The sequence below is a fragment of the Paroedura picta genome, chromosome 2 (genome assembly GCF_049243985.1).
Source record: "Paroedura picta isolate Pp20150507F chromosome 2, Ppicta_v3.0, whole genome shotgun sequence".
NCBI classification, from domain to species: domain Eukaryota; kingdom Metazoa; phylum Chordata; class Lepidosauria; order Squamata; family Gekkonidae; genus Paroedura; species Paroedura picta.
This window is the reverse complement of record NC_135370.1, coordinates 138,737,065-138,799,826: the sequence shown is the minus strand read 5'-3', so window position 1 is coordinate 138,799,826 and position 62,762 is coordinate 138,737,065. Positions and strand designations below refer to the sequence as shown.

The window sequence follows — 62,762 nt, the reverse complement described above, 5'->3', positions numbered from 1 at the left end:
CTTAGACAAGCTGCTCAACAATCAAAACTCTGGCCAAATGTGCAGAGTTCAGTTGAAAGCTTGTCCTTTTGGTTCCCCCCATCCTCAACAAAGAAAATGACAACAGCAATCTGATGCCTGATTCAGTGCTGGAATGCTGTTATAAAGCAGCTACGGGAAAATGCAGTAATACCCAACCATCCCAACCACTAAGCATCAAGCTACAGATCTTCTGCATAGCGTCAATCCCAATGTTTGCTTCTTGGACAGAGGATGACAGGAGCTTCGGAACCCTCAGGCATATGTATTTTATTTTCTTGTAGTCTTTTTATACCATATCTACATAGAGCTGCAGTTAGGATATCTGTTCCTGGTACATTACGAGGCCCTTTACAATAATGAATAAAACACACAGTGTCCCCAGACGAGCATCCTAAAAATAGTTCTTGTAACAGAGAGATGTCAAATTTAAGCAGCAAGATGCTGAAGCGCCTCACGATACATAACAGAACTACTCTAACGCTTCAGCTTAGCAATGCTGGAATTCATTGCTGATAAATGTACAGACCTTGTCACATTTATCTCCTGTAAGTATTGAGGTGCCAAGACTTTTATTAGACAACTCTTTGCCTGGATACTGTACAATTCCCCACAGTCTAAGTATTATGGCAACTGACAAGAGCAAATCTGCAGTTACTCCAGTCTAAGTCTGTTAAAAGAGCCTCTTGTGGCGCAGAGTGGTAAGGCAGCTGTCTGAAAGCTTTGCCCATGAGGCCGGGAGTTCAATCCCAGCAGCCGGCTCAAGGTTGACTCAGCCTTCCATCCTTCCGAGGTCAGTAAAATGAGTACCCAGCTTGCTGGGGGGTAAACGGTAATGACTGGGGAAGGCACTGGCAAACCACCCCGTATTGAGTCTGCCATGAAAACGCTAGAGGGCGTCACCCCAAGGGTCAGACATGACTCGGTGCTTGCACAGGGGATACCTTTACCTTTACCTTTAAGTCTGTTGAAGTCCGTGGAGCTTAAAAGGGTCTGTCTCCTTAGGACTACCCTGTGAAGTTTTCTTAATTTTCGGACCTATTCTTGGTGCCCTCTATAGCATTAGGGGTTTTGAGGAGTAGCATCCCATATTTCCGTTTGTTCCTACTCTGAAACTTTGAGGATAGCAATAGCACAAGTATCCATAACTGCTCATGGGCACACCTCTCCTATCTAGAGCTGTCAACCTGCAGGTCAGGCATAGAAATCTGTTTTTATAACTGATTTCCAGACTGTGGAAATCAGTTCCCTTAGAGAAAATGGCTGCTTTGGAGGGTGGACTCCATGGCATTGTACCATGCTGACGTCCCTCCCCCTATCCTGCATTCTCAGCCTGGCGGCAAAATATGTCCTATAAGAGGACCAGTCCTACCTAGACAAGAACCACAAGATGCCTTTGCATGCTTTCACCAGTTGCTTCTTGTCTTCATTTGGGCAATGCATTCTTCTTACTGAGGCTCTTATTCTGGCTCCAAGTTAAAGTGTATGAACAAAAATATCTCAAGCTACCAGCAGTTGTTCTTGCCAATGTTTAGCTTTATTTTTTTAAAAAATAGAATTAAGTTGTTAAATACCAGAATATTTTTAGAAAATAGGTTAGAAAGCAGCCGATCCTTAGCTGAGCTGGTCACATGTTGCCTGAAGGCCTTGTATTATTCATCCCTGATTAAACATATGCATGTTAGTTTATGAAAGTATATTACCCATTCTGTAAACTCTGCACCATTAGGCCTCTTTCAACGACTGCTTAAATAGCTATTATTTATTTTTGTGCCTGCTGGATCTTAAAAAGCCCCATATTTCCAAAGCAATTTCTTTATACATTGCTAAGACAATTCAAGAATATAGATTCACAAATGATTACATTGCCAAGTGCAGATATCAAGCAGCTGATTGTACAAGAATGACCGAGAACAATTTTCCTTCATTAACAAAGGAAATCCGTCTCTGATTATGTGGTGGAGAATTATCTTGCCTTTGGGGAGAGGTGGGCAATAAATTGAATAAATAAATAAAAATTGTAATTAAAGAACGCTAGCAGAAGCAACACTAGTAAACTGTAACTACTACAGTATTAAGACTTTCGTTGCTTTCAGTGTGCTATATTTGGCCATGAAATCGTGGCAGTTTTATAAGCAGTCATCCTTGATAAAATAAAAAATGGGAAATACGACTGACAGCTAACACTCATTTATCCAGTTAATTTATCACTATTAATTTATCTGGCAGGTTGCCTTATGTCAGTAATAAATCTTGAACATCATGAAAAGGAATTGTTATTTGACTTTTCTCAGACAGTACACACTTTTACCAAAGCCATCAACATTTTATCTGGTCTGAAAAATCTCTCAGAGTGTTTGTAGAACAAAGTAAGGAGTCACAGTGATTGTAAAAAAAAATGCTTTACTGAAACACATAGTACAAAAAATATGCACTGCAATTATGTGTACAATCCTTCAGTATAACTGCTTTAATGGTTCATATGTTGCTGAGTATCAGAGAAATGATACTGCAAGTATTCAGTATCATTTAACATTGATTTGGCCCACTAAAGTAGTTAGTGGACACTTGTCATTGGGTTATAGTCACCTGACAGATTTTTTCAGTCTTTGATTATACTACAAAGTGGATTTCTCGGTGTCCTCCTCTGTTTCACTGTCTTCACTATCACTATCTCTTCCAGGATGTTCAGGCATCTTCCGATGCTCCTCCTCTTCCTCCACTACCTTTTCTTTCTCATCACATACTTTCTTGGCTGCTGTCTCCACTGATGTGGTTTTGGTTTCAACTTCGGTTTCCATTTCAGCTTCCTGACTCTGAACGACTTCACTTTCCTGTGACTGGAGTGTTTCGCTTTCTTCAACAAGTGCTGGAGGAGGTAATAAGTCCTGCTAAGAAGAAAATAAAAACCATTCACTATGAAAACATTTACTCCTCATACTTTAAACACAAGTTTGGACAATTCAGCCCTACTAGGTTAGGACTTAATACGCTTTAGGTGTGTTAGAATTCTGCCCAAAAGAGGAGGGCTTGCCTAGTATTATTGCAACTGCTTGCTGAAATCAATGACAGCACATGATTGGCTGTTGCCCATTTGTCTGACTCACAAAGGTCAGAGGCAGTGTTTGTATGTGATGCTCAGGGTGTCCTGCTGTTTTATTCTTTTTCAGGCCTGCACAACTTTCTGCACACCAAGATAAACACAGGCCACTAGTGATATGTCAGGTTATTTTAATTACATGCATTCCCCTTAAAATCAGTGGGCATCAAGGACAATTTTGTTTTGAATTTCTGTGTGTCAGGGATGCAACGCGAAAAGGTCATACAAGCAGGCTCGTGGAGACTTACAACATGAAATTCATACAAAGGTTAAAATCATAAAATAACAATAATCAAAATGGTACATAAACCAGAAGTAGCTGTTGATCTAGACTCAGAAGCCTCTATAGTAATTGAGGAAAGAAATTATTTTATTCTGTAGTTGATGTATTTCATGTATTTTATGCTGTTTTATATATTTTTAATATTAAATACTATTATTATTAGATCTATTACCCACCCCTATCAGCAAAGCCATCTCATGGCGGGTTACATAATAATAAAACCCCCACATAAAATACATAATATAATTGATTCCCCCATTAAAATTATGTTTCCCGGTAGCAGAAACCTATCCACCTTCAAATCAACTGTGCACCATGAGGGTAATCTATGGGTGCCGGCGGTCCATCACCAGGCAATGGTCTGGTCTGGCTGTGGACTAACCTGGAGGGGCCCATCTGATCTTCCATGCCCTGACCTCAACTGAAGACCTGGTGGAAGAGATCCGTTTTGCAGGCCCTGCAGAATGCAGGGAGTTCCTGTAGGGGCCTCAGCTCTTCCGGGAGCTCATTCCACCAGGTTGGGGCCAGGCGAACTTCCCAAGAGCCGGGTACCACTAACAAGTTGGTGTCTGCAGAGCCTAAAACTCTGTGCGGGGCATAGGGCAAAAGGTGGTTCCTCGGATATGTGGGTCCCAGACCGCGAAGGACCTTAAGATCTTGAACCTTATCTAGGCTGCAACTGGCAACCTATGCAGCTGCCTCAGCACAGGCTGGTTATGGGCCCCCCAATATGTTCCTGAGGACCCTAGCAGAGACAAGGGCAGGTGAGTTACAGAAGTTAATTCTGGAGGTGACCGTTGCACGGATCACCAGGGCCAGGTGCATTGAAGACAGGTAGTGTGCTAGTAACCTTGCCTGTGTACATGATAAAACACCTGGCGGGCTACCCTCGTGACCTGCACTTCCATGGGAAGTGAGGCATCCAGGATCACCCCCAAATTTCTGGCCAGGGGCACTATGTTAAGTTGCATCTTGGCCAGGATGGGTAGGTGCACTCCCTGACCTGCCCTCCTCCCTTCCCAGCCATAGGACCTCCATCTTGAAGGGGTTGAGTTTCAGGCAACTCTGCTCAATCCACAAAGCTACAGCTTCCAGAAAATCCGGCAAATGGTTTCAGGGTGAGTCTGGGTGGATGTCCATGAGGAGATTGCACTGGGTGTCATCTGCATATTGATGACAGTCCAGCCCAAAACTCCGGACCAGCTGAGCCAGAAGCCACATAAAGATGTTAAAGTGTAGGGCAAAGCACCACCCCCTGTGGGGCCCCACAAGGGAGTTGAAAGGGGCACGACAACTCATCCCCCATTGCCACCCACTGTGTCAGGTTCTGCAGGAAGGAAAGCAGCCACTGAAGGGTTGTCCCACGTAGCCCCGTCCTGGTGAGGCAGTAGGCTAACAACTTGTGGTCAACCACATCAAACCACATCACAACTTGTGGTCAACCATATCAAATATGGTTGACAGATTTAACATCACAAGGATGGCTTAACCACCCCAATCCAGCTGGTGTCGGAGATCATCTGTCAGGGCAACCAATACCATCTACACCCATTGGCCAGGATAGAAGCCCTACTGGTATGGGTCGAGTGCTGAAGTTTCCTTCAATTCCAGGAGCTGGTCCGCGATGGCCCTTTCAACTACTTTACCCAGAAATGCAAGATGCAAGACTGGGCGGTACATGGCTGGTCCTGTGGATCCAGTAATGGTTTCTTTAATAGAGGATGAACCACTGCCTCCTTCAGCACCTCAAGGAACTCCCCAGAAGACATTGAGTGGGCCTCCTATCTGCTGGCTGCCCTTGAGCAGTCAAGATGAACAGGGATCCAGGGGACATGGTGGCCCTCACTGACCACAGAAGCTTGCCTACTGAACACCCTCTTTGAACAGCCAAGATGGTTGCCCTCACTGACCCCAACAGCTTGTGCACTTTGGTTAATGAAAGTCGTCTGAAGTAATCAAAAGTAATTATATATTACTTTTGATATGTATTCTGGAATCCATTTTTGTTTGCTGGTCTTGGACAGTGATACATCAATTTGATATTTGAAAGAAAAAAAAAGAATTCTAAGCATTTCCCAGCTACAAGATTACTTGTTTGCTAAACTGGAGTCTGCTTTCCCAGTAATTCATTGGATCTCATTTACGGCTAGACTGCTTCAACCTGACAGTAATTGGCTCAAAATCAACCATACATGCATGGAAAGCACAAGGATTTCCTCCACACTCTTCTTCACCCCTGGCAGCCCCTTCTGATCCCTGGAAAGGTAACATTCATGGGACTGCAGGACCTGTATGGAAGAAAAGCTTTGCAGGGTTGGAGGCTGGAGAGCGGAGAGACTGGGGGACTGTCTCCCACCCCTCAGCATAGCATACAGAAGAAGGGGGAGGAACATTTTAATGCCCCCTTTCACGCCAACCCAGCTAGATAGGTCTTTCGATATGACTTCTGAAATAATCTGCTCAGGTGTCAAAAACAGCTGCAGGAATGATCAGAAATGCAGGAAAACGCCATGTTCTGATGGCTGGACATTACTCTATGCTTATACGGTAGCTTTAACACAGAATGCTTTAATGTGTGACTTATGTCCATGTGAGTGACAGCAATCTAAGCAGGCTGGTTATGGATGAGGAGACTCACAGTACTTCTGAAAAGGAAACATTTAATTGAGCAAATGTACTGGGTGGACTGAAATAATATATATAAGTTTTTAAGTTAACTGTATGATGTAGAAAGTCACTGCAATGTTGAGGACAGAATTTATGACTTTCCCTGATGATAAAAATATTACTGTTTACAGTTTTCCACAATATTGGAGTCCTCTTAGGCTGCCAGTAAGCAATCACAGTTTCAGTATTACAGAGAAATCTTCCTGCATCTCCATACTATTTCCTTTGTTACATTAAAGGTGCTATAGTAGAATTTTGGCATATAATTATAACTGAATACAATCTACTATTAACTGAAGTTTCTGAGAGTCATGGAGAAATGCGGTGGATGCACTAGCCAAAAGGGAGAATAACACTGAAACGCTGAAATAACTACATCTGGATCCACTAATATGTGGCCAAAACAGTTGCTTTGGAAGATTAATTACAGGCATTCAGAAAAGCTGAATCTCTCAAATTAGGGATTTCTTTGTCCTTGGGAAAAAAAGATATAGTTTATGCTGCCGGATACAAACTGGTGCTCCTCCTGTGATGCAGCTGGTACAAATTTTATACATGCATGATTACTGTCATTCAATCTTGTTGTAAGAACGGACTAATAGGATGTTAAAAATAACGTCTTAATAGTACTCTGGAGAACAGAGAGTATTTTCTGGAAATAAACCATGGATTATATATGTACAAGGTTACTAGTAACTCATGTAAGTGAACGCTGAATACAATACTACTCAGGCTGTTTTTCAGAGTATTTCACTTTAACTGTCTCCATTCATATCAACAACCCTCTTCTACTAGAGTACTCCAAAAGAGCAATTTTTAAATTTAGTTTTCCCAAGTAATTTGTTCTGTCAGATGATGATCTCAGACATCGAGCAGTTTTATTCCTTACGAAGGAAACTTTAGGGCTGGAAGCAGCTTTCAGTCTTCTGAAATACTACACTAAGTCAAATTAATCCCTTGTGTGGGTGGCTAGTGAACTCTGGTGATCAGGAAATTTTCTCTACTGTAAACATCACCATTATTTATTCACAAATCTGTATCCCATCTCTCAGTCAAGGATTCCATGGCAATAAAATTAATTATAAAATATAAGAAAAAAATTTAAAAATACCATTAAGACCACTAAAGCAAATCTATTGCAGAAGTTAGCTGTAGATGTCTATAGATACAGCAGGTTTTAACACAGGAGGCTCCCAATTTTCAGTATTTTTTACCTGTCTGTACTGGCGTGTACTCCGTATCATATGCATGTACATGTTATACACAAAATTGGCCATCTGAGGCATATTCTTTATCATATGAACTTGGTGAGATGGATGTTCTCGATTCTGGAGGGAAGAAAGAGAGACCTGAAGTAAATATATGAATCGTTTTGCATTGAGACAAAAAGAATCAAAATGAAAGTGATACCCTTAAAGGGGGTGTGTATGGGAGGAGAACCACCCAGAAAAAGTTCATTTCCAGTTATTGCTGTCAGCATTATTTATTGGAACTGGAAACAACTGTCCGTACCTGCCGCATTGTTGGAAAATACTCTGTGGGGATTATGTGCAGTTGAAGTGGACGGGCAGTGAGCTGGCTGAAAGCAGGCGTTAGTTCAAAACAGTTCTGGAACAGCGAGACCCTTGCAAATATATACAGCCCAAGTCTGGCTCTTGACATAGCAACCACCAAACGCCGGACATCCCTTCAAGAAGTAAACACAGTGTTAAAGCCAAGCACAAAGCTTTCTTGACCACTACAACTCCTTTATAAAGGAAAGCAATATTGCAGTCAGACACACTTGCATCAGAAATTTTCCTTAAGTTAATCAAAGTTGCGTTTGTTGTCTTATAATGTGGATTATCACATGGTACAATGATATATTTTAAAATAAAGATGTGAACTAGAGAGTGCCCAAGTCACTGGGATAGGTACTGGCACACCAGTAAGAAGCACAAACTAGAGACGGCTCTTACTTTCCTTTCTCATCTTCAACTGTTGAAAATGTCTTAAACTCCATCCCAATCTATTGTACAATGAAAGCTTGGCAGGAGATAACTGCTCATTTTTGTCTGTGAAACTCTACAGCAGTGATAGTCAAACTGCGGCCCTCCATGTGTCCATGGACTACAATTCCCATGAGCCCCTGCCAGCAAACGCAGTGAAAGTTTTTTACCATTTAGAAACCCCTGGAACATTCTTCACACTTTTAGAAACCCCAGAATTGGTATGACTCTGCCGAATACGGTTGGGAAGCATAGGTGTCAACATGCTCACCTGGGGCCCCGCCCCTTTCCACCACCCCAGGCCCATCATTGGCCATTTTGTGCAAGATGACATTCTTATTTCATGTACAGAAAGAAAAATACATTGAGGTAAAAACATGCAACTACTTCATTCCTATGACAATTTTAGCTCTGTGTTTTATGCGATGTGTTTCAGTATGATAAAACTAAATTTCTCCCACCACTAAAACGTAGCTGGAAATAAAGGAATAATTAAACAGGGATGGGGGGGAGTGGTTTTAAAAATATTTTAAATTTCCATTGGTGGAATCAAGTTTTGAATTACTTTTAAGACATGCTTTCATTGTAGTTAAGGCAGATAAGGCTTCCATCAATAGGACACACACCAATGAAAAAGACTGCCCTTGGCTGAGCAGACTTGAAATATACAACCCTTTGCTATTTCATTTTGATACATAATTTACATAGGTAAGCCCAAATTTCAACGTTTAAGTGCTCATTTAAAAAAACCCTACATAACCAGACTACAAGCTTTTAAAATCTGGAAGCTGATCCACTGCATGTGCCATGCAAGCAGAGGATTCCTGCACAGTTCAACAGAGGTCTTATTTCCCCAGCATAGGACAGACATGGGAAGCTGGATACAAATATGGGAATAAGGCATCAAGTGGGTGAAGAGGAAACTCTAGGTGAAATAATCCACACGAGTCCTCTATCTTGGGTAGGACTGAATCATACCTGAGGATGTTTAGCTACCTACCTCAAGTGTCCAACTGCTTTAGTTCGTACAAGTGAAAGGATGATGTAATCATTTTGCTGACCTTGAAACCTGTCCACAGTTGTCACCTATCAGGAAGATGGAAGGTACCGATATAATATCACTTATTTATATTTATGGCTAGTTATGATCTGACTCCCTCCCCAAAAAGGTAGCCTGGGGTGGCTCAAAATAAAACCAGCACCAACACAGATAGTAACAACTCAGACTTAAATGTAAACAGCTAATGCCCTTCCTAAAGCCTAATACTCAGCCAAAGCCTGGAGGATCATTGTCCATGGGGTCGCGATGGGTCAGACACGACTTCGCACCTAACAACAATAACAAATGCCCTTCCAATATATAACTCCAATCAACAAGACTAATTCTTCTTCCCAAAAACCTCGCAGGCTTCCTTAACTGGGTTAAAGATCACTGACTACTAATGAAATGCTGTTCCCATAAGGTGGGGCTATTACTGAAAAGGCCTAAAGTAGGCCCAAACCATTTTGATACATTGAGTGGCAGCACAACAAGTCTTTACTGATTAGAGGAATAATGCAAAATTTATGCAGTGTGAGAATGCAAGAGTCTTCCAGGTTGTGAAAGACTTTAAAGGCAAGACTTGGGTTTGGTCAAAGTTTGTTTGTTTATAACCGCCCCTTCCTGTCTAGCATTTCAGAGTTAAAGAGGCACTCCTTTAGAACCAGGATTAGGCAATAATGAAAATATCACAATGAAAACAACAATCCTTAACCCATGAGAATCATAAGCTGTAAAGTGGGAAAGATCCTGGGTGCTTAATAGCAGCAGCTGAATACCATCTAAGTGAAGTTTCTCCTCTTCTTGCAGGTACTTTTGCCTGATGTGGTCCAAACTATGAGTCCAAAAACAAGGGCCAGGAGCCTGAAGCCTGTATTAGTCAGCTCAGCAGTCCAAGAGATGTTTACTTGCTTTAGTTATTTAAGCTGTTTTGTTTAAAGCGCTCGCTGCAGGGAGAGCGGGGTGGAGGTCTGCAGTCACAAAGCCTGCCTTAAAAGCGGTTTAGAAGCCTGTGCCTCCTGCCAGCGGACTTCAGTGCCGCATCTTCCACCCTGCTCTCCCCGCGATGAGTGCTCATGGCCCCACCAGCGGTTGCAGTAGGTGCAGGGCAGCAAAGGTCAGCCCACTTTAAAAGCACCCTAGGAGCTGCCAGCTGCCTGCCCCCCTCCCTCAGCATTCACCACAGGTAGAGCGGGGTGGAAGGTGCAGTGCTAACATTGGCAGAGTGGGGCCGCTGCCAGCTCCTAGCTTGCTTTTAAAGCAGGGTTCACTGCAGCACCCTCCGCCTCGCTCTCCCCCTGAGCCCACTTTTAAAGTCGACTTATCCCGTAATTATATAAAATTGATTTTTTAATCATTATAATTAAGGGTTTACCATTTAGGATATTTCACTGATTATTTAGGCTCATCATGAGGAAATCAAAATATGTGAAATTAACAATCTAAAATGCTACAGAGACATTCAATCCACAGGCCAACGCAAATACAAACTATCTACAAAGACATCAACTTTCCCTAAATTGTGATCACCATATGTATTTTATTAATGTACTAGGGGCAAAGCCCATTGCATTCAGAAAAACAACAAGCAATAGATTGGGGGTGGGGTGGAAGAACTCTACAGATGGCCTCTCCCTCCCCTTAGGACCTGGAAATTCTGCAGGTTGCAGAAAACTCACCAGCAGGGGCAGCTCTTAAGTGGCAGGGATCTGCAGCCTCTGAGCCTCAGAGGGAAGTGGAAGGAGGAGGGGGTGGTCAAGGGTGGGGGATGAAAGGCGACTGTCTGGCCGCTAGACAGACAGGCAAGCCGGTTGGAGGAGGAGGCACTCAGGGGCAGGACAGCCACCCTGAGTGGGTGTTAAGCGTTGAGTAGCACTTAAGCCATGGGACCAGCTCCTCCTCCAACCCCTTACCAGAAATATTAATTGGAACAGATTAACTTTATTTCCTGCTTTCCTTCTCAACGGAGATATAAAGCAGTTTACAACATTGTTTCCCCCCCCCCCGTGTTCTCACAACCACCCCCTTGTGAGGAGGGTTAGACTGAGAAAGTGTTACTGACCAAGGGTTACTGAGCAAACTTCCATGGTAGAGACTCAAACTATAATCTCTCAGATCCTAGTCTCTCCTCAGTTCCTACACCACTCTAGTGCAGTCTATCTTTCTAACTGGGGCACAAGGCAAACTGCAAATTATAGTCTGGGGTGTTACCTTGCTTGGTCTTCCAATCATGGGGTTATTCCCACAACGCTGATTAATAATATCTCGAATCAGGTGTTTTTGTCCATTGTATGTGGTCAAGATACTGATCTTCTCTGCTGGGTAACCCAATAGGCACATGTACATGAAGAGTGCAACAACATATTCCGCCTCACCAAGGTTCTGCAAAGTTTCAGAAATATGACAATTAAATTTCATGTCTGATGAACAAGATATAGTCATATGTTATCATTAGACTACAACACCATGGGAGAACAAGCACTCAGCTTCCTGACGAGTTCTCTGCTCCAGAACAGGTAAACAACAATGACACCTGTGTAGATGTCTATAGAACCACACCAGTGTAACTGGTCTGAAATGCTCACCTTTCCACTGGCTTAACAGACATATACACTGCAGTAAGTAATTTGAACACTTCCTAAAATGCAGTTTAAAAAACTATTATTGGCTCATGGAACCAAAAAACCCAGCAATGCTGGTCTTGATCCAGACAGTTGCAGAAAAACAGATCTCCTTCCAAGGGCTGTTAGGTGTTTTAGTGCCAAAATAGGCCAGTAGAATTACAGTTGCCAGTCGGAGAAAACTCTCAGAACACACTCATTCCCACCCAAACAACAATGAACTCTAACTACCCGGCTGCCTTCAAAATTCTGTAAGAATGTTTTATACATAGACCTTTGGCATTCTGTCTTTGAAAGTTAATACTCCGAAACATATACAGAGTAATGTGACTTAAAAAAAAAAAAAACCTATCATGGTTTCTTTTACCTGATAGAAATAAGGGTTAGGTTCCGATTCTCCTACACCATGGAAGTCTTCGACATTTATGAGCTGGAAGTCATACAGGAAGCCAGCATTTGCCGTTCTAAATTCTGGCAAGAGTTGTACGTGTGGCAAGTTACCCAGGTTCTTGTAACGCCAGTTGTAGAGGTTGCATAAGCTTTATGGGAAATGCAATGGAAAACAAGAACTGATGAGAGTTTCTAAGATGCGTTTATTCCACTACTAGTTCTTTATATCTTTAATTTAATTAAACAGCTTTTGGATTTTCATCCAAATCTAGTAGCTCAATCTCAACATAATGAACATTCTAATCAAAGTGCTATCTCAATGCTATTGTAATATGTAACTGTACAGGTTTAATTATAAACAAAGTAATTCCTGATATAAGCATTAAAATATGTATAATTATCAAGAACCCAACAACACCCAGAATAAGACGAGTCTAGGGGGAATAAACTTGTTCAAGGTAACTGCTAATTCTCGTACTTGATCTGATTCAATATTAGAAGGGATTTTCCCAGTTCATCCCAGCTCTGCATCTAGAAAGTCTGATCTCCCCTTACACTTCTTGTTGTGCCCTACCTAGCTCTTGCTCTTCCTTGGGCATCCAAGTCAACCGTTGGCACTCCCACACGGACAAACCGTGTAAAAAGGGACTGTTCCATGTTGGAATATTTTTGAAACGCCATGTTCTTAATGACTGGTGGCAACTGATGATGATCCCCAATCATAATCCATCGTTTCAGTCGGCTGAACCCATCCTGTGGATTCTATTGAAAAAGATTACATGATTGAATTATTATAATGAGAAGGATTAGCATCAACATGCCATTGTTGCAACAATCATTGACCTGTTTTATTACCTTGAGTTCAACTGTACAGGCACACTAAGAAAGAGTTTCTTTCACATCTAAAAATGTTTGCAGGTTTATTCTGTTTATAATCTGAACAGGTTTTAAACTGAATATTATGAATATGCTATTCCTTACTACCACATTCTAACAGCCATTTTACCCCTTTCTGCAACAACTGCATATCAAGAAGCAAGGAACGTGCTCTTTCACTGGCCAGTAACCCATAGACAGAGCAAAATGGGTAGTCATCTGTCTATAACAGTAGAGAGAGCAAGGGAGAGAGAGACCCTGGTCACAAACTATAACTTTAAACCAAGATGTGACAAAAACTATTAGTTTTCTGATATAGTGAGAAGGAAATTTTTCATAAAGGTAAAGGTATCCCCTGTGCAAGCACCAAGTCATGTCTGACCCTTGGGGTGACGCCCTCTAGCGTTTTCTTGGCAGACTCAATACGGGGTGGCCTTGCCAGTGCCTTCCCCAGTCATTACCATTTTACCCCCCCCCCCCCCAGCAAGCTGGGTACTCATTTTACCGACCTCGGAAGGATGGAAGGCTGAGTCAACCTTGAGCCAGCTGCTGGGATTGAACTCCCAGCCTCATGGGCAGACAGCTTCAGACAGCATGACTGCTGCCTTACCACTCTGCGCCACAAGAGGCTCTACATTTTTCATAGACACATGCAAACTACAGTAGTTTGGAACTTAAAATCATCTTATGTGAGGAGAAGGGCATTTTTGTTTATGCACAGGGGGGATGGGAAATCTATTCTCTTGTCCCTCTCACACTCCCCCATGATATTCCTAAGGGTCCACTTGCCTCACCCCTCACTTCTAAGAAACATTTCGGGAAGCACATTATGCTGCAGTAAGAAGAGGAAAGCAGGAAAGATAATTTCTGTAAACACAAATCTGCTCACAATTCTCAGGCTCCAATCCAGAGCTCTACCATTAAGTCAATTTTTATTCACAAAACCAATGTGCAATAAATGTAAGCAAATAAATCAAAAGAGCCATAAACTAAAGATACTCTCACCTGTAAGAGGAGTGGTATAAAAGTTTCAATTTCCAGTATTTGAGCAGCCTCTTCCATTAAGATGTTATCATACTGGGAAATTAAAAAGAAGTTTAAATAAGCAGCAGAAGTTTTGCGTGAAGAATGTTTTTTAACCAACTTATTAGTCTTAAAATCTTTAAACCGCCCGTGGCGCCGCGGGTGCCACGGACTAAATAAATGGTTAAGGGGTTCTAAGGTGGGATTTGTCCGTGATGAGGAAGGTTGGACCCTTCCTCAGGACAGACAATCGGAGGGACCAATTGATTGGTCCCTCCGATTCCCAGCCCCAGCAACTGTGAGCCGCGCGCAGCGCGGCTCGCAGTTGCTCCCTTTCCCGCCGGCCTGACGCGTCGGAGGCGCAAAGCGCCTCCGACGCGTCAGCCCAGCCACAAGGGAGCCCCCGGCAGCCGTGCTCTGCGCGGCTGCCGGGGCCTCCCTGCCTGGCGCCCTGATGCGGTCAGGCCGCCGCCCGAGGGAGGCCCCGGCAGTCGCGCGGAGCGCGGCTGCCAGGGACTCCCTGCCCGCAAAATGACTGCCGCCCGTGGGAGGCCCCGCCGCCCAACGGACCCCCCACGATACAGTAAGTGCCTAGGGCCCGCTGTATTATTCATACAGCGGGCTTGATTACTAGTTAAGTTATAATTCGCATCATTTGTTTTCGTCCGAATAATATGCATAATTTAGCTATTATTCTTGACTTGTGCACAAATAATCCTTAGAAAGAGACTTGCCTAGTCTGGCTATTCCACACCAAAATTGACAGGTCTAATTTTAGTACCCAAGAAAAAGAAAAGTAAAATCAGGAGATCTTGTTGAAGGCTCACACAATAACCTATGGATTAAGAAATCAACTTAAAAGGTCATAACACAAAAAAGAAATCACATAATCAGAGACGGACTTTTGAGATTATGGTTTACAAGCCAAAATTTACTGAGCTTTTCAAACTCTTGCTTATGTCCCTAATAGAATCTCACTACGATATGGACATGAGCATTTTTAAAATGATTTTTTAACATACGGCATGATGATGAACACTGAGGGGAAAATAAAGTCTGGACAAGATATTAAAGATGGAGATGCAAACATTCAATGGCTGCTATATTTTCCAGTGGTCTCAAGGGTAAGGGAGATCTTAGTATTGAAGAAGAGCTCATTTTTATATCCAACTTTTTGTAACCCAAAGGAGTTCCAACGTGACTTAAACCTTTCCCTTCTTAACCCCACAGCAGTGCCACCTACTCTGGAAGCTAGAATAGAACTGCTCTAAGAGGACTGTGACTCACCCAAGGTCACCCAGCTGGCTGTATATGGAAGAGTGGAGGATCAAACCCAATTCTCCAGATTAGAGGCTGCCACTCTTAACCACTACAGCATGCTGGCTCTGAAGGTGTTCTCAGAGATGCAACTGAATTTGAACTGTCGATTATAAAACAAAAAGAGGATTCACTACATTCTGTATCCCTAAATAAAATGTAAGAGGGTACTGGAAGGAGCGGGGACTCACCACCTAACCACCAATCAGGTCGGCTGTCCTGGCTGACCCATTCCTGATTGGCTGGCTGTCCAACGAGTGGCCAATCAGAAAGGAAGTCCCGCTCCTGGTCGCATCCCCCTCCAACTTCTTCCATTTGGAATATGTTCCAGCCCAGTAAGCAGGAACTGGGAGGGAGGGCAGAGGGCCTGGGACTGTGGGCCGGTGAGGGGGGAGGGAGGCCCTGCCAGCACCGCCGCAGCCCCAAGCTGCTCCAGCCACAGCCTTGCCAGGAGCGGACTGCCGGTCAGTGCCTCCACACACCACACCTCCCGACCCCAAAAAGGCCCACCAAGGCTTCTCCAGCCTTGGTTGGCCTGCCTAGGGCAGCGGGGGGGGGGGGGATAGAATGCTTTAGGATGCTTAGGGCTGATCCTGTGTTGAGCAGGGGTTGGACTAGATGGCCTGTATGGCCCCTTCCAACTCTATGATTCTATAGTGCCCATTGTATTCATGGATACAATGGGCTTTTCTGCTAGTGGATATATAAGATTTTAATCCAGTTAGAAAGACATGATGAACAAGTTAAAAAATATGTATGATTAAGTAGATACAAAATTATAAAGAAGAGATATCTATGCAACAATAGGAACCAACTAAGGGGAAAAGATGTTTATTTTCAGGTTTTTATGCTGCCCTTCCCCAAGGGCTCAGGGTAGCTCACATCATCATGTCAATACAATAAAACAAAAGGAGCTCACTGCCTTCTCTAAAGTGAGAGAGAGGGGGAATAAAGTGCTATGGAGTTGTTAAGTAAGGGGCATGGGAATGTTGTTGCCTGTGCAGGGAGGCCAGCAGCTGATGATGTTCTGTGGGACTTGACCATAGGCCCAGTGGAACTGCTTTGTCTTACAGGCCTTGCAGAACTGTTTTAAGACCCACAGGGCCCTCATGTCATTCGGAAGAGCATTCCACCAGGAATCCAGGATCCAATTAACAGAAAATTGGTACAAAATGTTTTTAGATGATATATAATTCCAAAAGACATTGAGAAAAGAGATAAAAACTACAAAGGAAATGGAGCTTTCTTTCATACATGATGGCCTTGTAAACAAGCAAAGAGATACTGGAAAGAAAAAAAATGTGACAGGTTGCTTCTCATAGCTGTCACATCAATGGCATAGTAGCAACTGTGGTATTTCTTTTTGGTGGCTGACATTTCGTTGCCTGAGATGTTCTCAGGCTAGCATGCCTGCAATTACACTTCACAGTGAGCAGAAAACTGAAACAGATTCAGGAATGTATTCATTTTGGCTGAGAAATGTATTCTTTCAGGACTTGGGACCCAAATACTTTAAAGCATGTCTCGCTTTCTACAGCAGCCCATCAATTTTGGGACACCTGAATAACTTTTTTGGAGCATGTCTTCTTTTCTGGAGGTACGCTGACCCTGAAAGCTATCACCCTTTTCTGTGGCAACACCCAACCTGTGGAATAGCCTTCCAGGGAAGTTACAAACAACACCTTTGTTGGTTAGGTTTCATAAACTGCTCAAAGCCAGGTTAGTTCAAGAAGCTTTTGGCTGAGTTACTAGTGTCATTTCATGAGCCTCTGGTTATTGAAGGTAATGATCCTGGCTTTATGTGGGCTTTAGTGTTTCTTTTCCAGATGTGTTCATTTTTTCAATGACCACATTTTATGACAATTGGCTATAAGCCACTTGAAACAAAGTTAAAACTAGGAAATGAATATCAAATCAATGGCTTTCGTAATCCGTTATTTTCAGAACGCTCAGATAAAAGCCATTTTGCTACATTCACCACTGAAGGGCAGATATAAGCACAGAACCACTTTCAAAAAATATCTGGCATCATTAACTTTAGAACAGCAGATGACAGGCAGTTAAAGCAGGGAAATCTTTCAGATTAGCATTTTGCCCGCTGTGACATTACCTTGAAACCCAGCTCAACAAGGTCATGCCGCTTCAAAGCGGCATGTGTACATGTCATTGCAATAATCTTTGCTTCTTTCACCAGCAAGTATTTAGATCTATCCAGTCCACTACGAAGAAGTTCAAATGCCCTGAATTCCTACAGAAACAAGAGGACATTCACAAAATTGAGAAACAGCACCAAATTTGCTTACAAATTGTAATATCAACTTGCAGCCAAAATCTGTAGTTGAGATCCAGGAGGTGTACATAATTCTAAAAAGAAATGCCTAAAAATCAGGGTCACCCCCCAACACCCCTGCGTCACTTCTGGGTGATGGAGAAATGGCATGTTTTTCAGGTTTCTTCGCTCCTTGCTCACATTAAGTTTCCCCATCCCCTGCTGGCTGGTCTGATGAACCTGGCAACCCTACTTCCACCTCAAATTATCTTTCTTGTATAATTTTAATATATTGTATACTCCCTGAAGCTCAACTGATAAAATGGTAGGGTATGCATCTTTAAAAAAATGAAACAGCTTCTCACATTTTAAAACAGAATTAAAAATAAGCATCAAGATAATTTTCAGCTGCCAAGAGACCTTACCTCAAGCTGGGTGAATATCTTCTTGATATGTCTAAAACACCCTTCAGCAATTTCCATGTCTTCATTGTATGATCTGCCCTTAAAAATTGGCTGAGGGGCATTGGCAAAATACTGGTGAAAAGGAAAAAAGTTGGAAATATCACCAATGTCAGGAGTCTTGCTACTTTTAACTTTCACTTTGCTTATATATTCTTCCCAACGGGACATTACCTGAAAAGAAGCACAGCATAATAAATATGTCATCTTATTCTGGTCTCTTACTGTAGGCATGATCCAGTGGACTATGAACAGGGTATCAAGTGTGCATCTGGGATTTTCCACCTTTGTCTGTATCGCTACCAACCCCTGGTTCCTGAAAGTCAGGGTAATCTTTGGAATAGAATCCAATGTGTCGCAAGGTGATGCTGTAGGAAAAGGGCATTTTCCACTGTGTTGACACATGAGCTCTTTCCAAAGGCACTTTGGGTTCTTTGGATTTCGCCCTATGCACTATTTCTCTTACAATTAATACATTTCATAACCATATTTATAAATATACTGAACAAATATCATAAGAGGTATAAAACATTATTCAGGCTTCTCTGCCAGCTGTGAGTATAAGTAAAATATTTTATTTCCTTGTAAGAATATGTCTCAGAATTCAAGGTGGGTTACTGCTCTGAAATATATAATCAAGGCAGAAAACTCAGAAAAATAATCTAGTTCAGACTGCTTGCCAATAATCACACAAAAGCAAGAATACTGGTCTGTCTAATTATGACTCATCACAGAGTTAAAACAATAGCACCCAAAACAAACAACATAATTACAGCTTCAATTGCCACTGCATTTTTAAGCAAACACACAACCGGTTCTTTAGCCCAAATTCTGAAAACTTTGTATCAATTCCCAGAATGTTTCCAAAATATACTGTGGCCACATCTGCTCTTTTCAAAATATTTGTTCTCTTACTTGATACAAGAAGAAGTGGCCAGCTGTTTCGCAAGTATAGGAAACATCTCCTGGTACTCCCAAACTCTCTTGCAGTCGCCCAACTTCTCGCAGAAGTTCCAGCCTCCGGGCAAGAACATAGTTCACTCGTCCATACCTGCGAAAAAAGTTAATACAATGAAGGTGTATGGTTAAAGTCAGTTTTGCAAATGAAAAATGTTTAGAGCTACAAAAATGGCCGTATGAAGAAAGGCACCCTCCAGACTCCGAGAATCAGGTCATAACCTTGGGGAATTTAGGACTTCTGTTTCTTGACCAGATGCCTTCCATACAGAATGGCAAGCCATCCCTGAACTCTGAGAAATATCTGATGGGTGACTTTGAAGTGTAAAGTCGTAAAAAAAAAATCTTAGGTGTCCAGATCTACGCTCTAAAATGACTCTATTACACTTAAGCCCACAAGAAAGAGGGGTGCTTTTAAGGACCCACTGAAATAGAAGTCTGCAACCTTCCAGAGCACTGAACCTACGTAAATCAAATGCCTCATGTGAGGAAGAAAGGAAAAAATGTCCCAAAGTAACGCAAAAGGAAGCCTTTAGTGCAGCTAACAGCTGAATTTAACTTTTTGAAGCCTCTGCTGCATAATTTCCTTCAAGGACATGTAAAAGACACAATCTTGTTCCCTTCTTATGCTTTGAGATAGAACAAATATTCCATCAGGCACCGCTTTGATTCCTTTTCTGGTACAGCTTTGGGAAAGCTATGTTAATCAGTAACGAGGGAACCTTCATTGGATCCAGAAACCCAACTTGCATCTCACAAAAATTAAGATTAAGATTTGGAAATTAAGATTATGAATCTTCTCAATCAGCCTCTCTTCTTATTTGTTTTATTTATTTATTTTTAGGCTTAGAAGCTGCCCCACTCCAAGTGGTCTCGGGGTGGCTGGCAACACATTGAGAGTTAACAACCCAATAATTTCCTTAGTACTAAAAATGCATGAATCTAAAATGTAAAATTAGAAAGATCAAAGAACCTTCCATCAAATATCTTTGCCTACGGAGCATGGGAACCACACAGATGGCATACCAGTTACTGACCAGATGCAAGCTGGTGAAAGTTGGGATCAGGCAGGGGGGGCCATTCAGATGCTAAGGGTGATCCTTGGTCTCAACCAAATGCCTGGTGGAAGAGTGCCATTTTGCAGGGCCTGCAATTTTCTGCAATCAATGCAGGAAAGACTCAAAATACACACATATTGGCTCAGATCCAAAGATGTACTTGTGCCTGAAAGGAATCTAGCTTGTGCACAGTGAGGGTGGAAAGATAGAATGTTGATTTCTCTCTTAATCTGCTCACAAAATGGAGCTCTCTGCGTCACATCCCATGTCATTTGGGGGAGGGGAGATATTCAGGAACTCAGGTCTGTAGTGGGAAGGGGTAAGCACGGGATTCACAAGGCACACTGCCATGGTTTGTTGTATTCAAACATGTTTCAACATTTGGACAGTGTATGCTTTACATGAGCTGAACTGTTCACCTGCTGAAGTCTTTCTCCGTCTCCAGTTCTTCCTCTCCATGGCCAAGACGCAGGAGGTGCCGTTCATCAATGTCTAGGGCCATGATTTTCTCAAACAGCTGGTTCAAAGCCTAAAGATTGACAAGAACAACAGAAAGGGTAGATTTTAGAATTTCTGATGCTATTACTGGGAAATCCAGCAGGCTGGAAATTTCATTCCTATTTTGGGAAGAACTGCAAATATGGAGAGACCAATTGCCATAAGGAAAGCATGTCTGCCGAAGCAGTCATGACGCAGGTTCAACAGCCTTTGGGGTACCTAATTTTCTCCTAACTACTAAGAATGTAGTTTCTGTCTAATTTGGACCAAAACAATGTCAAGGAACAAATCTGAATGAGATGAAGAAACCTGCTAAGCCTCTAGCCTAGCATCCTGTCTCAAATAGTGGCCAATCAACATTTCTAGATAGGAGGGGATTATAGCAATAGCTACCCAAAGCATTTGGCCCCCATTGGCATTCTGCCTCCTACCCTGGAGCTTCTCTAGCACTCACTCCCCCCCCCCATCAGAAAATAAAAACTGTAAGTCTGTGATACAGCTCTGGAAACTTTCAAAACTACAAGTCCCAAGGGTTCCCTTTGCAATCATGGATTTAAATTAACTTCAACAGTGACCATGCAATAGCAGGTCCACAACTATTCAAGAGCGATGGATGAACAAAAGTAACTGCACCCATTTATGAAGGATCTCTTCAACTGAGCAGATATGATATTTGCAATAAAATCTGGTTTAATTCCAGAAGGGTAATTCACAGTGAGATCCGAATTCTGAAGCTCTTTTTTAGTGTGAGTGGGAAGAGGCTGAAGCAGATGGTCCCAGCCAATATTCTTACACCAAAAAAAGCAATCTACCTGATCATGAGGAGAAGACCAATACACAGAGACTATGGCGCAAAAGGGAGGGACGACACATTCATGCCTCTTCTACTTGTACTGATTTCGAAATGCATGATGTCTTATGTGCAGAAAGCTTAGGAGGACAACTTTCTACATTGCTGAAGATAATGTGTGCATGGTTCATTTTAGGGATAGTTTCCATAGATGGCTACCGACAAATGAATAGCCAGAATTTAGGAAACGTTTTGTGATGCTCTCTGGTAGTCCCAGATCATGACCTTGCCCTCAGCCTCAGTGCCTAGAAGACACACAAGGCCTCAAAAAAAGAGAGAGGAGGGAGTTCTTGCCACCCAACTCCTCCTCCTCTTCCTGATCTCTTTTATACCACCCAGAGCTGAAAAGAAATGGGCGGTATAAAAATCTAAATAAAATAAATAAATAACTAAATGTATGCTGAACAAGGTCCATTCAGGTCCTCTTTAAATAGGCCGCAGGCGACCATGCACCTGTGGAAAGTAGTCTTAGATTTCCAGAACAGGTGAAGCCCTGACAGCCTTTGACATAACTTCCCAGCCTTCCGTCAGGATGCTGCCATGCTGGTAACCCCCAATCTATCCCCTGCCAGGTTGCCTGCAAACTCTACCACCCTGGCTGCTGAGGAGTGGCTCTGCCCCCACTGTCCCCTCCCCAACTTTGGGCTGCTTGATGGCTACTAGCTAGGATGTCCCTACACTGACCAGTTCAGGTAGAGCCGCACCACTAGATATGTTCCCATTAAGACAGAATTATGCAATACATGGATGGAGCTCTTTCTATTCTCCCCAGCTACAAATGAGTGGATTAGTATTTAAGGGGACTGGCCAATCTGTCTGCATAACCATTGCACCCACTTGGCTACATATTTTATATGATATGCTTTCTGTGTGTAACTCTGCTGTACAACGAATAAATACTAAATAATGCAATATGCTCAATACTGAGCTGTCATGAAAACAGCGCACTTTCCAAATTTGTACTCTCTACACTGTAGTGATACATGTGCCATTTCTGTGATGTTGGATGACAGGAAGACTTGACAAAGGGATTCTTGTTTGTGGCCATCTCAGTGTGACACTAATAGGTGTCTGCTGAAGTACCGCTCAGACATAAGACAGCCAAACATTTCCCAATCCAAACAGCCAACAAAACACGGCTCCAGGGAGACCACATGCAAGCTATACCATTGGTTTCAAAACTGAAATAAGGAACGAAAGTCATCATGTTCATTCACCTGATTGGAATGTGTGACAATGAGAGTCCTCTGCTCTGGGAAGTTGTGATACAGATTGGATATTATCTGTACTGCCACATCTGTTTTTCCTGTACCAGGAGGTCCTACTACCTATAAAAACAAACAAATTTTTACTCATTTTGGAAAAGTTACTGAGAAAGGGGGAGGAGGAGGAGAAGGAGAAGAGCTGGTTCTTATATGCCGCTTTTCTCTACCTGAAGGAGGCTCAGAGCGGCTTACAGTCGCCTTCCCTTTCCTCTCCTCACAACAGACACAACTGTGAGGTGCGTGAGGCTGAGAGAGCCCTGATGTTACTGCTCGGTTAGAACAGCCTTATCAGTGCTGTGGTGAGCCAAAGATCACCCAGCTGGCTGCATGTGGGGGAGTGCAGAATCAGACCCAGCATGCCAGATTAGAAGTCCGCACTCCTAACCACTACACCACACTGGCTCTCAAGTCACTCAAGAAAGAAAAGAGAAAGAGTGAGAAGTTTTACATTATTTGTACATTTTGGCCAACCGGTACGTATATGTGTTTGAACAAGCATTTTAGGAGGGGTCAGAACAGAAAGTGTGCATAGAAATATTGTTAGGAAGCAGAGAAGTGAGAGGACCCAGCATGGGTTTCAGCAGATCATGGCCATCTGGGCACATTGGCCCTCAAGTGTAAAGGGTTCTTATCTGAAGATAAATTTCCAAAAATAGTGCCAAAAAAAACACGTTTATCTGAAAAGCTACAACTGTGATTATTGGGGATTCATTCTGGTTCTGCTACCAAGAGAAAAACAGAGACCTCCAGACACTGAAGACCTGTCGTTATGCTTTTTCCATCAACTGACACCTACTTCTTTTTATGGGAGGACGAAACATTGATGCTTACCTGAATATTTTTTTCTCTCCAGTAGGGCAAAGTTTTCCAAACTGGTTAAATCCCAGCTCGTCTTGTTTTAGGCAGAGCTATGCACATTTGTGTAGACTGCATTGGCTCAGAGCTAGGCAGACCCTCTAGGCTTAGTATAGCCTAGCTCCAAAATGAATTTTACATCTCAGTTTTTTGGTCGCAAAGACTTATTGAAGCTTACTGACTTCTTTCCAGGTGGGGGGGGGGGGAGAGCAATATCTTGACATATTTATGCTCTTTTAAATAAATGTCCCTCTGATAAGGATGTACTGTCCATGTAAAAGTTCTGCCATGGAAGCAGACCCAGCAAACCAGATCATCAGAACCAGTCTGCTGGATTTCCTTCACCATTTCCAAAGGCATTTTTTATCCTCCTCCCTGCACTAGGTCCAGTCTCATCCCACTTTTGGATGTCACTTTATCCAGTTCCCACTTTTGTGAGCTCAGAATTTCCCCCCATTACTACTTTCTTTTACTACCTCCCTGGCTATACTTCATTTGAAGGATGCTGTCTCCCTTGCTCTCTTTTTATAGCAGGAGGCTCAATTATCTTGTTTAAGTCATCTAGGAAAACCCAAAAAGGTGGCTGAGATCTCATAATGTAGTCTACAAAGATACAGAAATAACGTCTCCCTCACCCTTTTAATTTTTTTTAAAAAATCCCCTCAGGTTTGCAGAACTAACTACTCTAACCATGGGCTGACCCCCCCCCCGATTTTTTTTTTTAAATTTTTTCCAAGGAGAGAGGCTACTGGTTATGTGATACACTTTGGAACGATACTAAAAATAAAAGTGTAAAAAGCATCATAAGCATTTTTACCATTGTCAATCCAGGCTGCATTCCAGCACGAATAGCTTCAATCTGTGTAGAAGTAAACTGGATTGTATTGCTGCAGAATGAAACAAGTAACTTGGTTAATCCACAGCACAACACACTGAGTCAAAGGTCTATGCATTTCTCCAAGGTAACTTTTTTTTCTCTTAAGAGTTGTCCATCCTTTCAGTCAAGGAGACATGACCTTGTCAATGAAAAATCTGCCTTTTACAGGACTTGGCCAGGCAAACGGATTTGCAAATACCAAGAGAAATCAATTCCTTCCTCAAGGGCTGAAATGACACTACAGGACTCCAAGTCATTACACAACCCTTCTGAGATGATTAAGTTACGGTTCATCATATGTAATTAGGATACCACAAACCCACTGACCAAAACAGCTAATTTGATCAATGTCAGAAGTCACATTTTATCACCAAGTTTGAAAGGATTGGCTATTTCCTGCCAAATGTCATTTTAATATGCATGATTTCACGCAAAACAAAATTACCGTCAGTATAGGCAAAGCAACTAAACAATGCAACCATTATGAAACAGGTTGTCAACAGAACACAACTTATTTCCTACCATTAACTTGTAATCCAAATTGAGAGAAAATGTTATAGCTAGTTGGAGTATTTTAGTTAATATTAAAATTAAATAACTCCCACACAGAAGTCCCAGCCCCCCCCCCCCACAAGCACCTCCATTACCGTTTGGGCTGATTATACGGGTAAGGCCCTCTGTTGGGAATGACGTGAGGTTCAACAACTAAGGTTCTGTGGTCATCAGCCTTTTCACCATCGTCATGCTCCTTCCGCTTCTTTCCTGCATCACTTCTGACTGGAAAAGTTATCCTGTCGCAGGGGATCATTGTTTCTCAGTTCAGATGCTTTTGGAGTCAGTGAAATTACTTTGACATCAAACTGGCTTTTGACATTGCCTATCCCCATATACCCCACAATTCGGTGCATTTTGTAGCCAAAAGTTAATGACAGACAGCACAAGGGAAACACAAACTGAGACGACTGTCAATCATGAGAATAGTTTCAGAGGGAAACCATGTTGGTCTGTAGTAGAACAACTAGATCCAAGTTCAGCAGCACTGAGCACTGAGACCCAAAAAGACTTTCCGGGTATAACATTTCAAGAGATTTCGAAAGCCAAAGCTCCGTTCCCCAGAAAATCCTATTGGTGTCTAAAGTGCTACTGGACTCAAATCTAAACCCACGAATGCATTACTAATTCTTTTCAAGGGGTTAATTCTTAGAAGAGCTGGTTTTTATACTCTGCTTTTCACTAACCGAAGGAGTCCCAAAGCAGCTTCAAAACACCTTTCCCTTCCTCTCGTCACAACAGACACCCTGTAACTGCTCTGCAAGAATAGCTCTAAGAGAACTGACTAATGCAAGATCACCCAGCTAGCTGGGTGCAGAGAAGTAGGAAATCAAACCCAGTTCTCCAGACTAGAGGTTGCTGCTCTTTAGCCACTACACCACACTGGGACTGGGAAACAGATGTCTGTATAGACAAACACAGCTGGTGATAGTGGGATGGATCTATTCTTCCACTCAGCAAAGCTGGATGTCTTCCTCCAACTGAAGAGCCGCTTAAGTTGGAGGAAAGCTTCTTAGGAATGAGCAGAAAACTGAGCAGAGATCAACAATGAACTTTTGGAGCAGGGACACACTCGAGAAAATACAGGAACGCTGCCTGCATACAATTTAAACCACAAAGAATCACGTGGTCTTGAAATGCCACTCTGAGAGCTACGAGAGAAGAGGCAAAAGATATTGTATTCAGTAAGATGAGCCACATTCCAATTGAGTACCATCCGTCTGAGATGCTTCAGTCACCTGAATGGAGGAATCTGCAGTGCAGGATCTTCAACAGCTACTTTAATGCTGTACCCAGGAAAGCTGGCTTTTAAGTGATCAATAGAAAGGAAGGTGTCATTGAAATCTAGGGAGGCAATCTGATTCGGCATTTTTGAATAATGAGCACTACTTGGGTCTCCGTATCCAAGGATGATGTCATGTAACCAATCAGGAACCACACAGTCTGTGTTCATCAAATTCCTTATAGTTTCCAAGACGGCCTGTAATGAAACAGAAGATGAGCAAATGGTTAATTTACTCCCCAATTTTATGCACACTCAGTAGTCAGCTCCATGAGCGAGTCCAACATGTGTTGGCTTTTTTTTTTTTAAGAGTTCTTCCCCTGGCAGGTGTTTGGTTGGTCAGATTAAATCAGTTGCTATATTTTCTGTTGACCTCAGCCCTACAAACAGCTTGTTCAGCAAAACAGCACTATTTATGAACAACCCATAATGACCAAACTATCCCATTAGCAAGACAAAATTTAGTTCAGTTGATAAAAATTGATAATGGTGCTCTTTATTTCATCTGCAGAGTTCTCTACATTTCCAGGAAAGGAACATTAGTTAAAAGAAGGGCATTGCTTGAAATGGACCTTTACCAACAACTTATTTACAGGCAACCCAGCACAGTTAATATTCTTCAACCCAGATGGACAACAGGAGCAGGGGGCCTGCTTTACATGCAGAAGGTCCCAGGGTCATTCCCTAGCATTTCCTGCTTAAAGGGATCAGGCAAGAGGTGAGGTGAAAGGCTTCTGACCAAGACTAGCAGAATTTCTGCTAGAATAAGCAATATTGTAGATCAATGGTCAGGGACCTTCATGTATTCCATACAAGCGGACTCAAAATCTAGATTGTTCAGGATGTTTCTCACCAGGAATCAATATAAAAAGCACTGAAAGTATAAACAGGGGAAAAGAACACAAACATAAATTTAGTTTTCAGGATCATTTCTGGCTCATAAAAATGAGTTTCCCACCAAAATTTAAAACAAGGACATGGGTTTTGAGGAGATGCTTCCTTGTCAGAAAAAAACCCCTCAAATCAGTAGCACAGTATCAGTTTTTAAGCGCTGAATATTACTTTCATTGCCTGAATTCAGCTTTTCCAGGTTATTTTTATAGACTTCATGAAACCTTATCTAAGACAATGAAATTGAAAGCAGATGTATTTATGCTACTTTCTCTCCTGCACAGGCATACAAACTTGGCTCTGAACATAAATGCATTAGGCAGTTTAGCCTGGGAGAGAATGACTGACCCAAGGTCACCGGGGAGTTTCATGGCAAGCAGAGGCTTGAACCAGAGTCTCCCCAAGCCCAAGCCAAGAATTTAACCACTATATAACACTTATATTACACTAACTTTTTAAAGAAGGTGGTTTCTACTCGTTCCAGATCCACGGCTTCTTTGAAGTTTTGATGTGCAACAGAACAGACACAAAATGAAGTCAAGTTCTACTTTCCTCCAACATACAAAATCTTACTTAGAAAACAATCCCTGTCTAAATAGATTCACTGATTCCTTTCACTGGGATTTGGTTCCAACAATTGTCGACTGCTGTTTAAAAAAACAGGGGCAATGATGCAAGCTCTGGAAACCACACTGAACTACAGAGCAAGCAGATTTCTGGCCAATGCAAAGGGCTTGGAGATTGGCATACCCTCAGGTCTCATCTATGTGTGAATAAAGAGCTGTGACTATTTATGTTATTTGAGGTGTTTTTCTCAGAATATTAACTCAGCAAATACTAGCTTAATGGTGATCTCTGACCCCTTGACCAACGCCAGGGCCTTTTTTGGCTTTGGTTCCTGCCTGGTGGAATGAGCTGCCAGTGGAGATCCAGACACTGATGGAGCTGTCAAAGTTCTTTAGAGCCTGTAAAGTGGTACTCTACCACCAGGACTACGGTTGAAGTCAGGGTGGTTCACAAGTGTGAGGGTCTCCCTCCTCTCCTCTTCATTCCTATATTCCCCCTACTTTAAGATCCCCCTCCCCCTGGGATATCGCACCACCGAAACAGCACGAATTGCCAACTACCTTGTGGCTGACGGAACGCCAGAGTGCTTAGGTAACTTTTGCTGTATTTCATTATGTTTTTATTGTACTGTGTTCTTAAATGCTCAATTGTTGTTGAAAACCACCCTGAGCCTGCTTGTGGGGAGGGGCAGGCTAGAAACTTGACAACTGTAAGTCAAGAAAATACAGCAACATTGCACCCTTTCAAAATGTACATTTTCAACAGATGACTGGCATAAAATGTAACAAACTCCAGAACGCTCACAGTACTTAGATATGGTGGCCACAATTCTTGTAAGGGAACAGGGCTGACCTACCATGGCAAAGTGCAGACGGTCCCATTTTCACTAGCACATTATGCTTATGCCTTCACTGCTGTCATGTTTGCTTAATTGAAGATGCAACATAAGATTTCCACATCTTTCCCCCTGCAGGCTCAGCAGAGGAACCCAGCTGTCTGCAATCTGCCTGACATGTTACCAACATTTGTCATGAGGGAGACTAGCTTCCCCTATTTTTCTGAGCAAGGAGACACAGAGCAGACAGGGAGAACCTGTCCTCCAGCAAACAGCCACCTTAAAAAAGCAGGCTGAACCTGATCGTTTTAACTTTACACATGAGAAAAATGTGAAATTACAGAGCCAAAGTATTTCTACATAATGTGGCTGCCCAATGGTACTTTGCTAGCAAATAACCTTTTAAAACTCAGAAGGAAAAGCACCTTAAATCTTTAGTACAGCACTGAGCCACTTTTTGAACATCTGCTGAGGAAAAGCAAACTCAAGAGGCTGATCTTTGGGTGCAAACATTTAATTCAGGGGTAGTCAAACTGCGGCCCTCCAGATGTGCATGGACTACAATTTCCATGAGCCCCTGCCAGCGAATGCTGACAGGGGCTCATGGGAATTGTAGTCCATGCACATCTGGAGGGACGCAGTTTGACTACCCCTGATTTAATTAAACCACAGATATCAAGTAGCTTATTGCCCTTAAGCAGAGAGTGTGCTTGGGAGTTACTGATGTTCCTGACCATCCATGGCCCTGAATTAATGCTGACTTGTAAAAGTGTCCTTGTACATTTCTAACGCAATTCTCCTCTGCATAGGAGATCCCTAACACTGATTTCTTCCTGTCATCACAACGCTGAATAGATTTACTTTAGGGCTGCAGCTTTTGTCCTCCAGGGGTGTTAGTTATAAAAACAATTTAACACTCAATTTAAGGGCAGAGTTTTGATCATCGGTTTACTAAATGTTTTGGTGCACATGCATGCACACTGCAAGCAACATCAAGCCTTTTTAATAACCACTTACAAAAGCAAAACCACACAGTAGCTTACTTTGAAGTTGTTCTCCTTAGGCTTTCTTCGCATTATTATATTAAACGTTTCATAGACATCTTCGGTTTTATTTTGGATGGTATTGGTCGTATCCTGTTGATACTGGTTAGGATCCAAGAACACTCGAAAGGTTCTAGAGTCTCCTTTAAGTCTCGGTTTTGGTTCTGGTCCTGATCAGAATGAAAGGCACATCAGACATGTAACCAGTGGAATGAACATAAAATGGGACAGGAAGTGAAAAAGAAAGACTGCATCGTGCTTCAAGCTACGAACCATAATCCGACCGTATTCCTGCCCCTCTCCTCTCTCTTCTTGCATGATGGGCATTTTCCCACATACTCTAACTAAAGGTCTTAGCTTAGGACACTGGTATTAAAAGGAACAGTTCTATTTGCTGGCGCAGGCCACTGAAAACATCCCCAAGAAGCAGAGCACTTATGTTCTCACCTGCTCCCTCCCTCTTGCCTGCCACTCGCTCCTCCCTCTTATCTGTTCTCCACTGGCAGAAGCAATGGGTTGCAGTTTAACTTCAAAGACAAGCACATGCATGAGATGGCAACAAGGAGGTAGAATGGACTGCAGTGCTTCATACTGCAGGCAAGGGTCTGGTATCCTCCCACTCCACTCACACATGTCGGAAGCCTTCCACTAAAACAAGCAAGTTCCCTGCCAGAGGAACAATAGCTTCCATCAGAGGAAGTTTTCTGAGCGGAGTGCTAGAAGTCAAGCCAGTGGAAACTTGGTATTAAAACAAACCAACAAAACCTTGCATGGCAGGGCAACAGAAGAAGAAAAGCTGCTTTTTTGCACACCACTTTTTACTAGCCAAGCGAGTCTCACAATTATCTACCTTTTCTTTCCCCACAACAGACACCCTGTGAGGGAGGCGGGGTAGAGGGGGCTCTGAGAGAACTGTGACTGGCCCAAGGTCACTCAGCTGGCTGCATGTGGAGAAAGAGTAGTGAATCAGACCTGGTTCTCCAGGTCAGAGGTTGCTGCTCTTAACCACTACACCTCGCAGGCTCTCATGGGTTCTTGTCTGGCTTTGGTTGCCTATTGGCATAGCCTTGTTTGAAGAAGGTTCTGCCCTGCCCCACATCAGGATGCTTAAAGAAACAAAATGCTGCCATGTCAATTCCCTGCAGAGGGGAGCCTCCATTTGAAAATAAGAGTAAAAAATAGGGAATCTGGTGAAATTCATGCATCAGGGAACATCTGGCTCCTCACAGAGGGCAGGTAGCCTCTGTATCCTTTCTGCCCAAGCTCCTCTGTCCACTTCCTACAGTAGTTCAGATTACCAGGTGAGCAAGCTCCAATTTGCTACGCTGGAGCAAGGACTTCCATCTACTGCCTTGGACCAGCATAGTCAGGGGCTTCTGTGCTCACCTGTCCTAACTGTGCTGCTAGGGGGAAAAGTATATATTTGCCCAACGTCTCTATTCTGTAGCCACAACCATGCGTATGAAAGTGAAGCATCAACAGCACAAACACAATCCTATGACAATACTTCCACGCTTCAACTAAAGATGTGAATGCGGCCATACCCTCTTCAATGACACGGCCTTTGTCGTCCAGCATGCCCTGGATTTCACACCCCCTCACATAGATCAGGCCAGTCTGCTCAACAAACGGTTGTCTTCGATCAAACTTTGTGCCATAAGGCTGTGTGGGTCGGACAGTAATTAAAAAGCAAACATCGTGTTTGCGGAGGCCTGAATGAAAAAGAAACATCCATTCACTTGGCTGATTCACTGATACATAGCGTTCTTATGTAACTTCAAAATACAAGTAATGGAAGGCAATGAAAGCAAAGTAAAGAAATTGATTGCAAAAAGATATTTACATAACTACACAGTAAAAATTCTAGTAGTATTTTAAGGCTACGTTCATTTCATTCCCATAAAAACTGATTCCTAGCTAGAAAAAATCTCAGTAGGGAGAGCAACTTCCATATAGGAGTCTGGCTGCCAACTTTTAAACTGGCCCCTCTAGCTCTCCCATGAATAGCCACTTGGCCTGCAGCAATTAACATTAATTAGCTCCATGTCATGAAAAGATGGAGCCCAAGTTAGCCAGGGAGCAAGCATTCTTTGGAGGGCCCTACGCTTACAAGCAGCCAAGAAAAGGTGAAGGGATTTTATAATGCCTAACAGAAACAAGTAGCAAGGATCAGGGAGCAGCCCTACACGTATCTTCCATTGGAATGTCTCCCTCTTCACAAGGAGATAACATGTTCTAAGTTGTTTATATTTAAATTTTGACAGATAGTGTAAAGTATAGTGGATGGGAATCAACAGCACAAGAAATGAGCACTACAAATGAGCAAACATTTCTTACCCACCTTAGCTATTCTGTGAGAGCCCAGGGCAGGCTGATCTTCTCCGATCTCGGAGAACTTGGACGGGAGACCATGAAGGAAGTCTAGAGGGTTGCTGCACAACGGCAGGCAATGGCAAACTACTCCTCAATGACCCTTGTCTTGAAAACCCTACACGGTCAACATAAATTGACTGCGACTTAATCCCCCCCCCCCCAATACAGCTAACTTGGACAGCTACCAATAGATAGAAGAACACACTTTCCCCCACTCTTGCAAAAGGATGTAAAGAGGTAGCCAGAATTCCAATCTCCATTACTTGGCATAAGCAATAACATCCCGTATTTAAACTGAAGGATTTAATGGATATGTAGGACACTGGAGATTAATAAACATATGAAAACGTAATATTTATCTCAAATGATGCGAGCACTGTGACTTGAAGTCATCTCTCTCATATACACACCTTCCCATTCGTCTTTGATGTTGTCTCTGACGTTCAAGTTAACTGTGACATCTGCTCGGACCCTCATAGGCCAGTTCTCCCCGATGTTGGGCTTTGCCACCTCTACCACTGTGAAAGAGACAATGGGCTGTGCCATCCGAGCCCATCCTCCAAAGACGACGCTGCCGTATTCAGACTGCCTGAAGGCCAAGAGCAGATAAAAGGCTATCACTTTTGCACTGGGATTTTTTCATTGTCCAGGGTCCATAGCCCTTGTTACAGCCTCGCCAATGAAATTCTTAGAAAATACAGAGTAACCAGATTGGAATGGATGACATGTAATGTGATCCCATTTCACGCTTAAAGGCAGGAAGAATTAACCCATTTTGTTGACACTCCTTCCCCCAATTTTTTAAGCCAATCTGAGTGGGTGGAAACTTCTATGTGGAGTGCAAAGAATCAAAGACAGCTTATCCAGCCAACAACTACCTGAGGTAGTTTTTGAAACAAAAAGCAGAATGTGGGGAAGGGAGGGGGGAAAGCACAACCAAATAGGGTGGGGAGGAAATGTTCTTAAGCCCCCCCCCTTCAGTTACCATGGTTTCATCCTACTGACGCTGTCTTCAATGTCCTGTCTGATCTCATAGGTGGATTCTAAGCGAAAGAGGTTGAAATTTCTCAGGAGGTAGTCATGAAGAGTCAGAAATTGTAAATTCAATTTGGGGAGAGCGAGGCAGCCTAAAGGGGAAAAAATAGACATTCATATCTCACAAATCCATCTAATAAAGATATTTTCCTCTAAACATTACATGTCCATATGTGTGTGGACACACACAGCATGTTGATTTTCTGTTGTGCATGTTCACGAGCTGCCCTGTCAAACAAGCCCAAAACAACATTCAGTGGCCACTGCTTCCTAATTCTGTACAACCATCTGCCGTGCAGATTCACCAAATCAGTTTCATCAAAGGCGTGCAACATAGTTTCATATTTCAAATTAAAAGTTCAGTGTTTTTACAGAAACATAGAACTGCAATACGAGGTTGAGGTGGTGCTTGCCTATCAAACAATAAGCCACCTTTCAACTGTGATTGGCACAAATATGGTCTGTAGTCAGGATCGTATCCTCTTTTTGTCCTCTCGTAGAGCCAGAAGGTTTTCAACTAACTCCATTAAGTCACAATGTCAGAATGTGGATGCTTGAACAACTCAGTTTGGTTTCTTTCCCTCTGTGTGGGCTGGGCAGGCAACTACCTTCCTTCCAGCTAGTTCAGCAAAGCAGCTCCACCCTTACTACATGCTGGGGAAAGACTAGCTGATCAAGGCCAGCAGCAGTGATGGAAATGCTGACAGTGCCACTGAAGCCCCTTTAATGAAGCGTGCCTAGCTGGGGCGACTCCAGCTGGCTGCTGAGCCTAGAAAACAATCAGGGGACTGGGTCTCAACCCCACATAAAATTGTGTGGGATTACTCACCCTTCTAAGAGATCCTTGGTGCTTCCTAAGGGGAGAGGCACCAATGAGTCTCTGAAAGGAAGTTCTGTAGAGGGCCAAGGAGGCTGTGCTAGGGCTCTCGCTAGCAGATTGGGGAGAGACCCAAGGAGAGAGGAGGATGACCCAGGGTGAAGTTTAACCCCCTTCTTTCTCTGTTCTAAAGATAATGGACCTTGTGGTTAAGGACACTGGAGAAGTCTTGGATCCAGTGGCCTGAATCAGTAAGTCCAGACTCCTATACCCAGGCACTGGAATTCTTAGCTACACTGTAATCCTGCAAAGAATCCCAGTTACTTGGAAGGAAACTAACTGCAGTTTGCTCAGGCATTCACCTGACAGGAATTAATTCTTCCTTCTTGAAATCCATGCAGTGGGAGGTGGGATGGAGTGTACTGGCCTGACAATAAATCAGGTTTGTTCGTGACTCCTAACTGGTGCTTGTGACAATTTAGAAATCTCAGTATGTTTAATCAAACTTACCTTCTCCAGAATAGTACTCAGTTGGAACAATGTTCTCATCCCAGATTATTTTTTCTGTCGGATACAGAGGCATCTGATTGAGCTGCTGTATCTGGGAAATTCGGCGTTCGTGCCGGGACACCTTGAAAAGAGGGGGGCAAAAAAGATTTTATAATATGCACAAAAGAGAGTAACACATATTTACAGGTAGTAGTCAGGAACAAGGAAGGCACTTTAGTTTTTTTTTGCCAGCTGCTACTAAAGATTTAAGTTACCAGCACCAGTGAAAAATTAGGAAGAGCTGTTTTTTATACCCACTTTTAACTACCTGAAGGACTCCCAAAATGGCTAACAAGCACCTTTCCCTTCCTCTCCCCACAAGAGATACCCTGTGATTTAGATGCGGCTGAGACAGCTCTAAGACAACTGTGACAGGCCCAAGGTCACTCAGCTGGATGCATATGGGGGTGTGGGGAATCAAATGCAAAGAGAGCCAGCTTAGTATAGTGGCTAAGAGAGGCAGCTTCTAATCTGGCGACCTGGGTTTAATTCCGTGCTTCTCCTCCAACATACAGCCAGCTAGGTGACTTTGGGCTAGTCACAACTTGATAGAGCAGTTCTCACAGAGCAGTCCTGTCAGAGCTCTCTCAGCCCCACCTACCTCACAGGGTGTCTGTTGCAGGGAGAGGAAGAGAAGGCAAATGTAAACCACTTTGAAATGCCTTTGAGTAGTGAAAACCAGGATATAAAACCAACACTTCTTCAGTTCTCCAGATTAGAGTCTGCCACTCTTACCACTACACCATGCTGGCTCTATCCCATGGCTTGCATACTGATGTGCATTTCGTCCTCTTGTTCAGCTTCAGAGTCAACTTATGGCTATTGATGTGCATACACTACCTTTTCCATTCATCACAGCACTAGCTGCAGTTTGCAAACCTAGCCATGCTTCTAATCATAGGTACAAACTATGGTTTGTCACTGATTATGGCAGGCAATTCTAAGCACAACCAGTTCAGAAACTGAAATGGGGGGGATACTTGTGAAAGAAAGGAGCAGTCGGGGGAAGGAGAGAGACTATATGCCTGTGGGGTGCTCCTGAATACCTAACTACAATTAAATGAGGAGTCTGCACCCGGCTACCCGGCCATGCATACTATGGCGAATGTCATAAATCTGGTGAATACTCAAGTATCACCCACAGCAGTAAATGTTGTCTGTCATCTGAATGGGATTGTAGATGTCCGTGTTCTTCCAAATATCAAAAAGATATTTTCTCCCACCCAGGGATGTTTATAACATTCAACACATTTTGGATATTTAACGTAAGATGTGTCTGGGTGCGCACACACTGACACTTCCCCACCTTCAGGCGTGCAGCATGCTCAGGGGCAATGCAAACTCTGCTTCAACAGCCCACTGAAGCCATCTGAACAGGGCTGGAGAAGGAACTTGGAGAACATGGCAGAAGTCCAGTGATGCATTAGCAACATTGCAGAGAGATTCAGCTGCCAATTTGACCAGCATTTCGTGGGCACATTATCACACAAGAGTTAAGTAACACAACACATGAAGTTCAAACATGGCATGCTGACAAATGGCTGGTGCCAGATTGGGCATCTCTCATCCGTGAGAGAACGTTGACTCAAGAGAGGTCCTCATAAATCAAAAGTCTACAGCGTCAGATATGTGGCCAACCAAAAAAAACAACCAAAAGGGTTACAACTGGGTTAAAATAATAATGATGATTTGAGAAAAAATGAGCTTTATAATATAGAAGCCTATCAAGATCAGTTCAGCTGACAATCAGGGAGACTATTTCAAGCAAATGTGTTTTTGAAGCAGGACTGATACTGAAGCTTATTTCATCTTCATAGGTAATCATTAGAACATCTGTCCACAGAAAAGATTTTCTAACACAAAAAGAAAAAGAAGAACTGGGGGAGGCCTCTGTACCCCATTTTTTACGGCCCAAAGCCCAGAACAATAATATTATGGGTTGCAGGGGGGGGGAGAGAGAAAATTGGGATCCACAGGGGAAAAGTCCTTTTTTCAGCAAACATCTCTGGTGAATTCAACCTCATACTGTTAATCCAACAGGAACAACATACCTGTAATGTTCTCTTGCTTAATACACAATGCTAACATTTTACTCTATACAGATAACTGACACCAAGGATCCCTTTAATAGTAACCTTTTAAATATGTGTGCAACCTGTCCAGAGCTCATAAGGTGGGATTTTATAATAAAGGGACATAAATAAATATTCATTTCTGGCCCAACTTGTCAATTCAGTATTACTGTAAAGCCCCAAGAACGTGTCCGAGCCCAAAGAGGTATGAGAATTTACCAATAGTTCTAGTAGAAATTCTTTTTCGTAGCTTGTATCTTTCCCTTCAGGTAGGGCTGGCAATAAACAGAGATATGATGCCACCTGGTGGAGCGTGTGAGGACTGAACCATAAAGTAAAAGAGTGAGAGTCAGACAGGAAAAAGATGATGGGACCTTCAGCACTACTGCCCCCCTCCAAATGGAAAAGGCCCAGGAACTATTTGCTTGATCCCCCATCCACAACCTTTGACTTAGATGCCAGCATTCTTCCCTCGCCAAAGGCAACTCAACCTTCTTACTGTTGCTAATCCCAATTGCCCCTTAAAAGGTATGGCACAAAACATACAATTTCCCAAACAACTTCTCGTGACAAATAAAAGCTCCAGACATAGGAGTCATGGCTTGTGAACCAGACTGTCTTTTCTTCATATGCTAAGGATTTTATTTCTGCAAGCTGCTGACACCCCCTCCCCACAAACCCTGCTTTTTAAAATTGCTAGGGAATAAACCAATGATTTCCCCCCCCCTTCAGATTATCTGTTGCCATTAAAGACACAAAATGACAGAAAAATCTTCATTTCTGCCAAGGCATTTCATATAATTTTCAAAATCTTGGATTTAAAAAGGAAACAAAAATCATCCAAGCCCAACCGTAGATCCCCCCCCCCCAAAAAAATCTAAACTTACTCTACACATTGCAACATCCATAAAAAAGTACAAGATGTGACCAAGAAGTGGAGAAACTTACCTTAAAGGCCCAAAAAGTTTTACCAGTGAGTCCCGTGTGTCAACAGCTGACACATTTGAGAGGGCAAAATTGTAAAGCTCGGGAAAATGGGCAAAAGCTGCTCTCTGGAAACCAAACAAGAACAACCACCAACAATTATACGTTATCCTGGAAACATTCATTTGAAATACTTATGCCCTGCCTTTACTACACAGAGCGTGCACACTCTGAATTAACATGCTAAGTCACACACAGTATGTGGCAGTGTCTAATACTGTATGGCTGGACGGCTCCTTTCTCTCCCTCGCATTGCTGCTGCCCTGGCACTTGCAAAGAAGCTTCCCACAAAGGGCGGCAAAGAGAAGAAGCTGGACTTGACATTCACTCTGGACTGTACCCAACTGGTAGAAGATGGTATAATGGACGTGGCCAACTTTGAGCAGTTCCTCCAATCAGCCACCATAATACATTCAAGGACCAAGGATGTACATTCGGCCACTGACATTCAGTAACCAATCTGAAACTGTCAGATTCCTGGATGACCACTGACTGATAACTTGTGCTTGTTCATAAGAACAGGCAGGATCAAATGTGTTAAGAGAGATTGTTGCTAAGTGTACAAATGAAGCCATGGTCTTTTTCAAGCTAGTCATCACCTCTTATCTGAATACTCAATATAAGCTAATGTGTAGGGCTCCAGGACATTCTGAACAGTCATATGGAAAGAAATAAAAAGAGGCTCTGATCCCAGTACGACAAAATGTTTTTGCAATTACTATACAATAATTTTAACAAAAAGGTACGCTACCTGAAATGATAATAAACATTTAACTGTGGAAACAGAGGGCATTATCTACCTGGAGGGAAGTAATTCTGTCGTAGTGAATGGTGGTCATCTCATTCTCTGTTAATGCATTTCCAGTCTGGTCATTAATTTCAAAGCCCGTATAGAATTTTAGCATGTCTAAAAGCTGAAACAAATTAATGATAAACCAGGTTACCTGGTTTGTTGAATTATCCTGATAAGTCATAAGCATTGTGGGAGGGTCAAAACCACCAATATTTTAATACTGTTATTAGCAGACATATTGTGTCTACACTTTAAAGGGTAGTGATTAAAGAGATAAATTCTCTATTAAATAAAGCCTAACGGCCCAAGAAATTTGCCCGATTGCTTTCAAGCACCATTCAAATATTTTATCTTTAAGACCCTAAATAGTTTGGGCCCAGAGTATTTATTTATTACATTTCTGTATTGCGCTTCCAGCAAGCCAGCTCAGGGAGGAGTGTTGTTGTTTTTAGGTGCAAAGTCGTGTCCGACCCATCGCGACCCCATGGACAATGATCCTCCAGGCCTCCAATGATCCAATGATCCTCCAGGGAGGAGTACATCATATTAAAACACCATAATAACAACATAAAATACTTAACAATTAAAATTTCTAAAAAAAACCCCCAAAACATTTAAAATCAAATTGAAGTGACAATTTAAATTAGCATCAGTAGCAGCACCAGCATCCATAGTCCCAGATTGAGATGCAGGCAGATCTCGCAAAGCTAGACTGTGGTCAGGGGGCAACTTTAGTAAGAGGAGGGCAGTAAATGTTGGCATTTCACTGGCCCCAACCATAAGCCTAGCAGAAGAGCTTCATCTTGCAGGCCGTGTGGTGCTGTGCTAGCTCTGTCAGGGACCAGAGCTGCTCTGGGAGCTCATTCCACCAGGTAGGGGCCAGGACAGAGAACATCATGGCCCTGGTTGAGGCCAGACTCATTTCCTTGGGGGCAGAGACCATCAACTGATTGGAACCTGAGGAGCAGAATATTCTTTGGAGCATATAGATAGAAAGGCAGTCTCTCAGATATGCAGGGCCCGGACTGCAAATGGCCTTATGGGTAAGTACCAGTACCTAAAACTTGATCTGAAATTCAAACAGGACTCAGTGCAGTTGTCAGAGCACTGGTCAAACATGTGTCCTCCAACGTCTTCCTGTGAGGACCTTGTCCGCCATATTCTGGTCCAGTTGTAGTTTCCAGAGCAAGGATAAGGAGCGAGTACTCAAAGGACTACCTGCCATACCGACTAAGCTATACCAAAGGTGTACGCTCTGTAACCCTATACCTGCAGAGGTCAATGGGGTGGCAAGTGTTTTTCCAGTACTGTTCTCACTGAGCAGGGCTCTCTCAGCCTCACCTACCTCACAGGGGAGAGGAATGGGAGGGTGAATGTAAGCCACTTTGAGACTTTTTCAGGTAAAGAAAAGCAGCATATAAGAACCAACTCTTATTCTTCTACTTTTTCGACAGTGGCACCTGACATTTGCAAGGTCCTTCCCCTTGAGGCTCACCCTGGCATCTAACCTGTTGCTTTCTAAGCATCAGGCTAAAACATGTCTCCTTGCCCAAGCTTTTAACTGAAGGGTCCCAAAGTTTTTAGTGCTGATTTGATGGCCTGATATCAGGCTGTTTTAAGGAATATTATTTTATGCTGCTGAATACTGACGTTAAAATAAGTAAAATAAATGACAGTAATGACTTCTGTGACCAAGATCGACAAGGAACTGCAACTGGCCAGTTCTCCAAAGAAGCCAGGAATGCAAGCCTTTACAATCCAATAGTGTCAAGTGGCTGTCAGTCGTGGCTGGAGTCAGGCTGGGCCACACAACCCGCTCCCCACCATGACCTGCTCAATGCTGGCATGGCAGGGACACGCCAACTGCTCCTCTGCGGCACACCCGCCCATGCAGGTGTGTGCAGAGGAGCAGACAGGGCATCCTGCTTGTGCGGCAGCAGTCCAGTCAAGTAGCCCCTAGAGGAGAGATCCATAGACTGCTCCTTCACCCCTTGTTCTTGCTTGAGAGCAGGTAGTGGCGGAGCAGGCAGCCATCAGGCATGCCACTAAGAAGAAGAAGAACGAGAAGAAGACGAAGAAGAAGACAAAGAAGAAGAAGAAGAAGATGAAGCTGAGAGAGCCCTGATATCACTGCCCGGTCAGAACAGTTTTATCAGTGCCGTGGCGAGGCCAAGGTTATCCAGCTGGCTGCATGTGGGGGAGCGCAGAATCGAACCTGGCATGCCAGATTAGAAGTCCACACTCCTAACCACTACACCAATCTGGCTGCAACTATGCTACTGATTAGGGCCAACTACAGAAAGCATGTGATCTGGATATACTACAATTCTACTGGCTACCCACCCACCCTAAGCCCGATTCCATGTGTTGGTTGCGTTAGTCAAAGCACTATATGACTTGGGACCAGGGCATCTGAAGGACCATCTTATCCCACATGTTTTGGGCCAGGAACTAAGATTGTAGGAGAGACTAGGGATGGGCACAAATCAGTTCACAACTGAAATGTGGCCTGAACTTGATGTTCAGGGAAAATGCCTTCTCCAAATATTTACCAGACTTGTGGCCAGTTCACTTTGGCTGTGGTGCAATCAATTTACATCTGGCAGTGGAGCGATGTGTGAACCACCAGTAACGTATTAGGTTTAATGGCTGGTTGGCAGCCATTTCACCCTTTGGTTTTACTTTTCCCCCTTCAAAGGGGAGTAAAACCCATGGACCTGCTCAGCAATTAGGTTTAAATGGCTGCCAAACATAAAACACTTTGGTTTGTCTTCCCCCTTAGCAAAGGGTTAAATGACTCCCAGCCATTTAAACCTAGCAGCTAACTGGCAGACCCAGCTGCTAGGTTTAAATGGCTGTGAGTCATTAAACACCCGAGTTTCACTGCCCCCCCCCCCAAAAAAAAAGCAGGGGGAAGTGAAACTAATGGGCATTTCCTCTCCCTTTTCTCCTGGCCATGTTTCAAGTTTCAGCTGGAAGAAAGGTGGAAGGAAAGTCCCTTCCAAGCAGTCCCACCTCCTTTCTCCTGGCCATGGGGAAAAGGGAGAATCAAATACACTGGACTGTTTCAGTTTGGGTGGGGCCCCTGAACCAAACTAGGTTTTTTGCACTTCTGTCCTGACTATTCCACCAATCAAAAGCACATAAGAGAGAACATTTTCAGTGGCAGCCCCACAATTCTGGAACAATCTCTTCAGGAAGATGTGCCTGGCCCCCTCACTTTCAATCTTCAGGAGGCTGCTGAAGACAGTTTTATTTGACTAATTTAGTTTTCATTTACTGGCAACTTGAACTGAGATTTTAAACTCTTGTCTCTTAGGTGTTTTATATCTGTTGTTTTATTTTTATTTATACTGTAAGTCACCTTGTGTTCTGCAAGGCAGAAAGGTGACTACGTAATATTTTAAATAATAATAATAATGATTATCACCAATCATCACATTTCATTTGTGATGGGTAATAAATGTAGCATTCCATTGGCTAGCTATTCAGATCAGCCTTTCCGAAACAGCAGGAAATCTCACCTGGCAGAAAAGATGGCCCTCCTTGTCTCTTTTGGCCAGATTGGATAAGTAGCAGTGCACAACTAGGTGGGAATCATCTAGGATAGTATTAAACCATCGCCGTGTTGGAAGCAAGGCCTAGAATAAAGAACAACATACCATAAACAACTCAGTATATGGCATAGAAGGCTTTGTTAACAACCAGAATACTGGCTGGAATTCAGTCATTTATAAAAAGTTGATGGGGATTAGTTGCCCTAAGGCTGCAGTCATATCACCCTTTCCAGTAGCAATCTTGACAGTCATGTACCTATCAGTAGAGAAGCAAAACAGTGGGAAAAGGAGATCAAGAAAACTGGCTTGCTCAAGGCTCTAGAACTTATCATATGCTGGAGGGGACAGTTAGTCAGGAGGCACAAAAAAGAGTCCTACCCCCCCCCCCCCATATAGTTCCTACAATCCTAAATTATACATACTCAAGCCAATTTGTCCTATGAAAGGGGCGGATCTCCTAACAGCTGCCAGTAGTGGAAATAAAGGATGAAATCAGTATTGAAGGACTGCACGCTCAAGAGAAATACATTCCCAACTTCCTTGTCACAAAATAGAAAGAGGTTAAAAATTGTTTTTAAAACTCTCCTTTTCACATTTTATCACAAGGTTCCAGCTAGACTGCTGAGGTTCAGGACTACATGAGCAGAAAGCTACCTGCCTAGACCCAAAGCTTACAAGAAGAAGAACTCATCTGACAGAGTTTTTGCCGTCGTCTTCTTGTTTGCTGTGTCCACCTCTGTGACCTCTATTCATTAGTGATAATCCCAAAGCTTGGCAGATTTTACTGAACCAGGCAAGGGGGCAGGGGGAGAATCTGCTGATTTATTTTGTCCTCTCTGCAATTCCTTTGCAGGCCCAAATCTTGTCTACTGTACTTCTGTGTTTTTTAAGAATCTCGCAAAGCATGGAAGAAAACATATTTAAGGACAAGCTATGCTCAACAGGTTTATAATTTAATTTAGGCAGACAATAAGGTATTAGCAATGAAACCAGCAAGTAGAAGACCAAGAATAAACTTTTTAAAATTCTTATTTAAAAAAAGAATAAAATGAACATAAATCTCAGTAAAAGAACTCCAAATTAAGTCACAGAATCCAAAACTGAATGAGAAAAGGTAAGAAAATGTGATCTTATTGACATGAAGAAAAATAAAATGGGTATAGGGGAAAGCTGAGGCAACAGACTTAATATGGGAATAGGGAAAGCCTACAAGAATCCCTCCTGGCAAATAGATGGGGAAGATGGGAAAGAAATGGAGGTAATGACAGATTTTATTTTCCTGGGCTCCAAGATCACTGCTGATGGAAACTGCAGCAAAGAAATTAAAATACACTTACTCCTGGGGAGGAAAGCTATGGCAAATCTTAGACAGCATCCTAAAAAACAGAGATATCACCCTGCCAACAAAAGTGCGTCTAGTCGAGGCTAAGGTCTTCCCAGTTGCAATGTATGGCTGTGAAAGTTGGACCATAAGGAAGGCCGAGCGTCAAAGAATTGAAGCTTTTAAACTCTGGTGCTGGAGAAGACTCTTGCCAGTCCCTTAGACTGCAAGGCGAACAAACCAGTCAGTCCTAGAGGAGATCAGCCCTGACTGCTCCTTAGAAGGCCAGATCCTGAAGATGAAACTCAAATACTTTGGCAACCCCATGAGAAGGAAGGACTCCTGGAGAAGAGCCTAATGCTGGGAGCGATTGAGGGCAAAAGACTTCACTGGGAGTCTTCAAGCAAAGGTTGGATACACACCTTTCTTGGATGCTTTAGAATGCTTTGGGCTGAACCTGTGTTGAGCAGGGGATTGGACTAGATGGCCTGAGTGGCCCCTTTCAACTGTATGATTCTATGATTCAGAAGAAGAAAGGGACAACAGAGAATGAAGTGGCTGGATGGAGTCACTGAAGCAGTCAGTGTGAACTTAAATGGACTCCGGGGAATGGTAGAGGACAGGAAGGCCTGGAGGATCATTGTCCATGGGGCCGTGATGGGTCAGACACGACTTTGCACCTAACAACAACAACAACAACAATCCCCTTGGAACACTGCATGAGAATAAACGTAAGTACAAATTAACAAAAAAAAAATGACACAAAGAAAAATTCAGCAACCAAAAATATACAACTTATTACCAACCAGTGCTAGCAATACCTGGCTGGTCAGATTTTGGAAGTTGCCCTTAACAGTATTTGGACAGAAGATCACCAAAGGATAACAGGGTTGCTGTGCAGAGGCAGCCAATAGCAAAGCACCTCAGTATGACTGTTGCCTTGAAAAGCCCATGGAGTCCCTTGACTTGATGGCACTTTCTACTACTACAGCAATAGCACCAGAACAGCTCAAGTATACATTTCTTTTCCACATAAAGTACCCTATTGCCAACAGAGAAGTGAACTAGTCAGAGTGCACGGACCGCTCTCATCCCATTCATATCTTTGCTAAGCAGTGGAATGCTCAAATAGTTTAGACTCAATCCTCATATGGATGTAACCTAATATGAAGCTCTGAAATGCCTCAAGGGGATGCAAAGGGGACCAGAAATACATGCAAAGATGGTCTGCTCAGATGGGACAAGCCGGAGGGGAAGAACAAACGTGATGGCTTTTTATAGCCGATTTCTGCATGCCAGGTCCAATCAGCCCAACAGGCTTCAGACACACTCTGAACTCTTTTAAGCCTCCTGTGATGTGCGGTGCAGAAAGAACCAATGTGAAATGTTCTGCTGTGTGGCATTTTGGCAAAGAGCCAAGAGTGTCCCAGCTGAACGCTTGCCATACCATCTCTCTGGGGGCAGAATCCTGCATGTCAGAGGGACTGGGCTTCATGATACCAACCGCAGCACTCCCCGGAGACGCAGAGCCCCAAATACCAAGCTCTCTTGCCCTCGTATGAAAGATTAAAGCCTCTACGTCTTGTGCCCAACCGCTTCTGAACAATAAGTGCCAGATCCATCACTTCCACAGACTTTCTGGACCTGAAATAATTTAAAATAAAAATGGCTACTCATGTGTGAAGCAAGCCCTGCCAATTACTGATGCATGAACTCATTCCTTTAGTATTCCAAACAGCAGCTTCAGCGAAGTCCGGAAGAATGCTGCTAATATCGTCGCTAAACCAAGCCGTGTTCTAAGCGTTGCTGCTGCTCACAATACAGTCACCACGGTGAGGCTGCTCGCACTGGGTGCCGGTTTCATGCCGCAGTCCTGGCGGCAACACAGAGGCTGCTAGCTAAGACATGTGGGGTCAGTTTGCACGGCAAAGCAAATGAGCTTCCTGGAGCAACCTTTGCGTAGAGGTCGTTTCAATGCAGGACAGGCAGCCTCAGAAGTGGCCCTCTCTGGATGCACAGCCCATGAGACCAGGAGTTACTCTCTAGCTGCTTCACAGAGCCACAGTTGCTTACATGAGGTTTGAAGGGGAATGGAATTGTTCTGGTGTGTGCTTTTATCAGTGCTGTAATGTATGGCACTGTTTATTGTGCTTCATCTTGATCTTATGGCTCTGTTTTCCAAATTCTGTCATTGCTTACAATAGGTCACATGCTAGTTTTAGTACATTTTGCTCTAGCTTTGTAATCCAATCATTGCCCCATTTATTGCATATCTCATGCAGTGCCTACTGCATTTTTGAAAAAAAAATTGTAATCATTCTTGAGTAGTGGTGAGAAAGGCATACTACTTTTTTGATGCTTTGTTGCCCGAAGCAGCACACTAAACACGCACCAAGAATACAGAAGCCCAAAGGCTATTAAGGACAGTCACATTTTAGAACAAAGTTTGAGTACAACTGCACCTTTAAGGTGAACCAAGTTTCATACACCATTCAAGGTGTATGTTTTCGTATGCACAGCACACATCACCAGGCAGTTCTTTGCCGTATGCTGTGCACACGAAAGCTTACACCATGAATAAAACTGTCAGTCTTAAAGGGGCCACTGGACTTGAACTTTGTTTTGCTGGTTCAGACCAACATAGCTAGCCCCTTGAATATACTGAGATCACTGCCGACTACATGTCAACTCTCATATTTGAATGAGATCTTTTGCATGCAGTTTGTTCTGCCAGCATCAGCAGCTGCTGGCCCCTGGGTTGAAGCTGGCCTCCTGAAGGCTGCCCACTGGGCTTCCGGCAGTCAGGCACAGAGAAAGTAGAATGCTCAGCAATGGAACTTGCAGGTGTAGGAGGAAGTGCTGGACCACCATCATGCCCTTATTTCTTAAAGCGCTTCTCCAGGAAAGGTAGCTGCTGACCAAATGCTCCAAACCCTGTTCCTGCTGAACAATTGCTACTCATTTCAATGCAAGTGCCCTGAGATTACTGCCAACATCCCACTGAAATGAACAGAGTCTATGCTTCAGGTGAGATGCGTCAGTCTCATGAAAGATAATTTCACCAGTTAAATTCATGGGGTCCACAGCTTTAAGCATTGGTAGAAACAAAGCATGTATTTTTTTAGATGGCAGTACAGACGACTATGAATAAATCTTACCTCTAGATCGATCATAAGTTCAACAAATCTTTCACAGTAGTGCACTTTATCCATAGAAAGAGAACCTGAAAACAAACACAGAGAACATGAAGACTAACCCTGGAATTGATTAATAACACAATTTTTAATTGGGACTTTTTAATAAAACCAAAGTTAGCAATAATTGCTAGCAACTTGTCCAGTAGGTGGGAAATCATCATTTTCTTTCTTTGGAACTACAATTCTGCTATCCTTATCCATTGTTCCCTCTTAATATTTATGAAACAGCCCTGGGGGTGGAGAGTGCCCTGGCTGTCTGAGATGGAATAGGGCCAATCAGAGTGCGGCCAGCAAAGCTCATATTTCCCTGGTGATATGGCCCGCAGAGATCCTCCCGCTTTGAGGGAGCGGGGGGGAGTAGGGGTTGAAGCCTACCTGCGGGCCGCAAAACCCTGTCACCGCCTTCGCAGAGGTCTCGCAGAGGCTGTGACAGGGCTTTGTGGCCAACAGGGACACTCCTGCTTCGAGGAAGTGTGGGGGGGGGGGTTGGAGCCTCTCTGTGGCCCGCAGGGATGCTCCCACTTCCAGGGAGCCCTGTTGCCGCCTCACTCACGTAGTGACAAGGCTTTGCGGCCCTAAGGGACACTGGCGCTGGAAGGGAGCCGGGGGGAGGGGCTTTCCACTGTCCCTTCAGCCCGCTAAGCCGGCTGATGGTACACTGCTGCGGGGAGCGAGCTGCGGGGGGGGGGGGCCTTCCCATGACCCAGTTTGAGAGAGAGAGAGCCAGTTTTGTGTAGTGGTTAGGAGTGCGGACTTCTAATCTGGCATGCCGGGTTCGATTCTGCGCTCTCCCACATGCAACCAGCTGGGTGACCTTGGGCTCTCCACGGCACTGATAAAACTGTTCTGATCGAGCAGGAATATCAGGGCTCTCTCAGCCTCACCCACCCCACAGGGTGTCTCTTTTGGGGAGAGGAATGGGAAGGCAACTGTAAGCTGCTTTGGGAAGGGAAAAGCGGCATAAAAGAACCAACTCTTCTTCTTCCTTAGACCCCTTTCAAAGCCCATTTTTAAAATGGGCTTTGCTGCTAGTGATTCAATAACCACATTTACTTATGTGGTCTACTTCTGGGAGTAGCAGGAAGAAAAGTACAGTTTAGAGGAAAACTTCAAATCTTAACGTATTGTTTAAAAATCCCAAAGCAATATCAAGTAAAGAAGCCAGGGCACCTTAAGAAATGATCTGTACAAAAACTGTAGAGCTCCATCTTCTTCCATAAACTTTTATGGGTATGCAAAGTAAACTATTTAAATGAATAGAAGGAGGGTAAAAAACCCAATTGAAACCTTTATTTGTTTGAAATTATCATGAGACTATCAAAAAGATTTGATGCAGTTGTGAACTGGCTCGTAGGTTTTCCAATTAGGCCTAGTCTACAAAGCTGAATATTCTTCTCTATAAGCCCCAACCAGATGACATGGCAAGAACCACAAACTTGCAAGCCTTCTTCCATTGAATGGTTCACGTACTAAACATGCCATTTCAACACAAAACTAATTGCATATTAATTATTACTTTATGAATTATTACTGTATGAATTGTTATGAAAATTGGCCCTTGGTTTTGCATACACTGCTTTTGGTTATTTAGAAAATTAAACCAACTTTTTTCCCAAATGAGGATGGCTTACAACGCCCTCCTCTATTTTACCCGTGTTGGAAGTTAAGCTGCGAGTGGATGTCAGACTCAAGGTCGCCGAGAGAGCATCCATGAGGGAGTACGGATCTGAACCTGGATCACCAGATCGTAGGCCAACACCAACCACTATGCAACTAAGATAACATTTGTTCCTTTGCTGAGTTCATGAGTTATATTTGACTAGAATTTAAGGCCGCTGTTGCCAAAATACAGCAGGCACTAGTGGGCAGTGGCTGGGTGTGGGAGGCCCCCCCTGCCTGGGCGCCACATCCCCTCAGCCTGCCCCCCCCCCCGAGTCTCCTGCTTCAGCTCGGGGCTCAGAACACAAGATTCGGCTCACTGAAAATAGTCCGGGCAGCAAAAAGAGAACTGAGGGAAGAGTGCTCGTCCCTCCCACATCACGTGACTTTGGGCAGGAAAATCAGCCTCCTCAGGGAGCATTTTCGGGAACTACAAAATGTTATCAGAAAAGCCCGCTAGCTCCTCTCCTAGACAGGCCTGTGAAAGTGCAGCCCCCATGTGGGACTGCACAGAAGCCTTGAAGATGAACCCATTGACCCAGCTGTGTTGCACCTCCATCAATTTAGTCAAGGGGATACTCAGAAAAGCACACACATTTGTATAGCCTTCCAGACCAGTTTCTTTTCTCACCTATCATTCTGAGGAGCAAGGGAGGCAGACTACCACTCTTCACACCTAAAGGGAATGTGTCAGTGGGGATGGTGGGGACAGGATCTGATGGCCACTGGCTGTGAAGGAAGCTTTCTTTGACCCCCTTCCCCAACTCAGCCATCCCAACAATCAATTCATTATGAAGGGGAAGGATTAGATTCCACATTCTCCCCCCCCCCGCCAAAACAAAAACAAAAACAAAAAACAATCATGCAGATTTGCAATTTTATGCACGTGTACATCCTGGGGCAGCCTAGACCTGGAAGAGGAGGAAAGGAATTGGGGCACATTCCTGAACATTTCAACAACACAGCCATGGAGCAGAAAGACGTGCCCTGAGGGTCTGCAAGCTCATGGGAAGAGCAGAGAGGAAGAAGGAGACCCAGTGTTCATTTCTGAGGGAGGACAAAGGTTTCCCATAGGAGAAAAGAACTAATCAGGAATAGCCACAGGGAACCAAGAACATGAAACTGTCCCAGCTGAAACAGGTGGGGAAGGAAGCAGCTGGCTGGAATGAGCTAAGAGCAGGGAAGGGGAGTAGCCAACCAGGTCAGCAGATTCCCCTGGACCAGGAAGATGGCATTCCTAGACAAGGGGCAAAACTAGGCCTTGGTGGCTTAGCTACCTCAAGTGTCAGCCTTACAAGAGGTAAGATTTACAAAGACCTGGCAACAAACCTCAGCTGGGAAAGCCAACTAAGAACCTGGGTAAAAGGTGATGGCGGTATTAAGGAGCAAACCACCTACGCTTCAGGGTGACTGTTAACCTGGGGAACCAATGACTGAACAGAGTGATCAGTAACATGGCAATATTTGCACTCCTTGGGTGTCGACTCCTTTAGGCCATGCTAATAAATGAAGTGGCATCCCTGGGGAGAATTGTGACCCAAGGGCCTGAAAACATATTATACATAGAAATATTTACATACCTGAAATGGGGATCGATTTCAATACAGAGATGAATTTCTGGATCAGTTGTGAAAGAAACAGCCTTTCTTTGTATGCTCTGGAAAATAATTATACCAGGCTGATTTATTAATTGTATCAAATGAAAATGAAGCTCCTACATTGACTCTGATGTGAGAGATTACAATGCTTTGTACACCCAAACTGTACAAGTTTTCCCCACTGTATATCCCCCACTGCAAACTGGATGAAGAGCTAGTTCCAGACTGTGCTAGGGAGAATATCTTATAGACAACAGATTGTAACTGGTTTTGCAGATATGCCTGGGAAGGCCAGTGTCACACAAGAGATACGATCCCTCCTCAAAAGCAAGATGATTCCTTCAAAAGGTTAATACAAAAATGTATTAATGGACACAGCTCTAACTTACCTACGAACCTAAGATTACCTTCCCTTTAAAAATATTTTGATGACATGCCTGGGAAGAAGCCTGGTCCTGCATTTCAGTAAACACTCTACATGTATGCAGAACCAGTTAAAGAAGAAAAGACATTGTAGAATGTCTTACAGGGAGGGGAGTCTTACAATATGTCTTACATGTGAAGGGAGGGGAACCACTCACCATGCTGATTTTTTTAAAAAAGAAAGTACAGAGCACAATGTTGTTGTTCAAACTTCCAGCACACAATCCTCATGCATTTCAAAAGTATACTTCTAACAAAAAGTACAATGGGTTGCAGCTCAGATGAACATTTGTTTAATAGAGAAGTGCTGGATGGCCATTCAGGAATACTGTTGGCTGGCTTCACTGTGCAACATTCAAGAATAGGTAATAATCAGTCACTAAGTGCAACCACTCTGACCCTTGTAACTAAAAACAAGGGCAGGGCACGATCCCTATTAGAAGGCATGAAAAAAATAAAAAAATAAGAAGTCTTCCTCCATCTCCTCCTAGTCTGTGTAGCCCCTTCCAACTCTATGGTTCTATGATTTTTAACCCCACCCTCCTCTGCCTAGGCCTTTGCTACATTGGGCTGCATACCATCTAGATTCTGTGTATGGAAGCACAATTGCCCTGCCTTCACTATAGCCCAACTGCCTCAAGAAACACTGTTTCTGGGGGTCTGCCAGGAGTATCATGAGATGGGAGCTAGAGGGCTGCCATGGCAAAAATCATGCCCCCACCTGCAACGTGCTCAGCTCTTGACATACACATCACATAAAAAACAGGACATTAAACAGGCCTTGTCCACCTCAGCACAGGGGTTGCCATTTATCTCAAAGCCAGAGCTCCAAACCAAAGTTGAAGCGTCATGTACAGCTCCTGTTCGCTTACTGCAGTCGTGTAGTCTCATCCATTTTCTCGTCATTCTTCCTGATCAAATTCCAAAATTTCCGAAGCTTTGGTGTCTTTTTTAATTCGAGTTCCAGACGAGCCTGTGACAGTGAGAACAAAATAAAGCTCTTTTGAGTTGTCATTCGCCTAACTGATCTCCTGTACAGCCCCCCTTAAAAACAAACTTTCCGCTTGCCTTTCTTGACAAGACTGCACTTGTGAGAGATCAGGAAATCAGTGAATTCCATACTTTGCAAATAAAGAATCCCTGACAGTAGAAATTGTCATGAACAGACTCCTTGGACCCATGTTTTCATTTATCAACCCTGCCTACTCCTCTGTTCAGTAGCTCAGGGACAAATGGAGCCACCAATGTGATGGAACATGCCCCAGGGCAGCCCTTAGCACTTAACCGCAGCTCTCAGAAGACCTTCACAGTTTTTAGCTGGCAGTGGTCTTCTTGGCTATCATCTCAGTTAGGACGTATATATATATAAACTTTGCTATCTAAAACCCTATATGGGTCTCTGGAGGTAATTTGCATTTGGATATTCATCAGCTGCCCCAAGGTGAGGGGGAAGTACAAGATATATTTAAATACTCAAAACAAAACAAACTTTAAATAAAATAATACATTTGTCACAGAAGACTTACAGGTTGCAGGCCCATCCACATGGGCAAGGAGATGAGCTGCTGGACTTGTGCTCTGATTAAATCCACTTCCTGTCCCAAGAAATTCAATACAATAAGTAACGGTACTTTCGCAGGCCTCTGCAACACATGTGCCTTCAAGCCAACAAGCAGATGCTTGACAAGCCCCACTTAATGCAACTTCAACCTTCGTGAGACTTTGCTAAGCCACCAAACATGGCTTGTGTTTTGGTGGATGGCTCAAAAATGTGGAAGGAATTATCTCCCGGGTCTATTTCTCAGGGACGGTCTGTGGGCCGAGTGACTTGCACACTACAGCCACGCTCGTTTTAAGTTTTCAGGTTTCTAAACCATCCTTTCCAAAAAGGCCTAATGTAAGTGTCACCTTTATTATAAAACTTTATAAAATGCTTACAGAAAGAAAGCATGAAATAACATTTAATCACTATCTCAACAACAGAGACAGGGTGAAGATACAAAAAAACAAAGCAAAAATCCACTATGTATGCAAGGCCAATTATATATTCCTGGATTCTACCAGGATCAGTGCAAATTTATACATCAAAAACTATTAATTCATATTCAACATACAATCAACAATACATTTGCAATTAAAGTGACAAGTTCAGCAAATCCTTTTCTTTTACTGGCACAGTGTCTCAGAACCTAGCACCATGCATTGTAAGCTGGGCATGAATTAATGGTTCTTGATGTATACATCTGCATAGATACTGGTAGAATCCAGGAATATATTATTGGCCTTACATACATAGTGGATTTTTGTTGCTGCTTATTTTTTTTGAAATTGCATTTGAAGCATATTCATATAAAAAAAAATTCTCTTCCTCGTCCCTGGGTCCCTGAATGTAATTAAGGTTATGCAATATCAAATCCAGGTCTTGATGTGTCTTCAAGCAAAGGATAGTCCCCCTTTGAAGGACAACCCTTCCTTGAGACTGACTCCATATGGCCCTCTGCAGTCTAATGTAATAATGGCAAAATTAACAGAACAGCAAAGGGTCAAGAGGCAAACTGCTATAGGAAGATAGTACCCTTGGCAATCTATGTATTATTAGCCATATGCCCCCCCCATCTGTGGAGAGATAAATACATGGATCAAGGCTACATGGAGGCTAAACAGATTTTTCAGTAAAACTTTGGGTACTCCCCAGGTTTACAAAAAAATCTGATTTTTTTTTTAATGGGGAGTTTAAATTCCCCAAAAGCAAAACAGCAGCCTTTGAACAAGCACAGAGAACACATGTAACTTGGCAGGTGGAAGAGGCTGGGGGCTGTGTAGCATCCAGTAGTGGCAGAAACAAACCCCAGGGATTCATGCTGGGCTCAGTGGCAGCCAACACGAGGCCCAGGAACTGTGCTGGGCTTAACAGTGACACAGCAACTAGGAAGAGTATGGGATCTGCACTGGGCCCAGCAGTAGCTGCCACAAAGCCCAAGGCCTGTGCTAGCCTGGGGGCAGCAGCAGCACTGTGCTGGGCCTGGTGGCAGCAGCCATGCCACCCGAGAGCTGTGCTAGGCTCAGCAGCACAGCGACCATGTAGGACCTGCTGGTGGCTTCTGAATAGCCTGGGGCTCCACGTTAAGCCTGACAGCTGCTGGAGAGTACAAAGGCCATGCTGAACTAAGCAAGAGAACAGTGAGGGTTCTTCCAAGCCACCCCCCCCACCCTTGTATTGGACTATATCCAAAGGCAGCTTAAGCTGCAACTCTTATGATATATGGGTGACAGTTCAAACTTACCAAACTGTTGAAACAGTGATCAAGGAACAGCAGGAGTATTGTTTGCTCTTGCAGTGAGAATTCACTGTCGTACTCAGCCAAGGATGCTTCCAACACACGTTTGAAAAAGAATGGAAAGTGCTCTGGCTTTCTTTTAAATGTCTAGATGGGAAAATAGGGCGGCTCAAATGCAATATCTTTTGGAGGCAAATTATTAATGAAATTCTGGATCAAACCTTAAACTGCGTCAAATTAAAACAAGCGATGTGCAAAAACAAGTAGCTTTATAAATAAGAGGCATATATCTTTAGCGTCCAACTTCATGTTAAAGTTAATGCAGGCTTCTACATCTTCCTCCCCACTATAATTACCAATTTCCTATGGCTCAGCTCCTCTCCTTGATCACTTGAGGCTCTAGTGTTACTGCAGGAACATGAGACGAAACCACAAGGAGTTGTAGCGATGCTACTCCCATAAGTGAAAAGGGACCCAAGATTAAGCTGCTCTTCAGTTTCACCCAAGTCTTCTTCCAACAATGACAATTTCTCCTACCACTTTCAGCACCATAGAAACAGCACTGCTAAGTGCTACACTTTATCAAGTAGCAAGAAATGGGAAACACCTGGAAATGACTGAAACAATTACTTCTATTCACGTTGCCCCTGCTGCCTTTGTGAAAAGTGCGGCTGACTTCAGACAAGGCACATCGACAGACAGCATTGTACATCCTGACATCTTCTGACACTTTAAGTGGGCAAGAAGAAAGTTGCAAATTGGGGGATCAAAGTTACGGCTGACTGTAATTGAAGTTTATTACCTCCCACGCAGGCACATTCTCTCTGAACTTTTCGTTCACCATACAGCAGATTGACATCAAATAAGCCTTGCTGGACACCCCAGGAGAATAATTCATCCACAAATAATTTTCGAGATACTGGCTGTGAACAGCGAAGAGACAAAAAAGTTACTTCCCATGTAATTTGCCATTTACCAGTAGAGAAATGCATAATTATCTACCACTTAAAAAAAAAACAACCACAAAAACCCACAACCGATATGATTTTGGAAATAGTTCCTAACATTACTTCAAGAAGAGGTTACTGCACTAAAACAGGAGCATTTAAGGCAGTTTGAACAAATACTGCAGGTGATTTACCCATTAGGAAGTCATTGTTCACTGAAGAGTTACTTGGTACATTATCCTAATGGTGGACACTGATTTATGTTGACTATTCATGGGGAAAGAGAATAAGCATTCCTTCTGGTTGTGATCCATTGCCACAGGCACTGCTTTAGTAGTCAAAAGGCACGTGCTTACTGCCCCTTGAGAGAAAGCAAGGTAGCGCAACACAGGTTGGCGTTCAAAAACGTAATTAGTATGCCAAATAAAATACAAACAAGATCTATCAACAGCAAAATTGCAAAAGCCCTAGAAAGTTAGCACAGATCTAAATTTATTAGGGATTTGATCATACTCAAGCTAAACTTTTAGAAGCTCCTCTGATATGCCAAGCAGCACGACATGCCCAAAATATACAACAAGCCACAGAAGAAAGCTGAAAGCTGAGATCTCAGTATTTTGAATAATGGTGTTTTAGCACTTTATATAATGGATCAAGCACTTAGCTACGGCGCACAGAAAGCACATGGAATGTTCCCATGCTCTTCTGCACTGCTGCAGCTCTTTATCCCCCCACCTCTCTACGGAGGAACAGGCACCAGGCTGGAGTGAAGAGGAGCCATGCTTCCAGAAAAGGAAGGAGAAGCAATTTCCACTCCTTGTCCTTTCTCACTCCAGCCCCCAACCTGTAAGTGGACTTTTCTGCCTTAGAAGTGACCATTCAAGGAGGCAGAAAGAACAACCGCAATGTAGAGAAATGTGTGAAAACAACAACTCCTGCAGAAGAAGTAGCAGGATACACCGCCGTCATCTTTAAATGGTTTCTGCAAGGCTGGCCAGCCCCATTTTGCCAGGGAAAGAGGGCAGGACACTGAGGGTGAAGATAGTGACTTAGTGTTGAGACAAGTCTTCAGTAAGGAATCCTTGGGCTCACATGCAAACATCTCAAAAACAGGCCCACTCTTCCAGCAAATCAAGAGTTTGCTGTTATGGCTTCCTTTCCGCCAGGACTGCAAACTCTGATTTAATCCTGACTCAAAACCCAGGTGGGTGGAGAAGGCAAAAAATTGTAATTTGGTGTTTGGATGAAACAATCAACACAGCCACAACAGTAGAAGCCTTTAATTCCAAATCTTCACGCACAGACCAACAACAACAACCCATTCACTCCACAAACCCCAAGGCTTGAATTTCATCCAGAGCAGCCCCCAACTTCTGTCTATAATCACATTATCCTTAGCAGAGTCATTTCTTGCACTAAAAGTGCTTACCTGAACTCTAGAAGCATTATTTTTCGAATCGCAAATCTGAAACCAAAGAAAGAAGTGACTGGCTGCATTATAAATTTCACTGAAATTGGTTGTCTCAAGTTCAAATGCAAATGCCATCCCATTGAATGCAGCTAATGGAGACTGGAGCCACTTTTGCATGGGCGTCTCTCCACTGGCACAACATCAACTCATGCAGTGCACTGCTACAGATACTAACATATCCTTTCTCTAAAGGAGCACAGAAGCAGGAGCAGTGAGCTTGAGCAGTGGACTGCAAATCAGACCAAGCTTTGCAGGAACCAATTTACTGGTCATTCCTGGCCACAGAGAAGTGTGCCTAGCCTCAATCAGGACAGGGCCTTTTTGGTCCTGGTGGAATGAGCTCCCGGCTGAACTGCAGGCCCTGCGGGAGTTTTTTGGCATTCTGCAGGGCCTGCAAAATGGAGCTTTTCTGCCAGGCCTATAGTTGAGGCCGGGGCGGTAAGGAAGATCTGATTGGGGGCCTCCCTGGTGCTAGGATGTGCTGGGCAATGTGTCATCAATGGCCACCTCTTCCCACTGCCTTTATGAGGTGTGTTTTGGGGGGATGGGAGAATTGATTAATTCTGCTATGCTTGTTCGTTTCGATTTTTATTGTATTCATTTCCCCTGTATGGTTTTAATGGGGTCTTATCGGGGATAATTTGTAACCCACCACAAGCCGTTCTTGGGAGTAGCAGGAAATATATTTAAATATTAAATAAATAATCAATAAATGTTTTCATCTTTTTATACCACGGTCTATTTTAGTATGTGTTATAAGCCAGATGGGAGACTAGTGGAAATTTCCATTGAGCCTGGATGTTGGGCCAAAGGAACCATCCTAGAGTTGGTGCTATCTATTGACTGGTTGATAGGCTTAACCCCTGCCAGAGCTGCAGTGTGAGGAGACAAAGAAACTGGCCAAGAGCCCCTGGCCAAACCAGTTCTGACTAGACCACGCTATCAGCAAAACTATGGGGGGGTGGAGAATCAGAGTTCAGAGGCACCTGAAATTCCAACCTGTAGCAGAGGACAAGCCAAGGCATGGCTGCCCTAGCAGTGTCTGGTCAGGGTGTTTCAGTGTGTTCCTGTGTCTGGCTTGCTCCCAAGCCTAAACGGTTGCAGTGTACTACTGGTTATGGAGTACTTTGTGCTAGCATTTTGTATCCTTTCAAAAACTTCAGTTCTCTCATACTCCACTGGATAGACAGCTGCTCGACATAACAAACTCTATTACATGATAATAGATATATGTACAATCTCATTGCTGAATCCCAGCAATTCGTTAGGGTTATGCACATTTGTGTACATTGGAACAGTATCCGCTAAAGTAACACACTTTAAAAAGGGCAAGAGAGAAAAATGCAGGATATGCTCAATATAGCCATTACACTTGGTTAACAACATTATATAACAAAATATAAAAGGTAAAGGTAAAGGTATCCCCTGTGCAAGCACTGGATCATGTCTGACCCTTGGGGTGACGCCCTCTAGCATTTTCATGGCAGACTCAATACAGGCTGTTTTGCCAGTGCCTTCCCCAGTCATTACCATTTACCCCCCAGCAAGCAAGATGGGTACTCATTTTACTGACCTCGGAAGGATGGTAGGCTGAGTCAACCTTGAGCCGGCTGCTGAGATTGAACTCCCAGCCTCATGGGCAGAGCTTTGAGACTGCATGTCTGCTGCCTTACCACTCTGCGCCACAAGAGGCTCATAACAAAATATAAGCACATACCTAAAAACACAGTCTGCATCTTTCACTCATAACTTGACTAAAAATGGCAAAAATCTGGTAGCTATAAATATTTTATTTTTTGAAAGTGTGGCATTTTATCCTACCTTATGATTGTAAGATTCTCAAGACAGTGCACAAAAATAAAAGCAACCTATCTAACTATCACAGCCAATGGAACCAACAGCAAATAAGACAGCCTTTCTGAGCAAACACAAGTCAATAGGCTTGGGAGGGTTTAACTGTGCTTAGGATAGCACTGCAAGAACAGCAATGATTATATTTTAAACTTCAGTTAAGGAGCAAATCAAAAATGGGAGAACACAAATTGAAATGTGATTCAGCAGCTAGGAAACCCAAAGAATGACATGAGTGAGAAATCCAGAGGAATATGTATAAAATTAGTAATTCAACACGAAAGGACAAAAACTTTTTTTTTTAAATAAAAGGCTGTTTCCATTTTTGTGTGTGACATACATCATGGCTATTTTTATGATATTTTCTAGCCAATTACTTCCCTAAAATCCTATATATTGCATTTCCCAGGATTTACAACCAGGCTACCAGACAAAAAAACACTCCAATTTCAGTAAAAGACGTTACTTATCTTTTGCAACTATAAGCAACTACTTTACACCAATAGAGAAGGACAACAGCCCTAAACTTTGTGATGGCCAAGATTCAAGTGACAATTAAGAGACCTGAAAGGCTCTCTAATACTGCCTTATAACATCACAGCTTCCCTCCTCCAACTGATCTCGCATGAGAGTGGATGGTGAAGAGGCAAGCAGGGCATCCCAGCTGACTTCCTCATAGGCTTCTCTTGGGAAAGAGTGAGCAGAGAAGCAGGGAATGCTTCTGGCCCAGCTCTAGCCCTTGGGGGCTGCCAGGGAGGTGGCTCCCATGATCAAGGAGCATTCCTTGACCCTCCTCTTCCAATTTTCATGCAAGAGCAATCAGCAGAGAAGAAAGTCATGGGTATCACTGGCTCAGCAGAAGTCGGCAGCACCCACAGCTGAGAAGGACTCCTTGCCTCTCCTCAGCCTGCTCTCTCACCAGAAAGTGCTTCTTGGTCAGTTCACAGTCACGGTCATTGCTCGGCAGCACTGCAAGCCAGTGAGACCAATGGCTGGGACACAGAGCCCACTCCTTTGCTGCTTGCCCTGGTTCAAGAGCAGCCAACAGTGGATAAGTCTGTGCCATGTTGGTTAACCAGTTTTGCAGTTATCTAGGTGCTGAATAACACAGCTTTGACTTTAAAAAAAAAAGCATAACAGAAACTAAGTGGCAAACATCACCACAAATAATTTTTAATCATAATCACTTGAGAAAAATGTACCTAGCCCAGAATATGCCTTTATGAAACCCTTCCGAAACATCTAGAACATATCAAGAAATAAACCTCATATTAAGCTCACTGACTATATCACAAGATTCAAGGTCATTATCCTGTTTCTTAATACTTTAACATTTGCAGTTCATTTTTTTTCCAAAACGAGTATAGAGTAATAGAACAAAGAAAGCAAGTAAAAAAGACACCATACGTACTTTGACCTGACGATTTCTTTTCCGTAAACATCTTCAATAACCTATAAGAAAGGTGTTTTTGTTTTACATACACACAAATTCTTACTTCAGTTAGATTTCTTACTAATATTATGGCTTTAAAAAAAGGAATTCTAGTAACTAAAGTCAGCCATATCGCCACATTCCTAAGATACAACAATGTTTTATATTAACATTTTCATACATGTGAAACAAACCAAAAAGTACAAACAGCAGAATTGTACGTTCTAAATCCACTGATGTAAATGGACAGAACCAGAGAAGAAACAGGGACCTGTATCTTGAAATTCACTGAAATTATGTTCGTTTAAAGAGGTCTGATGGTTTTGCCAAATATTTGCAGTTTCCCTACAGAATAGGTAAAGATATCCCCTGTGCAAGCACCAGGTCATGTCTGACCCCTGGGGTGACGCCCTCTAGCGTTTTCATGGCAGACTCAATACGGGGTGGTTTGCTAGTGCCTTCCCCACTGTTTACCCCCCAGCAAGCTAAGTACTCCCTACAGAATAAAAGACATTAAATGACAACACCCCTATCCCCCATGCAGTACTTGTTGAGGTGTTTGACCCCCTTGGGTAGCTCATTTTCAACCAGAACAAGGGATTTTTTGATTGTGGACCCAACCTGGTGGAAGACTCTGTCTAGTCTCATGCCCTGAGGAACATGTCTAAGTTCCACAGAGTCTGCAAATCAGAATTATTCCTCCAGATATTCCACTGAGGCAATTTTACTGGGCTTACTGTAAGCTTCTCTGATTATCACTCCAGAGTGCCATTGTGTTAAATTGTTTTTATAGAAAATTCATATTTTTATTTATGCTGTTAACTGTCCTGAGCCCCCATAGCTGGGTATTGGAAGGGGGAAAAAATCAAATGAAATAAGCAACAAACAAACAAAAGATGGTATCAGAACTATTTAAAACTGGAAAACATGGAATATTGGTTGGACCTCATGAAAACAAGTTAAAAATCATTCCCTCTAACTTCCACTAATTACTAGGAAATTAAAGAAGAATTATCAATAATGTAACTATTTACCTTTGACTCAAAAGGTAGCCTTTTCTTGACATGAGGTGCCCAGAACTTATTTGCCAACTGTAAGATAAAAGTCATTTCATTAAAATACATACTCAGAAAACTTGGTCTCCTGTAAACCTTTCCAGAAGGTATCCTCCTCAATGGTAAGGTTACAGTGGGATAAGCAATATCATGTTTTGAGTTTGTAAATACAAAACTACCAGAGTTTAAATGGCAAAATACCTGTGTGGCTCTATTCAATTATGAATGACATGTGTGCATTGAAATAGTTGATTCTCCTTATAATAATGGAAAATAAAAATGCGGGCATGATTTTTAAGTATTACCAGACAATGTTTCAATACACTAGTTTTATTTATATATTCTTCACTTATTTCTCAGATTTCTCCCCAGCAGATCCCCCAAGCAATTTACATTGTTCTCCTTTCTTCCACTTTCTTTTCATAACAACTCCCCTGTCTGGTAGGTTAGGCCAAGAGAGGGTTACTAGCCCAATGTCAGTGAACTTTCTTTGCAGAGTAAGGATTTGGATATCCTATACTCTAGTTCAGGGATTTCCAACCAGGGTTCCAGAGAACCCTGAAAAATCTTTCACGGTATGAAGGTTAAAAAGGATGCTACAGCCCGATATTCTAACCATTATAATTGATAGAGTAGAAGTAGACTAGGGTTATTATGTGGAGACAATATATACTCTGCACATGCACAGATACTTTCTTATTTTCGGTCCTTCATCTCTGGTGTACCTTGGACCTGATCCCTGTGTCAAACTAAGGAGAGTTCCCTTATTGCAAATACACGATCAATTTGCTAAAGGGAAACCAGAATACAAATCCAAAGTACATCAGTATGCATTTTGTAAGCAAAATTCCATCAGTAACAAAAACATGTTATGCTATGATTGTTATACTTGTTGCAATATTTTATGTAGTTACCCCATGATGTTATATGTAAACCGCCCAGAGCCATATGGAAGGGTGATACAAAAATCTAAATAAATAATATAATAAAAATACAAGAGAAGGAGAGGAAGTTGGGTTGGTAGGATTCTCCTACATTTGCCACTATTTTACCATCAAATTATGGACAATCCAGGCATGCCAACAGTTGGCAAGAAATAAGGCAGTCACCAAGGGGTTTACTGTAACCACATACAAGCAGGAGAAAAAGGTCATAATCAATATTTTAACCCACCAGCCCATGCTGCTGGAACACTTTTTAGCCACAGTTTTTGCTTTGAATTAACTCAACAGAGTTGGCAAACAGCTTTATACGTCCATAGACCTATAGATGCATGCGCTTTTGAAACAGTTCAGGACACACAACTTGAGAATACTGAACTTGTTGGTTGGGGGAACCACTGGACTCACACACAATTCCCATATCTGTTGTTAATCCCTTTATCATCTATATATGCCAATTTAAATGTCTTACCAAATGCGCTGTTCCAGGCTGTATTTATTGCCTGGTTACTTCTACATCTTTACTCTAGCTGACATTTACAGGAAACTGTTTCAAATGTTCCTGAAAGTGCACACGCCAGTCTCAGTTCCTATTTGCACCGCTACGGATGAAGTAGCCTTATACTGACTGAGACTATGCATTCACCAAAGTCAGGGCAGTCCACTGCAGGGATGGCAAAGCGGCAGCCCTCCAGACGACCATGGGCTACATGTGCTGGCAGGGGCTCATGGGAATTGTAGTCCATGGAAATCTAGAGCGCTACCGCTTAGCCACCCCCGGCTGTGATTGGCAGCGGCTCTCCTGGGCCTCAGGGGAAAGTCTCTCACATTAAGCCAGGTGCGAATCTGGGACCTTCGGGGTCGAAGGCGAGAACTTCGCCACTGAGCCACCATCCCACCCCGGGGCCAGAAGTCGCCACGCAGAGCCCCTTTCGACACACGTGTATGGATCCCGGCAGCCGCCGCGGGGGACCCTCACCTGCGTCACGAACTCCGCGTTGATCTGGGAGACGGTGGGAGCCACGATCTTCTTGGGCGGCAGCGGCTCCTGCTGGGCCCCCACCACCGAGGCCCCCGGCGCCGCCATGTCGAGTGAGCGCAGGCGCCCTCGGCCGCCTCACGCCTTCTTCTACACCTCTCCCCCTCGAAGGCGCACTTGGTCTCGCCCGCCCTCCCCCGGTTCCCAATAGCTTCGCCCACTTCCGCCCTTTCTTTGCCGCTTCCTTTCGGTTTGCGGTGACGACGGAAGTTCCTCCCCCCTTCCCTCGCGAGGCAGGTTTAGCTCCTTCTTTGTGGAGCATCCAAAGGACAATAGTCCGAACAGTGCTCGACTGCGATTTATGTGGCCGAGCTGCAGCTGCGGGAGTCCAGGTGGGTAGTTGTGCCGACTAGATCCAGGGGGTGGCTGTCTGAAGGTCCCAGTCCAGAGGCACCTTGAAGGCCAACACAGTTGTATTCAAGTTAAAAGCTTTCGTGTGCAGTCCATGAACAGTTAATTAGCATCCAATCCTTGCTTCTGTTGAACACCTTCATCGCGTTGAATGCTAATTTATTGTTCATTCTAGTCTACCTGCATGGATGGAGAAAAAGGGCTGCCCTGGCTTTCATGTGTTTTGGCAATTTTCTACTTTAAATGGATGATTAATCTCTGGGACCAACCAAATGCTTAAATGTCATGCGTAGAATCTAGGCAGTGTGGGTCATAGACGGCAGAGATCCTCAGATTGTGAAGTAAGTAGAAGAAATAATTCTCCTTCCATCCAGTTCCAAATATCGAGCTATTCAGCAAGATACCATTGGGCAAAAGGATGTGCAAGTCTGAGAACA

The 62,762-nt window shown here is 43.3% G+C and overlaps 1 protein-coding gene across 2 annotated transcripts; it reads right to left on the bottom strand.

The window, feature by feature from the left end:
• Positions 1-2,401: 2,401 nt before the first annotated feature.
• On the bottom strand, positions 2,402-62,108 carry AQR (aquarius intron-binding spliceosomal factor). 2 transcript variants are annotated; one of them, XM_077322986.1, is made up of 35 exons: positions 61,915-62,108; positions 59,974-60,030; positions 58,919-58,959; positions 55,615-55,650; positions 54,041-54,161; positions 53,245-53,385; positions 51,487-51,555; positions 50,833-50,933; positions 49,520-49,596; positions 46,242-46,306; positions 41,730-41,846; positions 38,213-38,326; positions 37,377-37,480; positions 36,648-36,750; positions 34,318-34,438; positions 32,941-33,082; positions 32,366-32,544; positions 31,127-31,294; positions 29,583-29,752; positions 26,203-26,444; positions 25,060-25,203; positions 24,353-24,422; positions 22,633-22,743; positions 20,487-20,596; positions 18,968-19,103; positions 18,017-18,226; positions 17,433-17,570; positions 13,988-14,059; positions 12,681-12,868; positions 12,084-12,255; positions 11,307-11,477; positions 9,057-9,142; positions 7,581-7,755; positions 7,283-7,396; positions 2,402-2,906 (listed from the first exon to the last, which is right to left on the bottom strand). In XM_077322986.1, exons 1-35 carry the CDS (start codon positions 62,020-62,022, stop codon positions 2,637-2,639), a joined length of 4,443 nt encoding a protein of 1,480 aa, XP_077179101.1. In that variant the 5' UTR covers positions 62,023-62,108; the 3' UTR covers positions 2,402-2,636. The 2 variants fall into 2 exon arrangements, with proteins under 2 accessions (XP_077179101.1, XP_077179100.1); XM_077322985.1 differs by having other exon boundaries at positions 2,402-2,909; positions 61,915-62,107.
• Positions 62,109-62,762: the final 654 nt, after the last annotated feature.

Coding starts and splice junctions, on each gene's coding strand:
- AQR (XM_077322985.1), bottom strand. CDS start 62,022: ATGGCGGCGCCGGGGGCCTCGGTGGTGGGGGCCCAGCAGGAGCCGCTG. Junction 55,651..58,918: donor AAAGAAATCGTCAGGTCAAA/GTACGTATGGTG, acceptor CTTTGGTTTCAG/ATTTGCGATTCGAAAAATAA. Junction 41,847..46,241: donor AACTTATGATCGATCTAGAG/GTAAGATTTATT, acceptor TCTTTATTCTAG/GCCTTGCTTCCAACACGGCG.